Source organism: Anolis sagrei, chromosome 2 (assembly GCF_037176765.1).
Source record: "Anolis sagrei isolate rAnoSag1 chromosome 2, rAnoSag1.mat, whole genome shotgun sequence".
Lineage (NCBI taxonomy): Eukaryota > Metazoa > Chordata > Lepidosauria > Squamata > Dactyloidae > Anolis > Anolis sagrei.
Window position 1 is genome coordinate 100,535,547 of NC_090022.1, and position 72,089 is coordinate 100,607,635.

At 42.5% G+C, this 72,089-nt stretch overlaps 1 protein-coding gene across 1 annotated transcript; it reads left to right on the plus strand.

Moving 5' to 3' along the window:
- Positions 1–28,632: 28,632 nt before the first annotated feature.
- Positions 28,633–52,149, plus strand: STC2 (stanniocalcin 2). The gene is made up of 4 exons (XM_060765116.2): positions 28,633–28,974; positions 33,562–33,704; positions 37,400–37,611; positions 49,096–52,149. The coding sequence occupies exons 1-4, from the start codon at positions 28,818–28,820 to the stop codon at positions 49,490–49,492; spliced, it is 909 nt and encodes a 302-aa protein (XP_060621099.2). The 5' UTR covers positions 28,633–28,817; the 3' UTR covers positions 49,493–52,149.
- The last annotated feature ends 19,940 nt before the right edge of the window (positions 52,150–72,089 follow it).

Sequence of the window (72,089 nt, forward strand, 5' to 3'; positions counted from 1 at the left end):
TGATAGGTGATGTTATTTTATGTAATATGTTTAATAATGTTTAATATTTTATTAGAGGAGGGTCAATTTTAATGTTTTATACTGTTTTTATCGATGGCATTGAATTGCTGCCAATGCTGTGAAGCGCCCTGAGGCCCTTTTGGGGTTGAGAAGAGCGGTATACAAATATCGCAAATAAATAAATAATCCCCCCCCCCCGCCCCCAGGCTGTACAGCCATGTTCCAGAAGCATTCTCTCCTGACATTGGCAGGCATCCTCAGCGGTTGTGAGATTGGGGATTTTTGAACTGAGACGCCCCAAATCACAGCACGCCCCTATGTATGAAGAGGTATAGTTACATGGGGAGGCAGCATTATCCCCTCAAAAGAGCCCTCCATGAAATGTTTCCCCAGCCCCTTCCAAAAATGTGGTTCAGTAATTCATGTATGTATTTATTTATTTATTATGACATTTCTACTCCACCTTTTTCAACCCTGGAGGGAACTCAATATGGCTTTAAAAGTTTATGCGAACTTTAAGGAATTCAGTTCAGTCATCCAATTCGGTAGGAGTGGCACAATGGGTTAAACCCTTGCTCTGGCAGGACTGAAGACTGATAGGTCACAGGGAGAGCGCGGATGAGCTCCTTCTATCAGCTCCAGCTCCCCATTGCGGGGACATGAGAGAAGCCTCCCACAAGGATGATAAAACATCAAAACATCCGGGCATCCACTGGGCAACGTCCTTGCAGACAACCAATTCCCTCACACCAGAAGCGACTTGCAGTTTCTCAAGTCACTCCTGACATGAAAAAAGAAATCCAATTCAGTTTAGGCATCCATAGGAAAGGAACAGGGGACATGGCTAAGGAAAGGAAACAGAGCAAAGGAAAGAGTTGTAGATGTGAACAATTTCCACCATCTAACTGTCTGCAATGCTAGAAATGTGGGAACTGAAGGAGGATTTCAGTTTGGAGATCAGGATTATTATTTGGTGGGTAATGTTCTCAAGGATCCCGAGTTACAGCTGAAAGCTCAAACTGAGGGGTTCACATGGATTAATTCATCACACGTGAGAAGTGATTCTCCCACCCTGGACATCATTCCACAGATATACAAACATCACTTGGCTAGTTTCCAAAAGCCCTCACAACCTCTGGGGATGCCTGCCATAGATGTGGGTGAAAGGTCATGGCCATGCAGCCCAAAAAACTCACATCAACCCAGTGATACGATTGTCATCTTTAAATATCTGAAGGGCTATCATGGGCAGGGAAGATGGAGCAAGCTAGTTTTTTGGAAAGGATTTTTGTGAGGAGTTATTCCAGAAGACACCAAGGTAGCTGGAGCTTGTGGACTCTTCTATAAGAAGAAAAAGACTTAATTTTCTGATGGCACTGCAAGCTGACAAGGGAACTGTGTGGATCGTATTTCATTTATCAAAAAAGAAAAGCTCCACCGGCTTGGAAAGCATACCATCTGCTCAGGGCTTCAGGATGTTGCATAGTGTAAGGGGAATTCACTCTCCACGTGTTCATGGATGCATTTCAGATATCCTGAGATTCAGCTTTAGTACCAAATAGTGCTGCCTGGGCTGCATCCTGGTAAAATGGAGACTTGAGCAGGTTGCCAGCTTCATTTCTAATTAAAGGTTGTATGTTGTGGGGTTAAATGCTGATGGGACCAAGGTTAAAAAGAGATGGCCTACTAGTTTACACCCGCAATTTGCCCTAAGCCCATCTAAGGGCCCTTCTGCATTGAAGGGGCAGCTTGAGAGCATGGGTAGGTTGCACTTTGCCCTAGCAATTACCCTTTGTGGATTAGCTTTATAGGTCTAGTCTGGCTCATATCAGAGCAGGGAAATAAACTAATTACACATGATGTCTTTGTCTGCAATGACTTCACACACACACACACACCCTTTTATATATATATATATATATATCTTTTTTCTTGGTTTGGTAACCAAGGTGTAGGAAAGCAATCATTAGAATGCAGTATACTGGGTGGGAACTAATCTATTTCATTGGTATTTTTATTAGTTTATTACTTTTTAATGGCTTCTTGGTGCAGATTTTCCCAGTTTTACACTATTCTCTTATCAGTCTAAATGGCTCGTTTGGTTTTTTTGTAGCTAAGCATGAAATCAACAAGCAGCACAAGGGTTGAGATCCAGGAGACAGTGTAGTTATGCCAGGAACTTCTGCCAGGTGGAAGGACACTCCGTCTCCCCTCCCAACCGTTTCCTAGCTGCAGCCAACTACACACACACAGCCAACTACACACACACACACAAAGAGCCATTTTCTGGCTGATGGAGAGCAGGGCTGGAGTGACAGAAGTGTCCAGCTATGTTTCTACAAATGGATGCAGAGCAAAGAGACATTCTCGTTGTTCTTTGGGATGGTGATGGGGATTTTGTCATTGCAGGAAACAGGTAAAGAATTATGATCCCCACAACAGCTAAATGAATGTGTTACATAGGTGTATGTTAGAGTTACATATATGTAAGACACCAATGGGATACCAGACACCAATATCATAATTCATGACAACAGACTCCTTTTCAAAATACCATTAATGTATGTAGTACTGAGAGAAGTGTGAATACATTACTTTTTGAAAATAATTTTCTAAGTGCTAGCGAGAGACGGCTGGCTAGCACATCTGATGAGGAATTTTAGCAGATTTGAGTCTCTCTAATAATAAAATTCTCTTGAACTCTTACAAAAGCTGCACCAAAGCAACAAAACAATCATTCTGGAAAAAATGAAGAAGACCTGCGAAAGGTCAGGAACAAAGCTCTGGAAAACCAAACAGCCTGTTTCGTGCACTTTCTTTTCTTCAATTTCACATGCACCCCAGATCACCTCTGTTCTGAGCCATCTGTCAAGAGTTCAGTTTACTCCTCAGGATTATGAGAAACATGATGCCTGTGAAAAGATACACTGAAAGTACAGCTAAGATCTGTCATGCCAATAATCCTACCTCTCCAGTTTATTTTATTTATTTATTTATTTCCAGATAGGACCAGCTGAGGTTTTACATTTCTCTTAATGTTAACACTGCGTAAATGGCCATAGTTACTAACAGATTTTTCAAAAGACATACTTAGACTCTTGAGATCTACCACCCAGAACCAGGTTTCCATACGTAGTACTACTAAGCAGATGTGTGCTAAAAATTAAAGGACAAATCACTCTCTGAGCATGTGTTTAGATTAGGAATTTATTATTACCTCTGAAACAAATTTCTAAAGCCTTGTCACACAAAAATTCCTCCCAAGCCCAAATGATCTCCTGCCATTCCTTCTTTTTCAGTAACCCAAGTTAGTGGGAAGGGAGTTTTTGTAGTTGTGCTGTTACTAGAAAGTTGGGACAATCATAAAAGGTAAAGGGTTTTCCCCATTAAGTCCAGTCGTGTTCGACTCTTCTAATCTCGATTTCTAAGCAGAGGAGCCAGCATTATCCATAGACATTTCATAGAATCATAGAATCAAAGAGTTGGAAGAGACCTCATGGGCCATCCAGTCCAACCCCCTGCCAAGAAGCAGAATATTGCATTCAAATCACCCCTGACAAATGGCCATCCAGCCTCTGCTTAAAAGCTTCCAAAGAAGGAGCCTCCACCACACTCCGGGGCAGAGAGTTCCACTGCTGAACGGCTCTCACAGTCAGGAAATTCTTCCTAATGTTCAGATGGAATCTCCTCTCTTGTAGTTTGAAGCCATTGTTCCGCGTCCTAGTCTCCAAGGAAGCAGAAAACAAGCTTGCTCCCTCCTCCCAAGGTCATGTGGCCAGTATGACTGCATGGAGCACTGTTACCTTCCCACCGGAGTGGTACCTATTGATCTACTCACATTTGCATGTTTTTGAACTGCTAGGTTGGCAGAAGCTGGGGCTAACAGCAGAAGCTCATTCTGCTCCCTCGATTCGAACCTGCGAACTTTCAGTCAGCAAGTTCAGCAGCTCAGTGGTTTAACCCACTGCGTCACCGGGGGCTCCATAGAATCATAGAATCATTGAGTTGGAAGAGACTTAGTGGGTCATCCAGACCAACCCCCTACCAAGAAGCAGGAAAATCACATTCAAAGCACCCCCAAGAAATGGACAGACAGCCTCTGCTTAAAAGCCTCCAAAGAAGGAGCCGCCACCACAGTCCAGGGCAGAGAGTTTCACTGCTGAACAGTTCTCACAATTAGGAAGTTCTTTCAAATATTCAGGTGGAATCTCCTTCCCTGTAGTTTGAATCCATTGTTCCACATCCTTATTTAATTTGCCCATTCCCTTCTGCTCCTGCCCTAGCCCTGCCTGGTGATAAGCATACCTCCCCTCATACTGTCACATGTTGCTAAAAATGCCTTGTTCTGGTGTAAACAAGCATTACACAGGAATGCCCCCAATGTCCACATGCTGTTGGATAACTGCTTTAGACAAGGACAGATATCAGTAAGAGCTTTAGCACATGCAAGTCTTTTTCTGAATCCCTAACTTAATAAATGTTTGATCTTGGCTCCGCCCACTTAGCTCAGTAGTTCCCACCCCTTTTTTGACCAGGGACCACTTTCTAACATTAGTATCAAAAGGGTTACAAATCAGTTTTTGGTCAACCTTTGATTCAGTTTGATTATTTGGGGTGCTGATTCAGAAAATTGCATTGGATAGACCACATCAGCTCTCGTTTCTGACACAGAACATATGCCATCCAGTAGTTGCCATCTGCTTGCCCACAGAAAACCATAATTAATAATCTAGAGCTGAAGTGGTCTGTCCAATGCAATTTTCTTAATCAGCAGGCCTAAAAACAAAGAACCAAGACACCCATCCCCACTCCCACCCCCGCTTCCAGGTACCACATGAAATGGCTCCACTCAGGGGGAAGGAGGGAGGGAGGAGGAGGAGAAGCAGCAGTCAGGAGGCTTGTTGTCACATCTTTCGTGGGTAGTCAGTTTTCCTCCTCCCGAAATCCCCTTTACTTTGGCACTATAAGAGGCTTTTGCAAGACCAATCGCTCTCTATGCAATGGTGTAGTAATGGTGAGTCCGTGACCATATTTTAGTTCTTGGGGACCACTGGTGATCCACGGATCACAGGCTGGGAACCACTGCCTTAGTGGCTTTCCTCTATTTCCATTCCAAAAGGATAAAATGGTAACCTTTATAGGAACCACAGTCGAAATTCTGCTGGAAATTACAAGCCTGATTCTACAATGCAGACAGCATCCCTTTTGTAATCTGGAGAAGCTAATCTGGTTGGTTTTTTTAAAAAAAAATCACTGATGTGGAGATAATGCTTCCTGGGTTCATACTCAATGCCATGACATTTTCTATTTCTAGGCATGGCCTTATAAGTATCCTGTTAAAAAGAATCAAAGCAGAAAGAATGCGTAATGTGTATATTTCCAGAGGATAAAAGCTTTTCATTATTATTCTATTACAAATGTCTTTATATGAAAGCATTCCTGATTATTCTATTTCAGTCTCCCTCTTTCTTTTACTAATTTACCCTTTGCTAAATTTCACAAGGCTCTGGGTCTCCAGTTGGAAAGATTCAAGTTCTATGTTAAAAGTCCAGCTAACAAAATGTGCTGCTCTTTGCAAACAGCATCCTACCTTGCTCTGCCCCTCCCCTGAATCTTACCATATATATCCTCTTATATAATTAAGCTTTAATCTATATGTTATGCCTGACATTACTCTAAAAGTTTCCATCCATTTTAAATGTACAAAATAATTAAGGCTGTTTTATAATTTCTAATGCAAATGCTGAATTTTTGGTTACAAACCAGAGGCTTAAAGCAATCATTTCTTACACATTCATTGCTGTTGTCAGCTGTAACTCAAACCTTCAGCTTTATTAATTCAGTGGTACCCCTCAACACAATTATAGCTTGTCGGTTCCGAAGCATGTATGGTTTTGAATGCCAAACCAGTTCAAATGGCTCTTCAGTTCTGCCATTGCATTCCTCAGCTATCCAAAGGATTACCTATATCTTTAAAGAATGTGTTTTGGTTGGCATGGCATCCTATCAAAAGCCAGCAGGAACATTTGTTCCCAGCTCCTGCCATAGTAGTTGGGACATTTAATTGGTGCTAGGAGTCAGTGTTGTGCATTTTCTATCAGGTTTATGTGAATGGGTTTTCTATTAGCAAGGATTGCCCAAGGCTGTACGTGACCAGGCAGTGCAACTTTAGAAAAACCCAATTGGTAGCCATTACATCTAATGGATGTGTGTCCATGGTAACAGAGATGCTCCACAAGGCCATGCAGATTTGGGAAGAAAATGTTTTGAGTATTCCTTTGTCCTCCCTTTAAGGCATCCCACTGGGTAGAAGAAGCTCTCTCCAAAATGAAGTGGGTGGAAGTAGTAAGATGCCTTACATAGACTTCTCCAGGTATCAATGGAATTCCGGAAAGCAGAGCCGTAGCCAGAAAAAAATTTCGGGAGGGGTTGAAATTTTCGGGGGGGGGGGGTGAAAATTTCACGGGGGGGGGGGGTTGAAACTTGCCTCCTAGCTCACGCTGAAGCAAAGAGCACAGCAGGGGGCAGAGCAGCCTTCAATAGCCTGCAGCTCCGCCCCTGTCAACCACCTCCACCAAGTCTGGCCTCCTTAATGAGAGCATTCAACACCCCCCCCCCCAACTTGGTTGCTTCGCTACATCAGCTATTGCTGCAAGTAATGACAGTGTGAATAAACTGTCAATATTTGCTTGAGATAGTACTTGCAGTTCTGGAGGGACTCTAATTTTTTGCATCTCATAGACTTAGCATGGGGATTTGGTTAACCAGTTAAAATTCATGAGTAAACCAGGTTTTTTAAAAAAAAATCTGAAACATTTCGGGGGGGGGTTAAACCCCTAAAACCACCCCCTCGCTACAGGCCTGCCGGAAAGGTTTTTATAAACTCTCAGAAAATCTGTCAAGACCTTGCCTTAACACTCCCTGTTCTCCTGCAGTATTTTGGCTTAACTCCCACTGGTGCCAACAAGAGAGGGGTTTTCCCCCACGCAAAACACATAAAATAGGGTGAAATGAGGGAGGGGAGAAGTGAAGAGAGTAGGTGTTATTGCATTCTAGCAGGTCAAATAATTCTGGCAGGTGGTCCTTCTAAAGGAACCCAACATGTCTCTCACATCCACAATGGGGGGGGGGGGGGGGATGAATGTTTATTTGGCTGCTTTTTGCATATTTCACTATCTTTTCTCTTGAAATGTGTTTTAAATTCTAGTTTGTCGCACATGCTGCCTTTTTTAGGTATTGATGCAGAAGAAGTTGGGGGTGGGGACCTTATATTATTTTTACAGCTTTTCAAACTTGTTTACAATCATTACAAGTTAACTGTAATAGAAGAACTATTGATTTGGAATCATTTGGGAGAGGAGTGCCAATCAATCGAAATATATTTTGTCTGGAATGATTTGAATCAAAATAGGCAGTCAGATTAGCATGTGCACATGTAAGCCAAATCCTTTTATGACACTTCCAAAACTTCAGAGCTTTCATTTTGATTCACAGATAAGGGATTTGTTTTTCATTGCAATTGCAGATGCCTGACATATCTGATTTGGACTTGGGTGCTTGAAATGAAACAACATCTCTGGTTCAGCCATTAGTTCAGTATAAGAAAAGTGGATCAAATAACCAGGGAATGGGTCCAACAGGAGGGGAGTGTGGTTAGGTTTCAAAATGATAACTTGAGGATGGGGCATAATTTGGAAGCTCCTTTTTTTGGAGTAAAAGTATTTGATTTTCCCAATTCCCTGCAGAATCACTTAGGTCTGGGGCTATACAGAAAAGAACAAAATACGACCAACAAAAAGTTTGAGGAGGGCAATGCTTCCCTCAGCAAAAGGTTGCAGAATTAATGCTCCCTATCTTTGCCCCAATCAGCCAGCTGTACCTTCCTTTTCGTGCCAGTCTATTTTCCTTGCTCTTCCATTCTATCTGTTTCCCTGTTCTCCATCTCCACAGAATCAGCCAGAATTTGATCACTTCTGAGTATACTGACATGCCAAGCACTTGCTTTTGACAGGCTGTGTCACACACTTTGGGCACTTCAGCTCACCACTATCCACCAAGTTATTTGTACTTTTGCAAACTATGGTGTGTTCTTGAACTTGCTGTTACCTCTCTCTTATGCACATTTTGAAACCGTTTTTTGCTATAAGAGCACTTATGCTTGATCTTCAGGAATTAAAGGAATGATCATAGTGAAGCAATCTAACAAAGGGAATTAAGTGATTTTGGCTAGACTGCAGAAATGCTGTATGGGGATTGTTATGCAATCGGAAAAGAAAAAGACCACATGGACCTATGAGTCCTTTACCATCTATGACAGCAGTTACATTTGAGTTGACTCGCTGCTAAGAATTTGTTGAAACAATGACTATTGCTCTAACCAAAATAAAGAGGACTGTACCATAATGGTTTACATTTATTTAGTGTCAGTGGAGCAATTTTTTATACTGTCATTACACCACTAGGAGCCCCCAGTGGCGCAGTAAGTTAAACCCCTGAGCCGGCAGGACTGAAGACCAACAGGTCGCAGGTTCGAATCCGGGGAGAGGCAGATGAGCTCCCTCTATCAGCTCCAGCTCTTCATGCAGGGACATGAGGGAAGCCTCATACAAGGATGATAAAACATCAAATCATCCGGGTGCCCCCTGGGCAACGTCCTTGCAGATGGCCAATTCTTGCACACCAGAAGCACACCAGTTTCTCAGGTCGCTTGCACACCAGTTTCTCAGGTCGCTCCTAACACAACAAAAAAATTACACCACTGCTTACTTCTGCAACCTTGTTGCAGCAGCAAATACGATGAGTTAAGATTATACTGAAGTCCCATTTGAACAAGAGAAATTGTAATTGCCTGGTAGACTTTAATCTAAAGGTAAGGATTGGTCATTATACATTGTAGTATCATCACTTGGAGCTACAAACAGCTATTTGAGATCACCGAGGTGCTACAATCTGGTATCAGGAATATCAGTTGGACAATATTACCTATCATCCTTAGATAACATAATCATGGAGGTGATAGGTTTGCCAGACCAACACATCTACAGGTTGTCTGGTTCAGAAGACTGCTCTCTTGTATTAGCTGGTTCTGACATGTAAAAATTATGAGCTGGATCCTATAGTTAGTCTCATCCAGAGTCCATTCAATAAATGCATGGGATTTATATACATGATGGGACTCATCATTCAACAGGTGTATCCTTCTTGGGTGCAGCCAACAAGAGTCAGGTTTAAATAGTATAACTGCAGCTCTGGTGGAATCAGGCAACTCACCTATTAGGGCAGGGAATATTTCTCTGATCCAAGGGTGATGTTGGCTCCAAGTAAGCATGTTGCCCTTCATATCTGTGCAAAACAAACCTCACAACCTTATGGGACAAGACCATCACTACTGATATGCAGACACCTCCATGCTTTCCAAAGCCACTCCTCCTTTGTAAATGTAATTGTTCCCAAAAGGCTTTAGCTTTTTTGTCAAATGAAAATTGATTCAGGGGAAGAGAGTAAAATATGTTTCCTGTCTTATGTCACAGGAAAGGCTTTTGGAAAATGGAAATCTCCATAACCTTTCTGGAGATTTTATGATCTTTGGAAAAGCATGACCTTGTTAGAAGTCATAACCTTTTGAAAAACGATTCCATAACCACTTGGTAAAAGCATGACCTGTTAGAGTAATAACCTTTTTGGAAAAATGGAGTTCACCAGCATTCATGCAAGGCAACTAGGTTTATCAGCTGTTATGTACCTAGGTATGTCTTTGAACTGTTAGGGACAAAGATATGCCAATGCACAAAACACACACAAACACATTTCACACACACACACACACACACATGTATATATAGCAAAGTTTCAGAAGTGTTCTTTTAGTTGCCCAAAAACATTACTTCCCCATAAAATATATTTGCTTTTAAATCATGCTCTCAAGAGACAAAATAAGCAGACTTCTTTAAAAGTAACATAGTTGGTTTACTCACAAACTTCATGTATTCTGCATACAGGTACTTTGTTTATCAATCCAGTTACAAATAGAATCATAGAATCATAATCATCGAATCAAAGAGTTGGAAGAGACCTCTTGGGCCATCCAGTCCAACCCCCTGCCAAGAAGCAGGAATATTGCATTCAAATCACCCCTGACAAATGGCCATCCAGCCTCTGCTTAAAAGCTTCCAAAGAAGGAGCCTCCACCACACTCCGGGGCAGAGAGTTCCACTGCTGAACGGCTCTCACAGTCAGGAAGTTCTTCCTAATGTTCAGATGGAATCTCCTCTCTTGTAGTTTGAAGCCATTGTTCCGCGTCCTAGTCTCCAAGGAAGCAGAAAACAAGCTTGCTCCTCCTCCCTGTGGCTTCCTCTCACATATTTATACATGGCTATCATATCTCCTCTCAGCCTTCTCTTCTTCAGGCTAAACATGCCCAGCTCCCCAAGCCGCTCCTCATAGGCCTTGTTCTCCAGACCCTTGATCATTTTAGTTGCCCTCCTCTGGACACATTCCAGCTTGTCAATATCTCTCTTGAATTGTGGTGCCCAGAATTGGACACAATATTCCAGATGTGGTCTAACCAAAACAGAATAGAGGGGTAGCATTACTTCCTTAGATCTAGACACTATGCTCCTATTGATGCAGGCCAAAATCCCATTGGCTTTTTTTGCCGCCACATCACATTGTTGGCTCATGTTTAACTTGTTGTCCACGAGGACTCCAAGATCTTTTTCACACGTACTGCTCTCGAGCCAGGCGTCACCCATTCTGTATCTTTGCATTTCATTTTTTCTGCCAAAGTGGAGTATCTTGCATTTGTCACTGTTGAACTTCATTTTGTTAGTTTTGGCCCATCTCTCTAATCTGTCAAGATCGTTTTGAATTCTGCTCCTGTCCTCTGGACTATTGGCTATCCCTCCCAATTTGGTGTTGTCTGCAAACTTGATGATCATGCCTTCTAGCCCTTCATCTAAGTCATTAATAAAGATGTTGAACAGGAGCGAGCCCAGGACGGAACCCTGCGGCACTCCACTTGTCACTTCTTTCCAGGATGAAGAGGAAGCATTGGTGAGCACTCTCTGTTTGAAGTAGTTTCTCTGTGTAGGTAACACAGGGCACCATTCTTATAATCAACAGTCCAAAGTCCAAAGCATCTCTGTTTTGAGAGTCCAATAGAGTCTCTGTCTACTTTGAAAGAGTTAAGGTAAAATTGCATACGAACACACACATATAGAATACAGTAAGTCATCTTAATTATATATATAGCAAACAACTAGTGGAGGCATGAGAAGGTTGCTATTTCCAACAAAGGCAACCACACAGAGTACAGTATAACTGGCTTCAGCCTGGAAAGTCAGATCCCATTTACACTGCCATATAATAATATTGTTTCAAACAGCATTATATGACAGAGTAGATGGGACCCAAATGTACATGGGTCTCAACAGAGCCAGGGCACTCACTGCTGTTAAAATGATACATCAATCTTCGTCCATGTTTCCCACATCACTTTGGCTCATTGGTGTAAAGCCAAAGCACATCAAAGACTTCATACAGTTAATAATCATTTCTACCTGCCCTCAGTCATTTAAAGGTGAATATAGTGAGACACTGGTATCTTCGGAAATATGGTTCTGGGACCCCCTATGGATATCAAAATCCATGGATGCTCAAGTTTAATTATATACAATTACATAGTAAAATAGTATCCCTTACATAAAATGACACAATAGAGGTTTCATTTTTGGAATATTTTTAATATATATTTTCAAGTTGTGGATGGCAGAGGCCATGAATGTACAAACTATGTGCTGACTGGATGTGCTTCACAGTTTTTAACTTTCCTTGCTGAAAAGTATTTACCAAATACAAATCCCAGGATTCCATACCACGGACCCATGTCCGTTAAAGTGGTGTCAAGCTGCATTATTTCTACAGTGGATGCATACTGGCACAAAAATCTACTGAATCCCAGTACTGCTTCTACAGAGAAATGAGTAATGAGATTCTTAGAAACATCTTCATCTGGGTAGCCACAGTTTCATGTCTTTTTTATAACAGACTATCCCCAGTGAGCAAAAAGAACTGCCGTTTTCCTTCAGCTAAGGCAGCAGTTAGTGAAATCGTGCCTGTTTGTCATTATCTGTCTCATATTAGCTGTAATCGCATCACATTTTTTTGTTTAGATCTACACGTAATGCAAACCATGCATAACTTTGACTCAAAAGATTAAAGCAGATACATAATTTTGGCAAATTGCTTGGAATTATGGTTTAAGAGCATCTGGTTCAGATATTCTGTAGTAAATTGCTGGAAGTAGTGCTGTGTCCCTAATTTTTTCCCCCTCCCACTTCTAACTGAACCAAAAATTTATTTTAAAAGCACGTGTCTTCTATCCAGTTTCCATGTAATAGCTGTACAAGCTTACAAGGCCTTTGAGAGAAGTAGATTCAAGTGAGAAGTTTTGTGTTGGTCCATCTTCAATGCATCCAAGCCATACATGGCCCAATGTTTAGAATCATAGAGTTGGAAGAGACCTCATGGGCCATCTAGTCCAACCCCCTGCCAAGAAGCAAGAATATTGCATTCAAAACACCTCCGACAGATGGCCATCCAGCCTCTGTTTAAAAGCCTTCAAAGAAGGAGCCCAAACTGGGAGTTTAGGAAAGTTGCTTTCATGGTTTGGTATTTGCTAAATAACACTTGCCCTCCAAAGCTTCCTTTTGAAGCCAGAACTTTCTGCATAGAAAGCATGTGATGTGCTATTGAGCTGTTGTCCTCCACTGTAGAGTGGCACAACCAAAAGAGGCATGTAAACAACTACAAAATAAATCATTGTACAACAAACAATTAAACTAATCCCCTCCCTCTTCATGGTTACATGGGCACCTTGTTTTGACCTTGGCCGAGATGCTCTTGTGACCAGGCTGATCTCCCCTCTTTGTTCCTGGTTGTGTGGATGCCTCTGCTGATGTCAGAATGGGACACCACTGAGACCAGGAAGAAGGAGTGGGAATCCATGACTGGCAAAGATGACAGTGGTGGCAACATGAAGGTGAGACGCAGGAACAATGACCCCAGATTTGACAGAAACATGTCAAATCTGGGGGTACCCCAAAGCGTATTAATACCAGATTAAACTGCCTGGTGTAAATGTTTCTTAAGTCAGATCAAACAAAACAATGAAGAACGGTGCTAAACAGCTAAGGCAAATATGGCAAAAGTGGAAACAAAAGAGACAATGGGACCTGGCACACTACTAGAGTGGGAAAGAAATAAATCTATACCGGTAATTAAAACCAAGTTACATATCACATCTAAGTAAATATGCAAGTGCTACATCTGCATCCAGAAAGCAAATGTCTCATCACAAGGGAGATGCGCAAGTTGCCACTTTGGACAGTAAGTACAGCGGAAGCACAAGGAAAGGAAACATTTCCTCCCATCTGCTTTGGAGTAACCTCCAGCACTTCCCTCAGAAGTTCCCAGTTGGCCATGCCTAGATGTCACCGTCTTCCTTTTTCTAAGAGCTGCTAAGTGATTGGCATAAGACATAGCAGGAAACAGCTGGTGGAATTTGTCATAATTTTTATTTTTTAAATATGTATTTTTAAAAAGATTATCCCACTTGTAGTAGGCATTTACAAAGGTGGGGAGATAAAAAATCTTAAACATATAATTGTCTGTATTCTCAAAGGTTCTCACAAGGGCCGTTCTGTTTTGTCAGTACTTTTTGTAACCACAAGGTGATGATATCTGCGTGGGACTAAAGGGCATGGGAAAAGCTCCCCTGCTACATGCGAAACACATTAATTGTGGAATTGATGTCATCCTTATGGAGACACAGGGATGAGGAACTGAGTCATTGAAAGACACAGAAACAGCACTTCCTCAAGGTGACATCATGGTAAGTTTTCATGCTCTCAAACCAGCCTTAATGTAGAGATGCTTCCAAGCTCAGAAATGATACTTTAGGAACCTCATCATACAAGCATACAAGAATTCTGCCTCCTGCAGAATTCTGGGGCTTGTAGTATATGAAGGGAGCTTTAAACTGCTCAAACAGACAGGTCCTGGGCCTCACTAAACTACAAACCCCAGAATTTTGCAGGAGGCAGAAACTGGACTTAAAGTGGATCCATGCTCTAGTGCAGTGATTCCCAACCTGTGGGTCCCCAGATGTTTTGGCCTTCAACTCCCCGAAATCCTAACAGCTGGTAAACTGGCTGGGATTTCTGGGAGTCATAGGCCAAAAACAGCTAGGGATCCACAAGTTGAGAACCACCATTCTGGTTTGATAAGGCTATGGTTTGCCCTGCTTAGATCCCTCCAATGTACACTAAACTCAAACTGTGAGATTGTTCAGCAGCCCCTCCAAAGTCAGCTGGTGCTCAGCCTAAGACACCACCACCACCATCATCATTTTCTCTGCAGAATAATAATGACACCTAAGATACATCTACACTGTAGAGTTAATGCAAGTATAACACCACTTAAACAACTATGGCTCAATGCTATGGAATTGTGGGAGTTCTAGTTTTACAAAGTCTTCAGCCATCTTTGCCAAAGTCAGCTGATGCCTGACCAAACTGCAAATCCCAAGACTCCATAGCACTAAGCCACAACAATTAAAGTGGTGTCAAACTTAATTCTATATTGTAGACACACCCTATATATGATTACATCTCAGAGTGGATGTAACTAGCTCCACTAGTTATATAAACCACAGAAGCAAATCGCTTCCTCCATCCACAGTTGTTAAGTAAATGCATCCACTCTGTTCTATGCCAACCATGAATCTCAGAAAATGAGGGTTTCCTGCAAAAACTAGCATCACATTTAATCAGTTAGTAGCACATTGAATATAGCGAATAACCATTTGGTCCAGGTTGCCTATTGTCTGTCCCAACAGCAACCAGCTAGCAAATTCAGTCACCTTTGCAACAAAAAAAAGTTCATACAGGTATATTATGCTGATTAGCGTCTGAGGAGTAAAGAGGATAATATCATACATAAAGGTGATTTTTTTTTTTTGCTTCTTTTGAGGGGCCCTCTGGAACCACCAACCTTAAATACCTCGGGTACAAAATGTAAATTCCTGTACCTCTGTCTTTTATGACAATAATAGTTATACTAAACAGTCATATACTGCATAGAAAGCAACAGATTAAAAATAAGTTGTAGTAGCTTTTTATTTAAAAATCACAATTTGGCTTCCTGGTGTCCTAAATATTTTTTAAAAAAATGCTATGCTGGATTTCTGACCCCTATAAATCTTTCAAACAGTTCATATTTTGTCAACTGAATAGGCCTTTCCATAAACCCAGAAAATAACTCCTCACCAGGACCAATTTTTCAAATTCTTGACCTTTACATAAAAGGAGTGAGGGAAAAAGAAGTTTGAGCCATTTGAAATATCATTTCCTTCTGCTTTTTCTTCCATAGTGTTCATTTGATTTTCTTCCCTTTATGAATGTCTAAAAATAAGGTGTTCTTCCATTTACTGTAATAAACCATTTTCAAATACTAAAGAACAAGAAAAAAATCTTAACCACCAAAACCAATTTAGCCAATGGTGGTGGACATAGGTAATACCCCGCAATTGTAAGACCTTATAGTAGCACATACGGCTGGGAGGCGAAGTTTGAATCCCTTAAGGCCTAAAGTTCAGTCCTCATAGGTGTCTTCACCAACCACAGTAGGAATGGTCTGTATGTGCATAGACGTATAGACATGAATGTGCATACAGCTTCTAGTTTCACAAAGGGTTACCAGGTTCAGACTACAACAGCCCCAAGTTATAGACTGGTGCTATGTGGGGTTTTTCAGCATGTCTGTAGCCATTGTCGTATATCTCACATATGCTGGAAATTAACTTGGGGTTAAAGGTAAAGGTTTTCCCCTCACATTAAGTCCAGTCGTGTCCGACTCTGGGGATTGGTGCCCATCTCAATTTCTAAGCCGAAGAGCCGGCATTGTCCATAGACACCTCCAAGGTCATGTGGCCAGCATGACTGCATGGAGCTCCATTACCTTCCCACCAGTGCAATACCTATTGATCTACTCACATTTGCATGTTTTCAAACTGCTAGGTTGGCAGAAGCTGAGGCTGATAGCAGGAGCTCATGCTGCTCCTCGGATTCAAACCTGTGAGCTTTCAGTTGACAAGTTCAGCAGCTCAGTGCTTTAACCCACTGTGCCACCGGGGGCTCCTGGAAATTAACTTAGGACCAATATTTAATAAAGATTGCTATTTCAAAAACCAAACCACCAGTTTAAGAAGGCTTGAATGCATGACACAAGAGATCCAATTCAAAACGTGAGTGGCTTTCTGCCCTACCATTGACCATGGCAGCATTCTGAACTGCAGAATAGAGATGGAACTCCAAGTTGACCTTTTACTACAGGACTCCAGTCTTTTCTGAATTTACGTCCCAGAAAGCGACGCTGTGAGACTGCTGCTCCACCCAGTGGCTTCAAGATTATATAATATGCTTTAGACGACCCCACAAATCCATTTTGCTTCTCAAACTGTTTAAACACCTGCGTGCACTTGTTGGAGAAGTTGGCCAAGGAAGCATACTACAGTGTCAACAGCATATGGATGACATTCAGTTCCAGTTCTTATTTTCTCATGTTCGTCCTGTTCTAGAGATCCAGGGAAATTCTACCAGTGGTTTTGGATACAAAAAAATGCAAGGAAACAGAGATTTAATCCAGAGAAGACAGAAATGGAATTACTACAGAACTTACTACTGCCGTCCCTGAGATAACTGGTCTATAGATCTGAATTACTCCTAGGAGGAGAAAACAGTGGTGGCTACAACTGTCATTGACAAGATTTCTATTGTACATAAGCAGTGCTCTTTCCTGGAGGAAAGGGATTCCAACCATACTCGGCTGTGTTTTAATCACATTCAGGTTAGGCTGTTTTAATATAGTCTGCATAGAATTTCCTCTTGATGGCAGTTTAAGAACTTCAGCCCAGCTGGTGGCAGTAGATGGGCTCATTTTGGAACAGCCCACTCTCAGCCTAACTAGTTTTCCATTTGTTTCAAGATGGTGATACTGAACAGCAGAAATACTTAACAATTTGAGATCAAGGTATCTCAGTAACTACCTCACTCCTAGACATTATCAGGCTGATAACTTAACTCTACCTTTGATCGTCTTTTCTAGGGACAGATTCACAGTACATAATTATAGTGCTATGATTCCACTTTAATCTTCATTCTGTAGAATTTGGGGATTGCAATTTAGGGAAAGGCACTTAGAATTTGCAGCCCAAAAGCTCTTGCACTTCAATGAACTACAAAACCTAGAATTCCCTTGGACATTGCCATGACAGTTCAAATGTATACAGTACTACAAATAGCCCCCAAGTGTCTCGTCACCAAGAGACCTAGTAGCTGAACACCAGAACTCACTGAGGCCAAGGTTGTTGTTTTGTTGGAGTGGGGTCACATTCTGGAGCCATTGGGCAGCAAACATTTTTCAAAAGGTGATTTGTTTGCAAGTTTCCTGTTGGCATTTTAGAATCATAGAATTATAGAATTATAGAAGAGACCTCATGGGCTGTCCAGTCCAACCCCCTGCCAAGAAGCAGGAAAATAGCATTCAAAGCACCCCTTACAGATGGCCATCCAGCCTCTGCTTAAAAGCCTCCAAAGAAGGAGCCATCACCACAGTTCAAATGTACTACAGTACTACAAATAGCCCCCAAGTGTCTCTTCACCAAGAGACCTAGTGGCTGAACACCAGAACACCAGAGAGTTCCACTGCCAAACAGCTCTCACAGTCAGGAAGTTCTTCTTAATGTTCAGGTGGAATCTCTTTTCCAGTAGATTGAAGCCATTGTTCTGTGTCCTAGTCTCCAGGGCAGCACAAAGCAAGCCTGCTCCCTCCTCCCAATGACTTCCCTTGACATATTTATACATGGCCCTCATCATGTTTCCTCTCAGCCTTCTCTTCTGCAGGCTGAAAATGTCTTTAAGCCACACCTCATAGGACTTGTTCTCCAGACCCTTGATCATTTTAGTTGGCCTTCTCTGGACACATTCCAGCCTGTCAACATCTCCCTTAAATTGTGGTGCCCAGAATTGGACACAATATTCCAGGTGTGGTCTGACCAAGGCGAAATAGAGGGGTAGCATGACTTCCCTGGATCTAGACACTATAATCCTATTTATGTAGGCCAAAATACCATTGGCTTTTTAAGCTGCCACATGACATTGTTGGCTCATGTTTAACTTGTTGTCCACAAGGACCCCAAGATCGTTTCCACATTAACTGCTGTCGAGCAAGGCATTTCATTTTTAATTCCTTTGCATTTCGTTTTTAATTCCTAAGTGGAGTATCTTCCATTTCTCCCTGTTGAACTTCATTTTGTTAGTTTTGGCCCATCTCTCATCATTTCGTTAGTTTTGGCCTATCTAATCTAATCTCTCTAATCTAATTCTTGCCACCATGGGAACAGACTGCTGGACCCAATAGGTCTTACCCAGAAGCCTTACTCAAAAGAGTGCCTAAACTGACTTCTGTTCATTTTCACATGACAGTTCTATATGGAAAAGCCTTTCTAAAATATCATGTTGGTTTTTTTTTTGTTTTGTTTTTAAAAAATCTAATTTGTTTTAATTATTATTTTATTGTTGCTGTTATTGGCCTAAACTCTATTCTTTAGTTCCCACCAAACAACTGCTGAATGATGATTCTGGACATATATTAATCTCTTTGATTCAGTAGGTTAACTAGAATCACTGTGGTGTAGTGGACCCCTTCTACACTGCCATATAAAATCCAAATTATCTACTCTGAACTGGATTATATGGCAGTGTGGACTCACATAATCCACTTCAAGGCAGATAATGTGGATTACCTGCTTTGATAATCTGAATTATATGGCAGTGTAAGTCCACCCTTTACTATCCAAAGTGACAGACAGACAGACAGATATTTGGCTGGAGTTACACTTAAAATGTACATGTTCCAACTTACAAACAAATTCAATTTAAGAACAAATCTACAGAACCTATCCTGCCCATAATTTAGGGACTGCCTGTATATAGTCTGAATTATGGGGGAGAACAGAGGATACATCTTTTAGTCATGCACAAACACAGATTTGCCCATCTCTAAATGATACCGACCTCCAAAATTGAATCCTCCTAGGTTATCTTGAACACAATCGTTCCTTAAAAACACTGTGCCTGCTTCTTTTTTCAAGGACACGTAGCACTCGGAAATTTAATTTCCCCTAAAATCCAGAGTAGAAGACAAAAAGGGAAAGGATGATGAAAAGAATGTGTTTGCTTTGATGTCTGGACTATTTGGTCTGTACTTCTGGAACATCTACACTGATGACCAAGCACCCTGGGGAACACTAGCTAGCTAGAACATCATGCACTACTATAGAGTATTTTAGGACCAGAAATGTCAAGTCTCCAGGTCCAAGTGCATCACCAAAAGCAAAGTAGAAGTGCCATGTGAATTTTAAGAATATGGGAATCTGGGATTTGCTAATGGTGCAAATGTGTCTCCAGTGCTATCTGGCATGCTTCTTGTCCAGACAAACCGGCATTTCCACCAACCCTGCAATGCTGAGCTGGTCTTTCCTGTGCCTCCCAAGTAATCATCAGATATTAATCTGGCCACTCTGTAAAAGTGAAGATATAGGGTGTATCTACGCTGTAGAATTAATGCAGTCTGACACTGCTTCTTAGCAGGGGATTGAATTGGATGACCTACAAGGTCTCTTCCAACTCTGTGATCCTATGATTCTGTGACACTGTTTGAACTGCCTGGCTCAATGTTATGGAACCATGGGGAACCTGCCAAAAAGTGCTGGTGCCTTAACAAACTACAATTCATATAATTCCATAACATTTAGTCATGACAGTATCAATCTGCATTAATTCTGCAGTGTAGATGCACTCTGAGGCTTCAAAAGCTAGAAGGGAAGCCCAGTTCAAGCCGTAGAAATAGCAAACAATGCCATCACTTCTGGAAATTACTTCTTCTAAATGTAAGGGAAAATTCCATGCTTCAGTGTTGCTTTAAAAAATAGAACCAAATATATTTCTTTGAATGTGGAAAGTTATTAAGTCAGGAAGGCTACAGTGAAATTCTTTTCCCTGTCATATTAAGCTTTGTTCATACATGAAGTGGGGGATTTATTTGTTTATTTTTTGCTTGCTTTTCAAGAAGCAAACATTAGAACAAAGGAAAGTTTACCTGAATTTTAGGGTGGCATAATCTGGAGAGACCTACATGAAGATGCAGATAGTCTTGCAAATCTCCTCAAATATATTGAATTAGACACCTTTTTCAACAACAGAAAGAGAATGGATGATGAACATAAAGTCACTTTCCTAGACACCTTCATTCACTGCACAGCAACAAAAAGGGCAGGAACACAGAGACTGAGGTTGGACTTCTAAATTATTTGGGTATGAAAAGCAATGAAGTACTGTGGTGCTCCCTAGCTAGCTACATAGTAGCTAAGTCAGGCCTGTTGTGTATTTTCCCCTGTAAATTATTTGTCTCTTATTTTCTATGAGGCGAGAGCAATCCAGCTTTTTTGCCACCCTAAGCAGAATGCCACAGAAGCCATGACCTTATATATTGGAGTGTGCTCCAGGATCCCTTTGCCATACATATTTCAAAGGACTCAGTGACACATTCTTGTTGCTTGTTAAAAGTCATCTATGCTTACAAACAACACAAGAGACTTCTCAGATAGTAGCTGTCCCATGAATAGTGTAGAACGAGGCAGCTGGCTATGTGATCAGCCATATTCTTCTGAGAGCATGGAGTCCAGAGACCACTTTCGTGTTCAACAGTCTCATTTGGAGGAACAGCTCCAGTCAGTGACAACTATAATTAAAAAGTATCTACTACATCGAGCTAGCTATCTTCTGTTTTTATATTTACTATTTAATCCTAGATTTAGAGTCTTTCTTTTAGAAATGTAACAGAAATCTGCTTATATAAGAGCATGGAGAAAATAACAGCAATTAAACAAACCATTTCAAAAGTAGTTCAAAGCAGAAATATAATCTGGGCTGCTATATTGATTACATGGCTCTTTTAACTGATTCTGTTTTTAATAGAGGTTTTATCCCATTTATATACCTGGTTTATGTAATGTATTATTGTTTTCATGCTAATGTATTTTATTTTATATATTATGTATTTTATTATATGGCATCTTTGTGTTCTATCTTGTAAGCCATCCCGAGTCCCTATGGGAGATGGTGGTAGGGTATTAATAAATTATTATTATTATCATTATTATTATTATTATTATCTGTCTGGATTAAAATTCCTATTCACAGCAACCAGTCCAGCTATCAAAGGCTTCCCTGCATAAAAAGAGAGAGTGAAACAGCTCAAACTCCTTTGGTAGGAAATGACAAACATGAGAGTAGCTTTTTGTGTGTGTGTCAGGAGCGACTTGAGAAACTGCAAGTTGCTCCTGGTGTGAGAGAATTGGCCTTCTGCAAGGATGCTGCCCAGGGGACACCCGGATATTTTTGATGTTTTTCCCCATCCTTGTGGAAGGCTTCTCTCATGTCCCCGCAAGTAGCCAGGGCTGATAGAGGGAGCTCATCCACACTCTCCCCAGGTTGGATTCGAACCGGTAACCTTCAGGTCAGCAACCCAACCTTCAAGCCATCAGTCCTGCTGGCATAAGAGTTTAACCCACTGCACCACCGGGGACAGCTATCAAAAACGTCTTCCTACATATTCCCACCAAAGTGCTCCTTGAAGACCTTGAAGCCTTGGTATACTTGTATGGGAACCTAGGACCCAAGCTATAGGTCTTTCTGAGTCATCACCACAATTTTGAATTATACCCAGAAATAGAGTGGAAATCAATTATGTGTGTGTACCCTGCAATCGACCTCAGTCAATATACTGTAGCTCTTTGGACCAGTTGAAGTTTCTGGACACGTTTGAATTTTAGATCTACATAGAGCCCATTGCCCCACCAACTGCACCACCTTTCTATGATGATGGGATTACGGGTCCTGGTGTGGCAGGGTTTTGGTGCGCTGGTAAGGTTCCCATGTCAAGCCAGTTTCTGCTGAGGAGCCAGACTAAATGTGCCAAACATCCAGAGGCGGCGCTAGGTAATTTTCAACGGTAAGCAAACAGTATCCCCCCCTCCAACCAATCACTGATATATATTTTCTGTTTGTCGTGGGAGTTCTGTGTGTCATATTTGGTTCAATTCCATCATTGGTGGAGTTCAGAATGTTCTTTGATTGTAGGTGAACCATACATCCCAGTAACTACAACTCGCAAATGTCAAGGTCTATTTTCTCCCAAGAGCACCTCAAGAGTGCCCCTGGGCAAAATCAACTATACTGCAAATGCTTACTTTGTGTAATGGGTTGAGCCGCCCCTGCAAACATCTACTCAGTAGGAGCAATAGTGGAGGATGGTAATGATGGAGAAACTCTCAGAGACAGCAACAGTGGCACCACACAGAGAGAGGAATGGATAATCAATCTCCTTTGGAAGATCTTTTAACATGAAACTTTGTGAGATAATTCAAAATAAAACAAGAGGTTGTACCTAAAGACAAAACTCCCACATCAGAAGGCATTCAATGAGTTACTAGGAGACAGCCGAGAACTACTACAAGTTTTAGAAACAATACATGGAAGAACTATATAAAAGAGATGAAAAGGTGACAGATCCATTTGAGGAAGAACCATATGAAAATAAACCTCTAATTTTAGAAAGTGGAGTGGAAGCTGCATCAATGCGCTTGGGAGAAATAAATCCTCAGAAACAGATGGCATACAAATAACATTGCTTCAAGCTACAGGGGCAGAATCATTTCTAGTTTAAACTAAAATCTATCAACAATGTCAACAAATATGGAAAACAACAGCCCACAGATTGGAAATACAATACAAATTACAAACCCCAGAAAATCCCATCGGGGATTTTGGTAACCACAGGATCATTGTGTGAATCTCTCATGAAAGCAAAATGTAGCTAAAAATTACATATGAAGTGGCAAATGCTAGATGGCCAAGTTGGATTCAGGAAAGGAAAAGGCATGCGAGATCATATTACAAGCTCATGTTGGATAAAGGAAATGTCAGTCTGTGCTTTATAGATTATAACAATTTCTTTGGTTGTACAGATCATGAAAAACTATGATGTATTGTAATTTGATTGTTCAGATGCATAACCTGTACAAAGAACAAGAAGCTACCTTCAAGAGACAGAACACAGTGGCAAGGGGATCAGGGAAGGCTGCATTTTATTCCCTTGTCTGTTTAACTTATCATGTCGTACATAAAGTATGATTAGATGTGGAGGAAAGAGCTGTGAAAATTGGAGGAAGGAACATGAACAGTTTAAGATATCCAGATGGCACCATACTACAACCAGAAAATAACAAAGATTACTGACGAAACTCAAGGAAGAAAGTGAAGGAAAAAGATCAAGTTTTATTTAAGTTATCGTTGTTGTGTTTAAGATATCTTTTATGTTGGGTTATTTTGGGTTATTATATTTGTACTTGTTGTCATTGAGGCATTGAATGTTTGCCTTTTTGCTTGTTGGAATCATTGGGAAAAATAGAAATATATTATTATTATTATTATTATAAGTGAAAAGACAGGTCTACAGATGAACATTAAGAAAACAAAAATAATGATGATTTACATTGCTTGAAAGTAGATGATGAATAGACTGAAAGATTTTCAAGATTTTCTATATCTTGGTTCAATCATTCATAGAATCATAGAGTTCGAAGAGGCCTTGTGGGCCATCCAGTCCTACCCCTACCAAGAAGCAGGAAAATCACATTCAAAGCACCCCCAGTCCAGCCTTGGCTCAATCATTAATTCAGTTGTTCAGCCAAGGAAAGTGATGCAACCAAGGATCTTGTCTTCACTGACAATATGTTTTCTCTAGACATCTTCTACATCCTCCAGCACAACTCTATGGTATTTTGAGCCAGGAGGCCTTCATTCCAATGAGTTTGCTATTATCTGTAATCTTGTGTGAAGACTGGTGTCTCCTCCGATCTCCTTTCAGCATGAGGGGGACCCTCAGGCTGCTTTGGTATTGACTCTTTTGTTGGGGAAACACTCCCCCTACAGTTCAACTTTTAGGTTCCATCCCAGCAGGAGGGGGTGATCTCTGAACACCTTTTTTCTGTCAGATGCTGACTCACTTGTCAGCCAAGGTGTTCAGCAGGTGAAGTGGCAGCCAGGGAGCCTGGACATACACCCCTTCTTCGCAGGAGGTGCTGATAGGTTTCTTTTCTTTTTAACCATCTGGAGAGGATTGCTGTGAGTTTTCCGGGCCGTATGTTCCAGAAGCATTCTTTCCTGATGTTTCACCCACATCTTTCACAGGATACTGAGAGGTTGAGGGGTCTGTTGGAAACTAGGTATAGATATCTGTGGAATGTCCAGGGTGGGAGAAAGAACTCTTGTCTGCTTGAGGCAGGTGTGAATGTTGCAATTGACCGCCTTTATTAGCATTGCAGCTTCAAAGCCTGGCTGGTTGCTGCCTGGCGGAATCTTTGTGGGGAGGCATTAGCTGGCCCTGATCTGGAGAGGGCTGCACTTGTGAGGAGAGGCCTAGAAATTTCTCACTTTGAAAGCTTAGGAGGATCAGATGTAGTTGGATGGGGTACTGTACAGTATAAGGTACTGTAGGGTACACTTCAGAGGAAGGAACTGGCGAAACAACCTCTGGGGATATCCTAAGTACATCCTGTGAAATTCATGGGGTCACCATAAATTGGCAGTGAAAGTGAAAGGCATATACACACACTAGAAATATCAAAATGAATGAGATGAATTCACTCTGGGTAAGCAGAGCTATGACAGAAACCATGCCAATTTCCGTACTGGTACACACAAGGGGTATCTCCGCCTTGAGTTGTCTTCGGGATGAGAAAGGCGGTATATAAATATATTAAATAAATAAATTTCCAGTACAGAATGAATGAATGCAGTTTGTCCCCACTTTAACTGCCGAGGCTCTTGTCTACACCAACTACCCACTTTAACTGCCAAGTTCGTGCTATGGAAGTTGGAATTAGTGAGGAACGCATCCTCTAGTGAGTGCATCCTCACACTAACTTGAAGGTAAAGAGTGTGCATGTGCTTTAGACCTTGTGGCTGCTTCCTGCAGATTTCTGTGATTTGCAGTTTAGGGAAGGGCCTTGAACATTCTGAGCCAGAGAGGTCCTGGGCCTCACTAGACTAGAAGCCCCAGAATTTTGCAGGAAGGAAGTAGTCACAGGATTGAAATGGGAAGCCAACTCTATACATCAGGCATGGGCAAACTTGGACCCTCTGGGGGGAAAAGGAAAGGGCCTGAGGCTGTTAGGAATTGTGGGAGTTGAAGTTCAAACTCCCCAGAGGGCCCAAGTTTGCTGGTGCCTGATATACTTGGGTTTGGATGGAAATGTTTGAATAAATCAAACGTAGAAATAATTCTTAGAATGTGCTCTTTAACTACCACTATTCACTTTTCCACATAATCACCCAACAATTGGATACATTTCTACCAACAATGAACAAGTTTTCTGAAGCCTTCATGGAAGAAGTCGACACTCTGTTCCTCAACCATTGTCTCACAGTTCTTTTGACATCTTCATCAGAAGCATAATGATGTTCCCGCAGATCTTATTTCATTATTGGGAACAGATGGAAGTCAGACAGTGCTAAATTTGGACTGTAACGAGGATGTCCTGCGGTTGTGAGATCCGGTCTTTGAAGTTTCAAGTCTGTGTGCTTTCATTTCAGGCATCAGCATCCTGGGTACCCATCATGCACAGATCTTCCGATAGCCAAGAAAAGCAATAATGTGACTCACACATTCTTGTGAAATGCCGCTTATGCTCAAAATTTCTCTCTGAGTGATACCACGACCTTTTGCTTGTGAAAATTGGTGGTTACTGTCACAGGACGTCCAACTCTTTGTCACGCAAGTCAGATGTTCCCTCCTCAACACCTTTAAACTTACTCGCCCAATAACACATGATACTCACATCAATACAATCATTCTCTGCTTTCAAGAATTCTGCTGTCAAGAATTCAATGACTGCACGTTGCTTAAGTTGCATTGACCGCTGTCTGCGCAGGGTTCCATACTTTGCACTTTAACAACACAACCTTTCAATGCTAAGGCTTCTTGCCAAAATGGAACTGTAGAGGAGAGTCTACTGAACAAGCCAGTACCTGCGGCATACCAGTACTGCCATCTGTTGGGGAGTTACAAAGGTGGAGGCATTACTTTTCATTCGACCTTGGTACATCAACTTGTGTAGCGTGATAATTTCCGACATCTTCCATGATTCCATCGCAGGGAGCCGTGGTACTGAAATTGGTGTCAAACGGTATCGATTCCACAGTGGAGATGCCCCCGCTCACGAACAAAGAAACTTTGAGGGCAGCCCAAGGAGTTAGAGCAGCTACAAGAGAAGCGAGGCTGCAAGTGGGGGGTGGGGTGGGGGGTCTCCTCCTCCTCCTCCTCCTCCATGGCTCTCCTCTGGAGCGTCACGTCGCCTTCCTCCCAGGGGCAGCCAGCCGCCTTGGCTTGGGGAGCTGGTGTGAGTGGCTCTTTTCAAGCGCATTTTGACAGCTGGGAGCAAGCGGAGCGCAGCCGCCGCAGCCACAGCAGCTGGAGACATTCCTCCTGTCTTTCTCCCTCCGCCAACCCCCCCTCCCTTCTCCTTCTCCTTCTCCTTCTCCTTCTCCTCCTCGGCCCAGGATGCCGCCTGCCCCCCCCCTCCCCTTCCCCCGGCTGCCTACATTACAGCGACCAGACAGGGAACTCCGAGGGAGGCATCGCGCTCCAGGAAGTTGGAGGGGGGTTTCTGACGGAAGGGCACTGGCTCATTGCATCAGTGGGGAAGGAAAGGGGTCCTCCTGCTGGATGAGGCGCCCATCCCTTCCCCCACTGACCCACCCCTCACCTGCAAGTGGGGGGGGGGGGTGGAAAGTGCTCGGAAGCGGAGAGGTGGGCATCCTCAAAGAGGGGGAAAGGGGGGGGCTGTGCAATGATGCAGCCTCCCTCCCGGATCGTGGAGTGGTTTAGTTGTAGTTCAATTGAACCCGCGAATGCAATGGAGAGATGATGCAACGACTGCGGAGGGTTGGCACCAGGCTCACACACAGGGAGGCACACACCCCGACAATCTGCAGGGCCACAAAGTGCAGCCACCGAGGGGGCGGGACAGCCGCTTCAGGGAGGGCACCAAGAAAGCCTGCGTCTCAATTTGGCCCTTTTCTTTCCCCCTCCAAAGAACTGCTGCAACCATTCCTTTCTTTTCTTTCTACGTCTATACATGCTAAGGGGAAGAAGCAGCGCGAGGTCCACCCGGCTGCCAAGTGCGTGCGGTTTGTGCGTGTGGGTGAAGTTGCACAGAAAAGGAGCCCAGGATCAGGAGAGAGGGCAACCTCCCCGGCGCGCGCCTTTGTGCGGGCGAGGCGTCGCTTCCGCTTGGAGGATCGGGTCCCTTCGGCTACTCTCCTCTCCGAAGCCCAGGGCCTCCCTCCAGCAAATGTATACAGGCCTCTCTGCGAGGCGCCGGGTGGCAAGGCCATGCTCTTTCCAGAGTCCAGGGCGCGTGCAAGGGAAATCTTAGAATCATAGAATTGGAAGAGACCAACCCCCTGCCAAGAAGCAGAAATATTGCATTCAAAGCACCCCCGACAGATGGCCATCCAGCCTCTGCTTAAAAGCCTCCAAAGAAGCAGCCTCCACCACACTGCCAGCCATGTGCCTTGCTCATAGGCGCATGGCTGGCAGGCAGGGCATCTTTGGGATGCTAATCAAGGTGATCAGTTGCATCATTCACTCTTGCCTCAACCAGGCAAGAGTTCTTTCTCCCACCCTGGACCTTCCGCAGATACATAAACCCCTCTTTCCTAGTTTCCAACACATCCCCACAACCCCTGAGGATGTCTGCCATAGATGCAGGCGAAAGGTCAAGAGAGAATGCTTCTGGAACATACAGCCCAGAAAACTCACAGCAACCCAGTTCCCAAAATAATGCAGTTCCATTATGGGGGAAGCTGGAGTGGGCCGTCATCACCCACTCATTCCTGGGTGCATCTACGCTGTAAAATTAATGCAGCTTGAGACTCCTTCAGTGCTGCGGAGTCCTGGGGTTGCAGTTTGGTAGGGCAGCAACACCTTTGGGAAGAGAAGAGCTCATGGCCTTATAAAACCGCAGCTTCCGGAGTTCCAGAGCACTAGGCTAGGGAGGTTAAAGGGTGCCCAAGTGTATCCGTTCCACAGTGCAGATACCTCACCCCGTTCCAAAGACACAAAATTGTGCGTATATGTATATGCATATGTATATGTGTGTGTGTGTGTGAGAGAGAGAGAGAGAGAGAGAGAGAGATGTGCATATGCCGATGCATAAAGAAGACCGGGTGCAATGCGCGGAGAGCTCTCTCGCTCGCTCGCTCTCTCGCTCTGCCCGGGCCTCCTTTGCAGCCTCCTGCTGCTGCTGCTGCTGCTGCTGCTCGTGGCTGCCTGGCTGCCCTGGCGGGGCGAGAGTGGCGCGTGCCGCGTAGTAGCCGCCTGGGGCTGTCCTTGGCCCCGCCCCCGCGCGCGGTGTCAGAGCCGAGCGGCGTCTCCGGTTGGTCGGCGCGGCGGGCCAACATCTGCGGGGCTCCTTCATTCAAGGCACGCCGGGCGCCGCCGCCGCCGCCGCCGCCGGGGATATTTGAGGCTCCGTCCGCTCCCTCGCCGGACACTTCCTCCTCCGCTCGCTCCTTGGCTGCACCACGCCACGCCGCTCGCCTCGCCAAAGTCTGCAAGCCGTGCCGGGAAGCATGCGAGCCCCGTGGGTCGGGAGGCTGGCGAGCCTGGCGCTGGTCTTGGCCAGCCTCGGCCTGGCGCTGGGCACGGAAGCCACCGACCCCCCGGAGGGAGCCCCCGACAGAGCCCCTCCGCAGCACCAGAAAGGGCGGCTCTCCTTGCAGAACACAGGTCGGTCTGGTCTCCTCTCTCTCTGTGTGTTGCCATCTCTCTCTCTCTCATATCTCTCCATCTCTCTCTCATCTATCGCTCTCTCATATCTCTCTCTCATCTCTCTCTCATCTATTTCTCTCTCGCTATCTGCCTCTCTCGCTCCCGTCTCTTTCTCATCTCAATCTCTCATATATCTCTCTCCATCTATCTCTGTCTCAAATCTCTCTCTCCATTGGTATCTCGTTCTCATCTCTCTTTCTCTCTCCCTCTATCTATCTATCTATCTCCATCGGTCTCTCTCTCTCATCTCTCGCTCTCATCGCTCTCATTTCTCTCTCATATCTATCTCGGTCTCTCTCATCTCTCGCTCTCATCTCTCTCTCATCTATCTCTCTCTCTCTCCATCGGTCTCTCTCTCAAATCTATCTCTCTCTGTGTCTCTCCTCTCTCTCTCTCTCATCTATCTCTCTCTCTCTCCATCGGTCTCTCTCTCTCTCTCTCTCAAATTTCTATCTCTGTGTCTCTCATCTCTCTGTCTGTCTCTCTCTCTCATCTCTCTCTCTCTCTCGGTCATTCTCTCATCTATCCATCAGTCTCGGTCTCTCGCTCTCTCTCCTTCTCTCATTTGACTCTCTCTCTCTCTCTCTCATTTGTCTCTCTCTCATCTCTCTATCCATCTATCTATATCTCGAGCTTGGTCTTCGCTATAAGGCCGTGTGGCTTTTAACTATATCGGTGCCAAAGGCGTTGCAGTTTTGCCAGACCTTTCACCTTCCCTCCCAAAAGAGTCCGGCGTTCCTCGCTTGCACCGCGTGCGTCTCGGCTGTAGGACGAGTGCAGTGTTTGACCCCGCGCCGTGGCTCGAGGCTGCTCGGGGATCGTGAGCGTGGCGCTTCTCTCCCGCCTTTCTTTCTTTCTCGCCTGAGTGCCGGGGCTTCAGCCCATTGCAGCGCGCGAGGGGCCACCCGTGCCGGCTCAAGGGGTGCCCAGGCGCATTCATCGGCTAGGCTAGAGCGGGGGGGGGGGGGGCGAATCTCGCGCGGAGGGCTTTCCTGCCGCTTTGGGGAAGCAGCTTCCTCCTCCTCCGCGCAGCACGTGCTTTTGGGGCGGGCGCGAACCCCGTCTTTCCACCGGGAAAGGGAGCGCCCGTTTAGAGTCAAGAGGCTGGCCCTGCCCTGCCGTACCCTGCAGCTCGGAAACTGCATCCTAGGCCAGTGTAGAGCCATCCAGCCACAAAGGCATCATCGGCCCTTCCTTCATCCTCTCTCCCTTGGATTCAGGATCAGGGAGCACTGCAGTGCTGGGCCAGACTGCATGCATACTACCAGATAGTTCGGGCATGGGCAAACTTGGGCCCTCCGGGTGTTGGACTCCAACGCCCACAATCCCTGCCCTCAGGCCCTTTCCTTTTCGCTTAAGCGGCTGAGGGGGGAAAGGAAGGGGCCTGAGGCCAGGAATTGTGGGAGTTGTAGTCCAAAACACCCGGAGGGCCCCAGTTTGCCCATGCGTACGACAGATAGATGCACCCAGTCAGGAAGAGTGATCTGGTCTTGTCTTCCCGCGCCCATAACCCACCGAAAGCTTTCCTTGGAGACGAGAAAAGCCATCTCAAAGGAGACCCCCAACTGTGAAACTTCTGTAGAAGGTGGGTTGAAAGGAATGGAAGGGGATCCACCCCCCCCCCCCTATTTGTCTTACTCCAGGCGAATGCAGCAGACGTTGCTTCAACCCCCCCCTCCCCCTAGCCTGGGGGCAGGGAATGCCCGAAAGCGCGCCTGGTGAGGGGAGGGCTGTCCCGTGTGAATGCCATTCCTGGGACACGTGATCGGAAGCGCCGGGCTCCCCCATCCTCACTTATTCCAGCTGGGCTCCTGGAACATACTCCCCCCTCCCCGCCCCTTTCCTCTCCCGCCACAAGCCCAAGCTGCACACTTACACAACCCGGGACAAAAGCTCTTTCTTTCTTCCCCTCCCGGTCGCTGTGCGCCACTTCCTCTGAGAAGGACACAATGCCAGGAGCCTCGGGGATGGACGGACAGACAGACAGCGGCAAGGCAAGGTCCTGCCCTGGCTTCGCTGAGCCTGATCCAATCGGGGCTCCTCAAAAGGAAAATCCCTGGCTCGGCCATTGGTCTTCCTCAGAAACTCCCATTGAAAGGGTTCTAGCAAAGGGAAACTCGGAGGTCTTCTATAGCTTTCAAAGCCTAGGCCAGTGGTTCTCAACCTGGGGGTCCCCGGGTGTTTTGGCCTGCAGCTCCCAAACATCCCAGCCGGTTTACCAGCTGTTAGGATTTCTGGGAGCTGAATCCCAAAACATCTGGGGACCCACAGGTTGAGAACCACTGGCCTAGACATATCCCCATCTCTCAGAGAAGTTGTTGCACGTGCACTAGGACCAGGGTTATGCAAGGCTGTGGAATTGTTTGGCTTTTGCTGAATTTCATGTCATGCTATTTGGCTTGAGTTCAAGATTCTGGGTCATAGAATCCTAGAGTTGGAAGAGACCTCCTGGGCCATCTAGTACAACCCCCTGCCAAGAAGCAGGGAAATGGCACCCAAAGCACCCCCAACAGATGGCCATCCAGCCTCTGCTTAAAAGCCTCCAAAGAAGGAGCCTCCGCCACACTCCACGGCAGGGAGTTCCACTGCTGAACAGCTCTCATAGTCAGGAAGTTCAGGTGGAATCAACTTTCTTGGTGTTTGAAGCCACTGTTCTGGGTCATCTCATCTCCTCCCTTTTTTTCATCTATCAGCGTAGAGCAGGTATGGGCAAACTTGGGCCCTCCAGGTGTTTTGGACTTCAACTCCCACCATTCCTAACAGCCTCAGCCCCCTTCCTTTTCTTCTCCTTTTCTACTTAAGCAGTTTGGGGGGGGGGGGGGGAGAGGAAAGGGCCTGAGGCTGTTAGGAATTGTGAGTCTAAGTCCAAAACACCCAGAGAGCCAAAGTTTGCCCATGCCTGGTGTAGATGCAGGAAATTATTTTATAGGATATAATTATTGTTGTTGTTTTTATAAACAATCCATCAGTATCTAAAGCAGAGCTTTCCAAACATTGTATGTTGGTGACACACCTTTTAGACATGCATCTCTTTGCTAAGCAGTCAATTTAGTTTTACTAGCAGTGGGTATGGGAACATTACATTGGCATGACACACCTACACGCTGTAGCCAATGCACTGACTTGTAGTGGCACATGGTTTGGAAAACTCTGATATTAAAATGTATCACCCAGATTTCAAAATTTTGCCCAAACTCAGAAAAAGATACACCAGTCTGTTTTGTGCAAAAAAACTAATATTGTGTTTTTGTGGCTGATATTGGTTCCACATTGACACATCCCAACTTCATTTGACCTAATGGTACTTATTTCCAAGCAAACAGGCTCCTGATGGGATTATAAAACCACAAGGAGTATTGGGAATATGTAGTAGTGCAATACAAGAAACCTGTCTTATACGGATGTATTGTGAATGTTCTCATTGGCTTTAGAGACTTGGAAGTCCACTTATATTGGATATGGACGCATTCCTGTAAACTGATCAAGCATTTCTTCTCACTGGAAGAACCAACGGTCACTTTTTGAGCCAGAGCTTTCCAAACATTTCATGTTGGTGACATACCTTTTAGGCATGCATCATTTCATAACACAGGAGTTCAGTTTTACTAGCAAACCAGAGGTTAAGCCAACTCTCACAGCCACATGCATAAACTGTAATAGCAAAATGTGTTGAGATATAACATATCTCGTAAAGGTAAAGGTTTCCCCTTGACATGAAGTCTAGTCGTGTCCAACTCTGGGGGGTGGTGCTCATCTCAATTTCTAGGCTGAAGATCCGGTGTTGTACATACTCGCCTCCAAGGTCATGAGGCCAGCATGACTGCATGGAGCACCATTACCTTCCCGCACATTTGCATGTTTTTGAACTGCTAGGTTGGCAGAAGCTGGGGCTAACAATGGGAACTCACCCCACCCCATGAATTCAAAGCGCCAACCTTCTGGTCAGCAAGTTCCGCAGCTTAGTGGTTTATAACCCACTGCACCACCACAGAAACCATTTATATTAAAAAAATATATGATTGGTTGTTTCATATGGACTTAGATGTTTTGCATTACATTTGTGTGACACACTTACACGCTACAGGTTACACACTAATATGCCGTGGCACAGTTTCAAAACCTCTGGTCTGAGCATATGCCCTTTCCCTTGAAATTTACACTGAGTTTTATTTCTTAAGAAATTTTGTTTCATAAAGAAAAAATGGGTTGAACACATTGTTTCACATATACCCTGCCTTTTTTCCTGGGCACTCCTCCCCATTTCATTTTTTACAGTAACAGCAGCTCTGTGAAGTAGGTAAGTAGGCTTGATTTGGCAACAGGCCCAAAGTCACCCCACTGCATCTGGAGCTCCCTAGGTTTCATCTTCTGACTGCTGTGCCACACTGTCTCTTTGAAAGAGTATTTTGCTGAGTTTTTCTTGCTGTACCATTTTTTTGGTCCGATTTTATTAAAACAAAGATCATGTGTAAGCAAAAGAACTGTTTTCCCTCCAGTGAGTGTTGCTGTTTTGTAATACTGATTGTGGTGGCTGTTCATTTCCAGCTGAAATCCAGCACTGCCTGGTCAACGCTGGTGATGTGGGGTGCAGTGTGTTTGAGTGCTTTGAAAACAACTCCTGTGAGATTCGAGGCTTGCATGAGATCTGCATGACGTTCCTCCACAATGCTGGAAAATTTGATGCCCAGGTAAGGATAAACAAGCTCACATATACAACACAAAGATGCATGTACCAGTAGGCCTAGAAGCTGCTAATGTTTCATGTTGAAGTATTTTAGGTTCTTGTTAGATTTATGTTGCTTGGATTTAATCCAGCTTCTGAGGATAATGCAATCTGTTCACTTAAAGCAGGCATCCTCAAACTGCGGGCCTCCAGCTGTTTGGGCGTTCAACTCCCTAAATTCCTGACAATTGAACAAGCTCATTATGGCTTCTGGGAGTTGGAGGCCCAAACAGCTGGAGGGCCACAGTTTGAGGATGTTAACCTCCCACCTCACTTTCTTCATCTACAGATGTCTTCTTTGTAGTTCCCCAATCTTTGTACTGTACATTCTCCACAAACTCCACCAACTGAAGAGAGAGACCATTCTAGGAGCAAGCAGCTCCCTGGATGAAGCCATAATTGGAAAGTGTGGTCTAGGACTCATTTAAAAGAGAGCTGATATCAAAGAGCTCATAACACAGATTTTATTGTGTAGAGCAGGCCTGCACAATGTGTGGCCCTGCAGCTCCCAGAATTTCTGACCATTGGACAAGCTGGCTAGGCTTCTTGAAGTTGAAGTCCAAGACACCTGGATGGCCATAGGTTGTACAGGCTTAGTATAAAGTAAGGATGTTCAAAGTGAGACTCTTCAAGTGTTTTTGACTGCAGCTCTTCCATTGGCCTCAAGTGTCATAACCATTGGCAAGGGAAGCTGTAGTTCAACAATGCTAGTGGATAGAGAACATTTGATCCTTCAAATATCACTCCAGAAGCATAGAGTTGGAAGAGACATCATGGGCCATCCGATACAACCTCCTGCCAAGAAGCAGGAAAACCACATTCAAAGCCCCCCCAACAGATGGCCATCCATCCTCTGTTTAAAAGCCTCCAAAGAAAGAGCTTTCACCACATTCCAAAGCAGAGAGTTCCACTGCTGAACAGCTCTGACAGTTAGGAAGTTCTTCCTAATGTTCAGGCGGAATCTCCTTTCCTGTTGTCAGAAGCCATTGTTCCGCTTCCTAGTCTCCAGGGAAGCAGAAAACAAGCTTGCTCCCTCCTCCCTATGACTTCCCTTCACATATTTATACATGGCCATCATGTCTCCTCTCAGCCTTCTCTTCTGCAGGCGAAACACGCCCAGCTCTTTAAACCACTCCTCATAGGGCTTGCTCTCCAGACCCTTGATCATTTTAGTTGACCTCCTCTGTACACATTCCAGCTTGGCAACATCTCCCTTCAACTGCAGTGCCCAGAATTGGACACAGTATTCCAGGTGAGGTCTAACCAAGGCAAAATAGAGGGTAGCATGACTTCCCTGGATCTAGACACTATGCTCCTATTGATGCAGGCCAAAATCCCATTGGCTTTTTAAGCTGCTGATCGACATTGTTGGCTCATGTTTAACTTGTTGTGCACAAGGACTCCAAGATCTTTTTCACATGTACTGCTGTTGAGCTAGGCGTCTCCCATTCTGTATCTTTGCAGAGTTGTCCTTCAGACAGGAGCCTTCTTCTGTCTCATGGAAATAGTCTCCATGCCAATTGATCTTAAAGTTTTCCACCTGAGACAAAATGTTTAACATCTACAAGAACCATGGAGTCCTCTCAGATATAGATGCAGTACTCTGTTAAGGGGAAATGAAGGCTTTAAAGTATTCTTAATGCCTAAATCCATGGATTCCATGTATGGTGTTCTCACTGTCAGAGGATTTGTTAATGATGGCATGCCTGGATTATTAAAGTTTAAGATTGCAAATGGAAACTAGTACAGCCAGCCTTCCACATTCACAGATTAGGGGCAGGGGATTCCCATGAAATGAAAAACTGTAAATAAAGAAATTGCTATTTTTTTTACATGAGAGAAAACCTGTCTAGGAATGTATAGGTCTTTCAGCAGGATTATGTAGTTATGTAACTTCCCCTAGACCAGTGGTGACAAGGGACCTCTTGAAAAAGGACCACTTTGACCAGGGACCACTCTCCAACATTAGTACCAAAAGGGTTACAAATTGGGTTTTGGTCAACTTTAGATTTGGTTTGGTTATTTGGGGTGCTGATTGAGAAAATTGCATTGGATAGATAGCATCAGCTCTAGTTTCTAATACAGAACATAAGCCATCCAGTAGTCGCCATCTACTCACCCACAGAAAACCATATTTAATAAACTAGAACTGATGTGGTAGTAGTAATCTTTCGTGGGCAATCAGCCCCTCCCCTCCCGTTACCTCAGCACTATAAGAGGGTTTCATGAGAGCAGTAGCTCTCATTGCCGCATGGTTTCGAGACAATGGTGTAGTAATGGTGAGACTGTGGACCATATTTTTGTTCTTGCAGACCACTGGTGTTCCACAGACCACTGACATCTCTCTGGACATCTCTAGGTCCTCCAACATAATTGCAGGCCACTGACCATAGAATCATATTGGAGAAGCTAAAGATTTCTAGAGAGAATGTTTTTGATCAAATCCACAAAAGTCAAAATTGCAAATGTGATGGCTGTATGTAAACTTTAGTGTGTTATGTAGCAAATAACCCTATTCCCATTCTAGCCTTTAAGAGGAATATAACCATCATAATGGGCACCCTGAGTGTCCCAATGTATGTTCCAAGGGTTACACTTCCCACGTTGCACCTGTGTTGTGGCCACAGAGTCCTGCATTGGTAGAATTTGCCTTTAGAAAGATTCAGAAATGATGTTTCTCGGGTCAAGTAGGTCAGAGGAGGGTGAAGCCCACAAAGGTCTGGAGAGGGAGGCAGAATGGCCCCTGTGCCTTCAGACATTGCCTTCCCTTGTCTTATTTGTTTCTGTTGCAAAGAAAAAGGCCAAACAAAAGAAGCCCAAATTCTCCCACCCACTGCTAAGATTCTGCTACCATACACTGGAGGAGGGAGAAGAAAGAACATAGGCACCGTAGGGTGCAGTGGTCATTAAATACTCGTTAGCTAGGATGACCTGAAAGGGAAGCATAGAAGGAATGCCAGAACATTGCCAGCTGCCTGTCATTCAGCAAGTGGAAGAAGAGCTGACCAGTTATCCAGAGAATTGTACCACATCATTGAAGCATGACTCACTTTCCAACCTTAATGGGAGAATGGGAAAAGAATAGGGACGAGGAATGGCTTAGATTCCACATGGCATGTCAGTGTGTAGAGGAATAGCTACGTTTAGGGGGAAAGTAATAAGCTTTTGAGATGTTGATGTCTTTAAAAAGTTCACCCATTCTCTAGATCAGCATCATCTACTTATGAGACTCTTTCATACTACACAATTGTAGCACTATTCCACTAACTTTAGAGAAGTTCAAGATTTGATCAGAGGAACCAGAAAATTCTGAAGGGAAATTGTAAATGTCCTTCTCAGAACTGCAGGCCCATGGGGTTGAAATACTGCAGTTAAAGTGGAATCATAACACTAAAATTCTGCAGTATGTATGAACCTCTGGTATGAGGGCAACCCATAGAGGTCCATCATCATCCTATGCTACTTGGATAGTAAAATACCAACCATCCTAACCACACCCAATTATATCCTGTAGAGCTCTTAATATATGCAAGCATTTCCATTATTATGCTTCTATCCCTCCTCTCTCTGGGTGTCCTTAAATTGAGACAGCTATTCTTCTTTGAATCATGCTCTACAGAGATGAACACATGTGTGTTTTTGTTTTTTGCTGTTTTACAGGGAAAATCTTTCATTAAGGATGCGCTAAGATGCAAGGCCCACGCCTTACGCCACAAGTTTAGTTGCATCAGTCGCAAGTGCCACTCCATCAAGGAGATGGTGTTCCAGCTACAGCGCGAATGCTATCAGAAGCACGACCTCTGCTCTGCAGCCAAGGAGAATGTTCAGGTCATGGTGGAAATGATACACTTTAAAGATCTACTCCAGCATGAGTAAGTGAGAGGATTGCAATGTGGGGCTGTCAGGGCAGGAGGGGGATCGATGACAGAGAGCCCACTCTTTCCACTGGTGAGCTACCTTGTAAGCACCAATGACATTTCAGTGCTGTTCATCTTCCTATTGTTTATCCAGGTGAAATGGCAGGTCCTTAGGACTTGAGTGATTAGGACAAGTATACCTCTGATAACAAAACAGGTGTGTTCCTCTGAATGATTTTAACAGGAATAGTGGTAACAGAGGTAGAAATAACAAGGAAAAGTAGAGATAATGTATATGCTGCAAAAAATAAAAATGGTATTGGGTTGCTATGAGTTTTCCAGGCTGGTATTGTTGAATGGTATTGTTGGCCCTTCATATCCACAGATTCTGTATCCAAGAAGTCAACCATCCACAGCTTGAAAATATTCCAATAAGTAAACCTTGATTTTGCCATTTAATACAAGGGACACAATTTTATTATGTATTATATATAATGGCACTTGAGGATTCATGGGTTTTGGTATCCATGCTGCATTCTGGAACCAAACTATGAGTGGATAATAGGACTTACTGTGCAACATAGTTCTGCAAACATTTTCAGAACTACACAGAATGCCTGTATGAATTTTAAAAAAACAGATCAAGTCAGCTTTGCATAAATAAACAAAAACATTTGATCCTTCAAAATGTTTCCAGAATCGAGTGGTGAATTTCACCAGTCTTCACTTTTCTTACGATAGCGATCTTATTGGCCAAACATACCATTCAGTGTTCTTTTTGACATGTTGCAGAGGCAGGCTAATCTTTCCCTTTTCTTTCTGGATTGCTGTTCTCACTGAGACCCCTTCACACAGCCCTATATCCCAGAATATCAAAGCAGAACATCCCACAATATCTGCTTTGAACTGAGTTTTCTGAGTCCACACTGCCATATAGTCCAGTTCAAAGTAGATAACATGGGGTTTTATTCAGTTGTGTGGAAAGGGCCTTAGTAAGGGGCCTTAGTAAGGGATTCTGCTGTTGCTGTTTGGTTTACCAGTTGCAAGTTGGCACACATGTCAGCTCCAACAAAATCCCACTTTTCCCATTTCAAGATTTATTGCAGTGTTTACTACAAACATACTACTGCAACCTGGCAGTCTGTTTTTCTTCAGTCCACCTTTCTCATCCTCCCAATATTGATGCTGCTTTTTTTAAAGGGTCCAACTAGACAAAGAAAGAAATGCAGGTGTAAAAAGGAGCTTCTTTTTCAGAGGCTTTGTTCACTGGGATTATATATCTCAATGAATGAAGAATGGGAAGTATACAGGTAGGATGGGCTAGTCATTTTCGGGATACTGGAGCCAAGAGGTCTGATGGACTAACATTCCAAACTTTTAATAACCTCCTACATTTTTTTCATGTCAGGAGCGACTTGAGAAACTGCAAGTCACTTCTGGTGTGAGAGAATTGGGTGTTTGCAAGGATGTTGCCCAGGGGACACCCAAATGTTTTACCATCCTGTGGGAGGCTTCTCATGTCCCCGCATGGGATGCTGGAGCTGACAGACAGGAGCTCACCTCGCTCTCCGGATTCAAACTGCTGACCTTTCAGTCAGTTTGAATCCCATTGCGCCACCAGGGGCTACATAAAATGATCATCGTGTTGCTAAAGGTTGCTAGCTTTCTTTGGCCCCATCTACACTGCCATGTAACATGGTTTGAACTGGATTGTATGAGGTTATACCTATCATATTACCCAATTCATTCTGCATTTTAATGTCAATGTAGATGGTGCCTTCATCTTATTTTTTAATGTTTTTGATCCTGCATTCCCAATTTTACTCTTACTTTCTCCTTAGATGTTTCTGAAGAGACAATGTTAGACATTACGGTAGGAGTAACTATGGGGGAGTGTGGTCTTAACATCTCTGTATGAAATGGTGAAATGATTACACATTTAACAAAAATACCCTTTTTATTTTTATCACAAATTCACACTACAGGTTATTCTTCTTTCCAGCGTGGATTTCATACAAGCTGGTAAATGGGAGAAAAGGATGTGTGATCACTGATTCTTTAACACACTAGTAGTGTGGTAGAAGTGGAGACATACTAATATTTGATTGTCACTTGGCATGTGCTGAAATATGGAGGCGATTTTACTCTTTCGGTATCTTAATCTGCCATAAAATTCCTAACTGATGTTGTCCATTTGCCATATGGCATTAGCTGGGGGATCTTAGGCAGAGATACCATTCTCTCATGACTAACTTTCCAGGGTCTGGATGAAGTTGCTGAATAGGATCAGATCTAAAAGTGGACAGGGTCACAACACACTCACATTAAACACCCTCTCATCTATATTCATTTAAGCACAGAGAGCAGTATTTTTACCCTCTACAGTGATTTCCAGTGTAGCAGGGGCAAGGAAACAAAAAGGAGGGAAGGTTGCATAGGGGATCGTGCCCTGGTTCCTATTATGCCTAACCAAGATTGGAACCATTAGAAGGCCAACATACTGCATGATTAACTCTCCCAAAAGAGACTCTGTGAGTGCGTGTATGACTAATTTTAATATTGGGAGGGTAGTACATGAGCAATGAGCTTTGATTTCTCTGGATGCCATTACCACATTTCTAGTCAGCAGCTCTTTAGCAAAGATTGCAAATGGTATGGCTCACAGTCCATGTATAATGCTCATTGTCCTATGCAAACCATCACTTGAAATATTAGTTAGAAACTGGGAGTGAATGCGCAGATATCATCAATTATATACAAAACAAGTAAATGAAATTGCAAGGCATAGTTATATATTTTCAAAAAGTTATTTTTGTATTTCTTCTGCTGCTCAAAAGCAGATAAGGGAGAGATGTTGATAGCACGTTGAAGGAGGCTTTGAATTTTGTTTCATACAGATTCCATTTGATGGAACATCACATCATCACACAGTTGGCTTATATATCAGGGCGGAAAATACAAGTCCTGACAAACACACAGATCCTCAGTATTTTTGCAGACTTGACACAGGTAGAATCATAGTGAGGCCAACTTTTTTGAATGGCTGGCAAAAATCATAGTGTTCAGGTCTGAGCTGCCAAAGTATATGTACAAATGTACTTCAGTTAAATCTTTCACTCCCTTTAAAGAGTTCCCTTTCTACACTCCCAAATGACACATGCACTCCTAAAACTGGTCAATGATGCTCATTTACATTGGATGTCTGTGAATTCAGGTTTAGCAGCTTCTCTTATTTATAAAGATCAGAATATTGTTTTTAAAAGGGATAGCGTTGACACCTGTTTAAGCCTAAAATGTAGAGGTATTGGTTAGCACCTCCCAAAAGTAACCATGAACTGCCTGGTTTCCCCCCAGACCTTCTTTAAATGTTTCTTGGGGCCCGTCCACACAGCCCTATATCCCAGAATATCAAGGTAGAAAATCCCACAATATCTGCTTTGAACTGGATTATCTGAGTCCACACTCAGGTAATGTGGGATTTTCTGCCTTGATATTCTGGGATATAGGGCTGTGTGGAAGGGCCCTTGAATTCACTGTATGGTTTAAGCTTCCATGTTGCTTGGAACTGAGAGGGTTGTGGAAGCAGTAGTAGGCTTTCGAATGGAGAGCATCGTGTTGAAGTGCAGTTAGCTCCTTAAGTGGCTGAATGAATGTTGGAGAGGCCAAGCAGTGCATGAAAACCATGGAGCTTTATTTGGTTCCCAGGGAAATGTGCTGGAGACTGTTCCACACATGAATTCCCTTTTTACAAGCCAGGGCCTTTCCACACAGCCATATAATCCAGAATATCAAGGCAGATAATCCATAATAATCTGCTTTGAACTGCATTGTGTGAGTCCATGCTGCCATATAAAACCAGTTCAGTGTGAATTTTATACAGCTGTGTGGAAGGAGGCCCAGTTATATTCTGGTGCTGCAAGGAATGAGATAGCTCCATTTACAGAAAGCTTTGGGACTGTGCCTTTGCCTGTGAAATTCCTCCTTTTATTCAAAGAAGAAATTCCTCCTTTTATTATCCTCCTTGCTTCAAACCAAGAAAATAGCTTTGTCACAGTTGTGTGACAATAGGATTGAAAGACTTGGATGCTAAGGAGTTAATTCCAAAGAGACAGACCTTTTCCCATGGCTGCTGATAGGTGTTCTCCAGCCCCATTTATAATACAGTATGTGATACTCCGTGAAAGAAACCATTGGAACACTTCTGCCCAAATATTTATGAAGTAGTACAAGGAGAAGAGAACACCACCCTTTCCACTCTAGAGACGGGGCAGTTAATTCTACCTACATTGTATCAGCAAAATAAAACCTAGGTTCCTACCTTGAAAGCTGGCTTATGTTGAGTCAGTTAATCTATTCAGGGTTTCAAGGAAGAATCTTTCTCACCCCCCTCCAAAGACAGTAGAAACTGAATGTGAGATGTGCTGCATACACTGCATGGTCAACCAGATAGTTTTTAGCCTTTGTCCAATCTTGATCCTTGCCCCGTGTAATATTTGCATTTGCAGGCCTGACGTAGTGGTTTAAGCATTGAACTATGGCTCTGGAGACCAGGGTTCAGTTCCCCGCTTGGCCACTGAGTGACCTTTGGTGAATCACACACCTAACCCCAGAAAACTCAGTGATTGTTTGACCTTGGAGTCGGCATAAGTCAGGGATACCTTGAAGATGGCCCATGAGGTCACAAAGAGTTGGAAGCGACTGAATGAATAAACAACAAACCTTGAGGACACACAGCAACAAAGCAAATGTTTGCATAATGTTTCCTAGAATGCCAATTAAGGGGCCTACACTGTCAGCAACATAAACTAAACACTGCACATGCTTGTATATATTTATTTCCAGCATGAGCAAACTATCAGCCATTTCTGGGTTATGTTGCATCATGAATTTTCAATAAGGAACATGACTCAGATTGCTTAAGAGGGCTGCAGTCAAATGGTCTGTTGGTCCAAGGGAGGAGTGGTATCTATGTCAGAATGAAATACCAGATGAGAAGTGTGACAATCAACTTCATATTCATTAAATGTGAGCTGTCTTTTGACCACTGGCTTCCAAACTATTTTGCAGAAATCCCTATAGTTCTTCAGATGCATATCAGTGTCTCTTTGGTGGGTAGATCAAGAATGTCCAGACACCTTGCTCACCCTTGTTGGCCTTGTGTCTGTAATGTGTGTTGGATCTATTTTTTCTCACTTCTTCTCATCCAATAGGATGGTGAGATACAAGAAGCTCTGCCAACAGCCCACTTACCTGGGAGTGTACACTCTAGAACAAGCATGGGCAAACTTCAGCCCTCCAGGTGTTTTGGACTTCAACTTCCACTATTCCTACTGGCTGTTAGGAATTGTGGGAGTTGAAGTCCAAAACACCTGGAGGGCTGAAGCTTGCCCATGCCTGCTCTAGAGCATGTCCCAGAATCCTTTGCAAAATCCTTTACATGGCTTTTGTAGCAGATGCACTCTGGTTTCTTGGTGAACAAGTCACTGTGGAAAGTACGGTACTTCCTCAAGGCAGGAAGTTGAAAACTTGGGTATCTGGAAAAGAAGACAAATGTAGATTTGGAGATTGGCATAGTGAAAGAAGACATATAGGTAGTTGCTGGTTAATTATGTGATCCATATTGAGGGGTGTCAGTGGTCATGAGGGTTGGGTTCACGTGTGTAGAGGTTAGAAGGATAAGAAATGTTAAGATGTAATAACTGTACAGCCAATTGTAATTTTTCACATGTTTAACAAGCACTGACTGTATACCATTTTGTAAATTTGCTTACTCTTTTGTATATCTTTCTTTTTTATTGATCATCTCTTTTATCTTTTATATACACTATAAAACAATTTTAAAAATTTAAAACAGAAAAAGAAAAAATTGAGGTGGAGAAAAAAACGCTCCAATTTAAAGCTTTGAAAATTGGGGGGCAGTACATATTTGCTTTGTGACGAAAGGCACAAAATTCACTTGCATTTCTTCCAGATCACTGCATTTAGCAGCAATGCTTTTTGGGCATCAAATGTGTGAATTCAGAATAAAACAATAGTGTTATTTTTATTTCCTTTTCTCACTAAGGTACACACTGCTACTTTCTGCACTTTATTCCAAACTGCCTTCTCTCCAGGAAGCTATGTTTAGCAGATAGCATAAATTGCAGTTTGCTTTCCCCTGTTAGAATTGCCAGGTTGAAAAGTAGAGAAGGCTCCTGAACTGTACATTTAATGGTTACATAGAAAAGGAAATTTCAGCAGATGTTGCTTGTTTCCTAGGTGCATGACAGGTAACACCTGTCAAAATTATCTCTTTGATGAACCAATAAAGAAGCTGTCTCCAGTTTTCGAACAGGCAAAACTTACTTTAAAAAAACTCTATAGTCAAGGGAGGGGCACTTAGACTAAATTAAGAATCCCAGAATTCCATAGAATGTTGCCATTGCAATGAAAGTGGAATATAGCATAATTATGTGTGAATTCTACTCTTAAAATATGGAAATGACCTTACTGGTAAAATATTTTTCATAATACTACAGTCCTACTCTGAGTCAGAGTCCAAGAGCATTGTAAGGATCACACATTGGACTGCCTTCCCAATTAGTCTTAGCCTATAATGAGATGATAACAGTTGGAGTTCCAAAAAAATGTGTAGGGCCCCAAGTTGTCTTCCTCTTAATCTAAACAACTGTAGGACTCCAGGCTTCTTTCCTTTTAAAAGCAATTCTCAGAATCTGATTTTCAGAGAAAGCTCAGAATCTATTTCTGAGAACTATCATCCAGCCATTCCAGTGGGGAAAAGTTAATCAGTTTAGGGGAAAAAATAGTGATCTTCTGGCCAAAGGCCAAAAAGAAAGTAAGATTGTTTGTAATGCTCAACTTAAGACATTATCTTACATTATATCATTTTTTATGACAGTTAAATACATTTCTGATAATGATTTTACAAGAATCCAGAGCAGCTCTCTTCTTTAGGCAAAGTCCCACAGTCCCTTAATATTTTCTGGAGGTGAGAGAAAAGGAATGGTGTTTTCTCTTTCTTTCTCTCTTTTTCAAGAAAAAAATAGCTGCTGCCTTGAGTTAGGGGATGTTTTCCCACCAGTATTATAGAATCGAGGCCAATCGTCTGATCTGCCCCTGCAGAATTCTGGGAAATGTAGTTTAGGGAAGCCAAAAACCTCTCTAGCTGAGAATTCCAAGGCTCTGCCCCGAACTACATTTCCCAGAATCCTGCAGGAGCAACTTGGACAGGATTTCGATTCGGGGGGGGGGCTGAGTTTGTTTCGGGGGGGGCTGAGTCCAAGTGAAAGAGGGTCTACCCTAGGAAACCTTTTGTATCGTTACCCCAATACCCCCATGCATATGGGATATATTGAGTATGGTGATCAGATCATGATTTGAATGAACATAACAGTTTAAATAATGCACCAGTAAGGCCCTTTCGCGAACCAACATGAGAATTTCAGGGGGGGGGGGGCTGAAGCCCCTCAAACCCCCCCCCCCCCCCCCGGCTACATGCCTGCCCTGGGCAACTTCTTTGTAGATGGCTGATTCTCTCATACCAGAAGCAGCCAAACTTGAACAATTAATTGTCAGATGATGGCCTCCATTCTATAACACTGGTGGGAAAACGTTCCTGATGTTGGGGAAATGATGGTGATAAATTAGCATTCTAAGGAAACATTTAGATCAACTCCTGGGCTTGATGGGTATATTGCTTTTCACGGATCATATTTCCAGTTTATTCTGTTTGTTATGATGCTAACAGAGAAAAGGGAAAAATCTAGAACCAAAGCCTTGCATATATATTATTGGAACTTTGATAGCAAAGGAATACCTAGGGCTTAGTATTAGTATTCACAATTGAAAATTGCTGTTGTGAGGCACCCAGAAAAAATAATGGGAAATAATGATACTATTTTTACCACATATGGCATATTGTCAAGCTGTGGTCAAAACTGTCCTGTTCTTCCCTCTCGGATCCTTTTCCTAGAAAATCTATGTTGTGGTGCTTTTAACAACTCTACAATGTAGTGCAGCAATTAGCTACAGACTTTATTATGAAGAGTGGAACTACACAGTGAATGCTTCCTTCTGTGTGGTTCATCTTACTCATATTCTGAGGTTGTTCCACCAGGTATTTCCCTGCTACTGCCAACATCAGCAAGGTATGTGTAATGTGGACAGGGAAGAACAATGCTATTGTATCCATATAATAATAACACGGAGATGCAGGGGGAAAGGGTGTTACCCTTTGTCATTCTGCTGGCTGGAGATGGAAACCAGCTTCAGCTGTTTTATGAAAGAAGCCATTTCATGGAAAGTCTTCATTTTCTCAGAAATGGAGTACATGCTGTAGCTAGCCATCTGGTGACAGTAAGGTAATGAACAATTCTCATAAGGAAGGATGGTTCCAACAAGTGATGCAGACCAAGAGAAGAAAAATATTAGGGGAATTGGTACTTAGAATATTCTTGCTATGTTCACCTTAACATATGAACTGATACTTAGGAGACAAATTGGAACCTTTCTTTTTGATGTTGCTTGCACTGAATTAAGAAACATTGCTGAAGGGAAATAAACCTTGTTCTCGTTGTATGCCTGGATAGGATGGGATGGGAGTTGCCCCCCCCCCTTTTAAGGATAGTATAGGTGGACGTAGTTGCTGTCCAAATGCAATAAGCAAACAAATACATATTTTTGTGCCTGTTAATTCATGTCTGGCTGATAATGCCAGAGGAGGCACAACTACACAAAAATATTTGTTTGCTTGCTGCACTTATATTCCCCTTTATCCCCAAAATCTGGTTTATTTAGTCCGCTATTGTATTTGGGTGTACAATAAAGCTATACCTATTTCATTCTATGTAAATTGACTCTGGAGTTAGCCAAATAACCACTGGAAAAAAACTGAAAATGCAAGGTCTCCCACATTGCTTCCCAGAGTCACCCTTGAATGAGGAGTTCCTGGTACTCTTTTTTCATAGTACTCATGCTCTGGAACTAATTTCTCTGTCAGACTTTGAAAATTTATGACTGAGAATGAAGTCTCTGAGTTGGAAGAGCCCCAAAGGACCACCTTATTCAATCTCTGCTACTATAGGATACCACAATTTAAGCATCCCTAACAATTGGCCAACTTGCAATGAAGGCATCCACTACCTTCTAAGGTAGCCCTTCAAGTGACTTTGTGTAGAAATAAGTAAAAAATAACCACATTTCAGAATAATATGTTATGCAATTTCTTTAGGCGTAAATGAAAGTCTCTGTGAAACATAAAATTCAATTTTTGTTCTGTAGTCATAGTGACAGCATTAGCCAACAGTTTTTAACAGGGCTAAATACTAAATACCAAATAAGAGAACTGAAGGAAAATTCTGAACAGCTTACCAGCTTTATATTGAGGAGGAACACCAACAAAGGAATGGCTTTTTTCTTTTCTTGAGTGGTCTGACTGCAGATGGTAATGAGCTTTTAGCTAGGATTTGTGAGATTTCTCCTAGAGAAGAGAATCTTTTACTGTTCTTTGCTTAGAGCACGGAGATGCCCTTGGCCTTGCCAAAATTGTACTTCAGCATATGTTAGGTATAATTTTACCAAGAGTTTCTATATTTTTGCTTTTTCTATATAGCTTTGAGAATTCTATTATAATTCTGCGAGAATTGTGCGAAATGACTTGCAATGCTGGATCAGACCAAAAATTTTCTAGTCCAATACTCTATTCACACAGTGGTCAACAAGTCATTCATCAGGAGCTTACCAATAGGATATGAGTAAAATCTGTCCCTCCATCTTGTTCTCCTGAACAGTTGATACTCAAGAGTATACTGCCTCCTATACTTGAAGTGATCCATAGCTCTCCTGACTAGTGGCTCATTCTCTGTGAGTGCATCCCTTCCCTCCTTTAAAACTCACCAAGTTGGCAACCTTGTGACTCTAAATTCCACAGTTTTAAATATAGAAGAGGAAGGCAGTACCCCCCTTTTTATCTGTCCTGAATTTTTCACAATTCAATATCAGTGGAGGGCTTTGGTTCTTGTACTTGTGGAGAGGTGCAAAATTTTACCCATGCCTCCCCTTACTTGATCTTATACATTATCAACTTTGCTTGTTACTTTTGCCATTGTCTTTTTGGTTATCAGATTGTTACCTTCTTCAGTTGTTATTTGTATTCAATCTTTTTTTTTTTTTTGTAAAAATGTATCTGCAAATAGACAACATTTATAATAGCCTGCTGCCAAGATTTAACCCCTACATACACAGACTTCAGTTGTTTCTTAAAGTATTAGATGTTTGTGTTGGGCTGCTAGAGTCAGGAACACATCTGTGAATCCTGGTTTTATTAATTTTTGTACTAATCATTATCTTATTGTCACTAATTTATTAGCAGATGTACAAGGGTGGGAAAACCCTGGCCCCTCCTGCTCTCTAGATGTTTTGACATGCCAGCCTTGGTGCTTTTTCTCGCCCTTTTACCCACCCAGGTGGTCCTTCTTTGTCTCCCCCTCTACTTTCTCTTTATTCTGCCCCTTTCTGCCTCCTTAATGTTTGTCCCTGATTTTTCTACCTTTTCACCAATGCTTATTCAGCTTTTCTGTCTAGTCACTCATTTCCCCCAAACGCTTACTAGGCACCCCTCCATTTTTCTCTCTTTCAGCTGTTTGAAGAAGTTACACACTCTACAATAGGAGGCATGACTTAAAGTAGCCTACAGGCTTTTGGGGAGAATTAATATATCAAAGCCTGACTATAGTTTCCTCTGTGTCAGTTATGGAAGTCTGCCATATAAGAATTAAAGATGGTCCTGCAGGCAACATATTTCAGTTTATTAATTTATTAAGATAAATTTGTTTATTTTACCAGCAAAATAACTTAAGGGGTTCACATTTTCTGGGTCCGTGGTAGTATTCCTCCCATGTTTCAGTTGTTTTAAAGTTTCCAGTCTTCCAAAGACAGAGAGATATGCATTCTCATCTGTTATTATAGTTTATAGTTCATGAATATTTCAAAATCTGTATAGCCCTGAATGTCTTAGAATTAAAAAGCAGACCATGAAAATTAAGGAATGCATTTATGGTGCTGGGCCATACAGTTCCAATATCTTGGGACATGACATGTTTTGGATTTCAGTGGGGGGGGGGGGGGGTTTCTAGATTTTTGAATACTTATATTTGAATATATGCACTTATGCGATGTGCGACCCAAGTCTAAACAAAATTATACATTAAATATACACCTTATATGTATAACCTAAAGTTAATTGTATGTGGTACTTTTAATAATTTTATGCACAGAACAAATTTTATGTAACTAGTAACTGGTACTATCAGAAAGCAAAGGTGTCATTACTGGAAGTATTTGGAATTTTGAAATTGTGGATAAGGGATGCTCAACCTGTGCTAATCCTGTTGATTGACAAAACCATACAGCCTGAAGTGAAATGGTTATCTATCTATTATTGGTGTGTAGGTTAACATTCACCTGTAATGTTTCTCTCTTTCTCTTGGTTTCCTCCTTTAGACCATATGTTGACTTGGTGAACATCTTGCTCACTTGCGGAGAGGAGGTCAAAGAAGCCATCACAAAGAGCATCCAGTCCCAATGTGAACAGAATTGGGGGGGTCTCTGCTCCATCCTGAGCTTCTGCACCTCATCCCAACATGGGGATTCACTCCTGGAGCCTGAGAAGAAGCCCAATGAAATCTCCAGTAGACCCTCCATCAACCAAAGGGACCTTGTGGTCCACCCTGAATCTGATACCAGGGAGAGCTTCCGAAATGCCAGAGGAGAAAGAGGTAGCAGGCATCCTACAAATGCCCACACTCGCACTAAAGCTGGGAACCACAATCCCAAAATGGTTCATGGCATCATCGAACAGGCAGAGGAACTGTCTGACTTCTCCGACATCCGAAGGTGAAAGGAGGATACTGTCCTTCCTTCCTCAGAAACTTCCTTCATTGAGTTCATCTTCTTATCTAGGGGCATTCCAGAATATTTACAATGTCAAGGGGTTGGTGTCAAGCAAAGGGCATTGCGAGATATGTGGCAGTGACAGTGTATGTATTATAAGTAACAGAGGAAAAGCAATGGCTTTCGGTTTTTGATTGTATCCAGCAAATTCTATGTGTAGGTGCAGCAAAATGTCTTCATTTAAAAACTTGCATCTCTTAAAAAGAGATAAAATAGGGATTAGATACAGATTTGGGTTAATTTTGTTCCTTTTATCAGGTGTAGATTGGTCCAAATTTCCATTCTCAGGCTTGATATCTAGACTAGGTTCAGCATTAGACTCCTTCAAAGGCAGTAAGGACCTGCGACTTTTGTTAGCATATAGGAAATATTGCAGTTCTAAACTCAAATAGTTCTCTGAGCCATTGTCCTACCTGGGTGACACCATCTGCCTTAAGTGTCCCTTATATTGGTTGAATGGCCCACTGTTGACTTCTTCTCCCTTGTTCCAGCATCCTTAGAATGTTGGTTATAGAACCAATTTCAGGACAAGATACTTGGGCTTTTTTTAATCAGCCAGCCTTCTTTCTAAAACATTTTCAGAAGTTTACCTAACTACCCGACTGAAGTAGGTTTCCTAAACAATACAATATAAATGTCACCTTAGATGGGTGGTGATAATTTGGAAGTTTTATTGGGAAAGAGATAAAGTCCCTTTACCTCAAGCCACGACCACAAAGTTTGCAGAATTGTTCTAAGGCTGCCAGAGGCAAAGTTCAAACACCACAGTAAGCCTTAGGATTTCTGGCTTGCTTTGCTTGGGCACACTGCCCAGATGCTCCCAATGCAAGTGTGGGCGACTTGACAAACCACAGGCATTCCATATTTTGATAACAATGACATCTAAATCCAGCTTTCCTGCTTGTCTTCTCAACCCGTAGCAAGCCAAGGAAATAGAGAACCATGGGAGATTTCTATGGCTTATTAGGGGAGAAACACGCAGATTTCAGGGTTTCAGCTACACAGTAAAAAAAATAGATAAATAGAAGATCAGTGGCTTGTTGGGCAAATCTATTTTGTACTGGGAGCAATGAAGCAACATATACCAACACTTTGCCTTGTTGTATGACATCAGGCTGTGCCCAGTGTACACAATGTGCCAAAGAAATAAGCCATGTTTGGCAAGTGATTTAATCAGGCTACTGGTTTGGAACAAGTTTAAAGCTTGCCCCATTGTCCAGCTCCTAACCACATGTTCTTGAAAATGAAATTAATCCAATAGTCAGTGGAAATTGTTTGCACTAAATGTGCCATGGATTGCAGTGTCCATGGTCCACTATGATAGGTCATATGCTTCCTTTACTTTTGAAAATAGGTCTGTTTATCATTGGCTAGGATCACTCAGGACGCTACACTTTCAGGCATCAACCAAGGCACTGGAATGACTTTTTCTGGAAGATACTACATTACTGCTCCTATAATGTTTTCAAGAAATAGCAAGGCAGGTATCATAGAAATACAAGCCCAGGGGCTTCTACTACACATCATATTTCTGTGTATAAAGACTTCCCCAGTCACTACAATGTCAGAACAGATATATGTTTGTTCACAGTGCATGTATTTATATACTGGGTGAACCCTGAAACTACAATAACTGGGAAAGTCATCTTCATATCGATAGGAGGAGGCACATCAGCATAATGCAGTTGTTTCATCCTTGGTGAAGGCAGTTAGAAGAAAAATTTAAAGGACAATATAATTATACATCCAGCCAGCGCATGTTATTTGCACTAATAGGAATGGCTTGAGTGATTGTGCTGAGTGGTGAACCCAATTGCATTATCAAAAATAAAAATACATGAGGAATACATGGTCCCCATGCTAAAATGTTTCTGAATCACCTGGTTAGAGGGGCAGACATGACCACTTTAGTCATAAAATCATACATAGTTAAAACCCTCCAAAGATCTGCCACTAGAACCTTATACAGTGCAGATGAGTCTTTGGTAAGTTCACTTTGGTACAGTGATATTCAGTAAGAAGTCTAATTTACCAATGGAAACCAAAATATACACATTGAATGTCTCTGTCAACAGATCACCTCAGTGTGCATATAGTTTATCTTCATACATTTTAAGGAGATAGATATATGTCCCCTTCTAGCTTACATAAAGAACATTCAGGATTTCTTTTTCATTTTTCTTTTGTGGGAGTGGGGATTACATAAGGCCTAATTTTTTCCTCTTTGTGAAAATTGGATGTATGTGTTCACCTACTGATTCCACATATACTTTTATTGTAAATATTTATCATTTCTATTTATTATAGTTTTCTCCATTAAAAATAAATAAATCTGAGCACTGCTGGCAAAGGTAATTTAAATATATGTCAAGACCTGTGTTGTATATATTCATGCCACTAGTACATTTTTGTTATTGTTTAAAGCAAGGGAAATATAATTTTTATACACTCAGTAATGTTGTTGACAGCCTAAATCATATATTTATTGTTAAATTTAATTTTTAACAGAGACAAGTGCATTTAACCCAATAATTCTGTTAAGACATCTTGTGTAGCCTTACTTCTTGGAAAAATTTAAAATAAAAATGTCAGCTGTCCACTGAAGGAGCCCAATAATATCTCTAAGCATCACACTTGCTGATTGTGAAACAATTTCTTTAGAGGTCTAGTCAGAATACAAACTCTTCCATTGTGTACTTCTTCCATATATGATTTTCAGAAATAAGTCACAGTGCATTTAGTATGGCTTGCATTACTTGCAGAAAAGGCTGCAGATTTCATCCTATTAATATCAACCCAGAGTTAAGTACACACTTAAATTTAAAGCTCTGAAATTAGTGGAACTTGCTTTACTAGCTAAATTGTACAGTATAGATAAACTATATCAATGCTGATTTGACTCTTGTCAACAGAGAATAGCAGGAACCCTAGGAATAGATTTCCATAAATAAACCCATTTGTTAAAAACCTACATGGCATGAAAAAGAGGCAATAATACCTCTCGGAAGCAGAAAAGTGCCCTTCAGTATGATCAGTTTAGAAAAGGCAGAAGGTCTCTTGCATGCTTGGTGGGAGTAATTTAAGAACCTGTCATTGCTCCAACACTGCTTAAGAAATTACCTTCCAGTGACTCTAGTGGGCAAACCACAGTTCTAACACACAGGTGAGCCAAGACTGGATCTACGCGGCCATTATAATGCAGTTTGAACTGCATTATATGGGTATACACTAACCACACAACACAGTTCAAACTGCATTATATGGCAGCATGGATCCAGCCACAATCCTGTCTAATCTGGGCTTTCGTGAAATGGTTTGTAAAGTACAGTCAGTATTAGAATGGAAGATTGCCACAGCTACATTTCACAAGAAAGCATTAACAATCCACCTCTTGAATTTCCCTCTCCTTAAGAAATGTATGGGGTTGCTAAAAGTTGGCAGGCGACTTGAAGACAAGATACTTATAAAGTGAAAGAACCCTTTGAAATGTGAAATGTTATGTATAGTCTTTATAACGGTGGTTCCCAATCTTTTTTTGGCCAGAGACCACTTGACCAGGGACCCCTCTCCAACATTAGTATCAAAAAGGTTATGAATTTGGTTTTGGTCAATTTAGATTTGGTTTGGTTATTTGGAGTACTGGCTCAGAAAAATTGCATTTGATAGACCACATCAGCTCTAGTTTCTGATACAGAACATATGCCATCTAGTAGTTGCCATCTGCTCATCCACAAGAAAACCATATTTAATAAGCCCTCGGCACAATAAGGGGGTTTCGTGAGACCAGTACCTCTTGTTGCAACAGTGTAGTAACAGTGAGGCCACAGACCATATTTTAGTTCTTGCGGACCGCTGATGGTCCATGGACCACAGGATAGGAACAACTGCTTTATAACATCAGAGAAATCACTTGATCTTGAAGAACCAAATGAAAGGGAGATTTTGGTAGGCAGACAACTAAATGACAGGCATAAGCTCATCTTTCCACATTGTTTTAGTGCCCACAAAAGTGTAATTAGCCCAAGCTCACATGTACTACAATTGTCCAATTAATGAAAACCGAGTTCAAGTTGCAAAGTCATTCACATCCAAATAATACAGCAATAGGGACAAGAGGGCAAAATATTTCCCCTCCCTGTAGACTCAAAGGCTATTTTGATCACACCCTGATGTCGCTTAGTCACATCCATTCCAGTTTTCATCTGTGAAATGTTGTAAGATATGAAATACTCAGCAAGCATGGTGAAAAGAAATGTGAACCTTGACCTCTGGTGTAAATTCAGTATGTGGAATAAAACACAATAAACACTTAACCAACCAACAACCACCACCACCACCACCACCACCACCACCACCCCCCGAGATTCTAAATTTGCTACTAAAAAAGTGGCAAGGGGCCACTAGGGGGGAAATCAACTCAACACCGTCAGTGCTTGTTTGTCCCAATGGTTACATACTAGGATCAGTAGCATCATTGCTCTGAATATGCCAGTCCTTGGGAAATCACAGTAGATGATGATGGTTGCCTTTTTAGCTTTCTCAGGCCCCATCTACACTGCTATAGATGAGTCTGCACTGCCATATACTGCAGTTCAATAAAGTTGAACTGCCTTGAGGCATCTGGTTGACCACAAAGAGGAACAAGCTGCTTGATTATCATCTTTGGTCTAATATTAACCTTGAACTTGGTCCTATCCTACTGGATCAGTGTGTCATTCTGTGCTCTTTTATGTTTTGGGGAGAAGTTCCTCCTTTTCTCTTTCTGATGTCTGTGATTGAGGCCACTATGGCCAGAGAGCGTACATTTTTGCCTTCCTCAAGTTCACATACAAAAACTCATTGTTTAGCAAAGTGACTTCTTGGGACTACAATTCTCAAAATCCCCCAGTCAGCTTGTTCACATGTCTCCAACCAAGGACCTCATATTTTGTTCTTGAAAATATCTAGTGGAATTTATATTGAATCAGTTTTTACCAACCTTAGATCAAATTTCCAAGAAGTAAGAAAATGCAGTATTTGTTTTTAGTATAGCCATTCAAACCACATGCTGGAAGAAAAAGTATGTCCTTGTAGGCTTTGCCCTAACCCAGCGGTTCTCAACCTGTGAGTCCCCAGATGTTTTGGCCTTCAACTCCCAGAAATCCTAGCAGCTGGTAAACTGGCTGGGACTTTTGGGAATCGTTGGCCAAAACACCTGGGGACCCACAGGTTGAGAACCACTGCCCTAATCCAATAGTCCAGACACCTTAAAAATGGTTCGTATGCAGTATTTCTCCAGCTTCCTCCATAAGAAGCTGGTTAGGAGAGTGGACTGCTTTTCTTAGAAACTTTGGCATGAATTTGCACACTGCATTTCAAGTCTTAATTTAGAAGGAAGATTACTGTATAGCAATGGAAGACATCAAACCTACAAGTTAAACCAAAAGCCAGAAACATGGATATCATCGTGCGCTAGCTGAGATCTGGACTAAAGTACCTCAAAGATAATCTCATGTGACATCATTTTAAGCACTGAATTACCAAAATTCCTTCAGAGAGAAAAAAGTAGTTGAATTGAAGTTCATGCCATCTTAAACTTCCTAGAATTTTATTCCTGCCATCCTAACTATAAAGATCTCTGTTGCAGCCTGGGTTATTATGTGCCTTTGAGCTGACTCTGATTTATGGAGATATATATATATAAAGTTTTCTTGGCGGGATTTATTCAGCAGAAGTTTGCCATTGCCTTTCTCTTAGAGAACATAAGTGTCCAAGGTCACCCAAGACGAAGAGTTTTCTGTGGACCAGCAGGGATTTGAACTGTGGAATCTGGGAATCCTAGTTCAATGTTCAAGTCACTGTATCATGCTGGCTCAGGAAGACAGGGTGATCATACTGAAATCTGATAGAACAGTAAATCCTGAGGTTGTGGAACAAAATAAATACCAAATAGACTGACAAAGACACACACATACACACAAACCCTGATTTTTCTTTTAAATCACCAACCAAGAGAGGTAAGTGGAGCATCTTGCTGCTATGCCTAGCACATTACTTTCTGTCTTGTCACTTGAGTTATTTAAAGGGAAGGGGAAATGGAAAGGAACTTTGGAGAGAGCAGCCAATGCCCTACAGCAGGAATTCCATATGGCTGCTTGAAAAGCACATTTTAATGCCTCTTCTGTGAGGTTTAAAAATAACTAATCCAATTTAAACCCTTGGATGAGATGAGACTTTGCAAGCTTAAGTTTGATTTGCAGGAATCTATGACCTCCAATATTCTTGCTTAAGGTGCTCTGCCATCTACAGCTTGTGCATAATCCTGCCATGGATTAGTTTTAGCCACTGGGTAAAAAGGAAAGGGAACACTTCCTGCCAGATATGTGATGGCAGAACTTAGTAAGAAACCGTCTCAAGCCAAGTAACAAAAGTTACTGAAATGAGATGCAACCCTGACCTACTTGCCACACATATCTACTTGGAATTTGGAGTTTGTATTTTTGGCAAGCATTGGCCTAATATTCCAGAGCCAAACTATTTGTTATAAGAGACAAGGAAAGGCTCACTACGATGCATCTTTTCCTTGTAAAGTGATGTGTGGTGTGATGTTTCCTTGTGCTGCAGATCGCCATCTTACAACCTCTCACATCCTTGATTGGCAGAATGGGATGACAGGGAGCTTCAAAGAGTGATGATGGGATACCATGTGTTGGTTGCATCAGAGGTTACAAAAAAGTGGGAGAAAAGAAGCTCGGCTTGACAGCAGCTCTTATAACACCCACTTTTACTCTTGGCTAAAAGCCAGTCAGAAGAATTAGATTCAGTTCAGGCGGTGTCTGCAGATAGAAGCAGAGGTGTCATTTCTCTAAGCATCCTACCTCAGAACTTCTTGCACTTCAATAAAGAGACCTTCCCATTCTTTGCAAGAAACCAGTCTATCGAAACAAAACCATAAGCTGTGTCGAAAGAAAAAATACAGTTTAGTCCAATCAGAATCAATTCCATATTATCATAGCCATTCCATATATAACAAGCAAGGAAGCTCAGGGTAGAGACAAGATGTGAACAGCATCTCCTGATTTACAGTCCAGTTTCTTCTTGGTTAATTACTTAGTTAATGTATTTTATTACATTGTAATATTACCCATTTCTTGAGAACCTTTTTACCAGTTTCAAATGTGTGATGAATAAATAGGCTGCTGCGGAAGAAAGAACCTGTGTCACTCTTGCCAGGCAAGGCTTTTATATTATTTTTTTATCCCAAAGCCCAGAACAATGACAATACAATTGATACCACTACAGCAGTGTTTATAATCCTACAAACATGCGTCCTCAGAATAAGGCAGTGAATCCTACTTGTTTTATCACAGTATAGGACTAACCTAAAGCCCCTTCTACACAGGCCCAAAACCTGTGATGGCTTGCAGGTTAACCTGAGGTGTCCAAACAATACCTCGAGTTAATCCGGATTAATACAGAGTAAACTGGGATTTCCTAGTTTACTCTGGATTATTAAAACACCTGGAAAGATCATAACTTTACTGCAAGGTTTGGATCTTTCCAGGTGCTAGGCCTGTGGGGATTGCCTCCCGGGACCACCTTATGTGATCCCCAGGATGAATCTCCTTTGGTATCCCAGTTCTTCAGGCTCTAAGAGTCTAAAGAAGAAGGATGGCACCCCCTCTCCCCTCCCAGCCCCATATTTCCCCCTAAAACTTCCTGGAGGGGCCTGAAGATGCAGTCAGACACGTCAACTTGATGACCTGGGATGGCATGTAGCCACCACCCCAGCAAAATCACAGGAATTGGGTCTGGTGTGGACTCCCAGTTCCTCAGAATTTTGTCCTGAAGGGCCCCAAGACTGGATTTACACTGCCCTTTATCCTAGGATCTGATCCTAGATTATCATCTTTTCCCTTATTATCTGGCAGTGCAGGCTCATATAATCCAGTTCAAAGCAAATAATCTGGGCTCAGATCCTGCGATCCAGCCTAAGATATCTTCAAAATATTTCTATTTTCCCCACTTGCAGTGTCAGAAATTCATTTGGCATCTAACATTTATGAACTATCATGAGAAAATATAACGTATGTGTAAGAATATGTTTTGTATTCTGAAATTCTATATGTTTGTGGTTGAAAAGTTGTAAATTAGTCTTTCTCCATAAATATTGAAACATTGAAAGAGCAATTTCGCTATTCCTATTTATTCCTTTCTGGTTCCAAACCTTAAAATGGCCAGGAAGGAGGTTACAATCTCAAACTATAGTTATGCCTTACCTAGGATGGTACGTGCCACTGCTCAGAACAATCCAATTCATTGTGTACCGCTAATGCAAATACAATAGGCTGGAAGCAGTAGGGATCCAATGCCCTTCACAAGTGGCATGAACTCAATGAATCAACAAAGTACCATATAAAAACTGCTTCTCTCAACAAACCAGGGAGCCTTTGTCTACCTCCCTGCTTTTTAAGTCTTCTGTAATTTTTGTTTTCAGTTCTCTGCTACTGAGCATTTTCTGGAATTCAAGCAAGGCCATAAAATGGATGAATGCACAAATGGCTCTTTGGTGAGCAGAATTAGAAAATGATAGGAAAGCACTAATATCTTTAAAATACTATCAAGGGGCATGTGACAAACACGTGCCTTCTCTATTTGCAGTAACTTTGCATAGCAAAGTTTGGGCCAAGGAAAGATAGAGGCAAGGTTAAAAATAAAAATGGGCGTGTTTTGGAGTGTACACACAAACACATTAAGTGTCAGGGAGAAAAATGAGCATGAGCTGGCTAATGTAGTGTTTACTAGATAAGCAATGGGGCCACTAGGAAATGAGGTTATTGTCAGAAGGATAGAACAATACCCTCCAACTGCTCTGGTTTGGCACGGATGCCCCTGCTGCTGTCCCGCTTTCTCAGTTGATTTTAAAATGTCACTGTTTCTTTCTCTCCTTTCATCATCCTCAACATACATGAAACTGATTTCACTTTGAAACTGTTTTCAAAGTGCAAAAGTCATTTGTGCTCAAAAACAGGAAGAGAAGAGGTAAAGTCTTGCCCTTTCCAGTAGACTACAGCAAAAACAAATTGTTGCAGCCTCTTCTGGTTATGGAACAGAACATCAGATAACCCAGTTCAAAGAAGATACTGGGGGTTTAGGACATCCAACTGCTTCTTGAAGTAGACCAAAAAAAAACACACACACACCATGGTTTCAGGCCGGGACATGGTACCGAGACAGCCTTGGTCGCCTTAGTGGATGATCTGCGCAGGGAGCTAGACAGGGGGAGTGTGTCCCTGTTAGTTCTGCTGGACCTCTCAGCGGCCTTCGATACCGTCGACCACGGTATCCTTCTGAGACGCCTCGCGGGAATGGGCCTTGGTGGCACTGCTCTGCAGTGGCTCAGGTCCTTCCTAGAGGATCGTACTCAGAAGGTGTTGCTGGGGGACAACTGCTCTACCTCACAACCATTGACTTGTGGGGTTCCGCAGGGCTCAATATTGTCCCCCATGTTATTTAACATCTACATGAAGCCGTTGGGAGAGATCATCCGGAGTTTCGGGGTGCGGTGTTATCTGTATGCAGATGACGTCCAACTCTGTCACTCCTTCCCACCTACTACTAAGGAGGCTGTTCAGGTCCTGAACCGTTGCTTGGCCGCTGTATCGGACTGGATGAGGGTGAACAAATTGAAAATGAATCCAGATAAGACAGAGGCACTCCTGGTCAGTCGTAAGGCCGAACAGGGTATAGGGTTACAGCCTGTGTTGGACGGGGTTACACTCCCCCTGAAGACGCAGGTTCGCAGCTTGGGTGTGATCCTGGACTCTTCGCTAAGCTTGGAACCCCAGGTTTCGGCGGTGTCCAGGGGAGCATTTGCACAACTCAAACTTGTGCGCCAGCTGCGCCCGTACCTTGGGAAGTCTGATTTGGCCACGGTGGTCCACGCTCTGGTTACATCCCGGATTGATTACTGCAACGCGCTCTACGTGGGGTTGCCCTTGAAGACTGCCCGGAAGCTTCAGATGGTCCAGCGCTCGGCAGCCAGGTTGCTAACAGGAGCGGCACTCAGGGAGCACACCAGTCCTCTGCTGAGCCAGCTCCACTGGCTGCCAATCCACTACCGGGCACAATTCAAGGTGCTGGCTTTAGCCTATAAAGCCCTAAACGGTTCTGGCCCCGCTTACCTCTCCGAACGCATCTCCACCTATGAACCGACTAGAACATTAAGATCGTCTGGGGAGGCCCTGCTCTCGATCCCGCCTGCGTCACAGGCGCGCTTGGCGGGGACGAGAGACAGGGCCTTCTCAGTGGTGGCCCCTCGGCTATGGAATGCCTTGCCGGCAGACATCAGACAGGCACCTTCGTTCCTGACGTTTCGGAGAATGGTCAAGACCTGGCTTTATGAACAAGCGTTTGGCTAAGCAATGCAACTAATTAAGGAAGACGGTAAATGGAACATAGGAACGGCACAACAACTATGAAAACGGATCTGATTTCAACTGAGGCGTGATATATGTTGTTTGTTGATTTGTCCTGTCTGAATGTTAATTGTTGTGGATCGACGTTGTCGATCCTGTGTTGTACTGTTGTGTTTTTAATTGCACTGTAAACCGCATTGAGTCGCCTGTCAAGGGCTGAAAAATGCGGTATAAAAATGAAGCAAATAAATAAATAATAAATAAATAAAAAGCAGGGGAAAGAAGAAGTCTGCTATTTAAGATGAGTTTTCCTTAAAGTGATCCACTTTGAATTAAAGCTTTCCCAGAAGTGTGCACCAGACACTCTCTTAACCACTCTTTCTCACAGACGCACAGCATCTCCCACACCTCTACTTTACAAATTTGTTTTCAGGAAAAAAATAGAATGAAAGGGGAAATAATGTGTAATACTTTTGCTCCAGGAGACATGTAGAATGTAATTTGTTTTTTAAAAAAGATATAGCTGAAGAAAGTATTACTATCATAAATAAATAAATGGATCCCAAAGGACTGTCGGGACATTTCTACAAATCCTGTACATATTATCCTAAGGGTAAAACACACTGAACTCATTGGGACTTACTTCTGAGTAGATTGGCACATGATTGCATTGTTAATGTAAATGGAACGTTTCTCTGTGATTTGTAGAAAAAATATATATCCCAAAGAAAATAGGTAAGAGAATTTCATCACACGGGCAAACTTACCCCTCATAGGACACTTCCACCACACTTCACAGATGGAGATGCTGGATCCGATCCAACAATGCACAGCAACTTCCAGAGGGGCTCCATCCCTAAACTGTGCTGAAAGTGTCCTACGACAGAGTAACAAGAAGACAGGAGGCTTCCCATGTTTTCCAGCAACAGGGACAGTGTGGGGGGAAGCCGGCAGTGATACTTTCCCCATGTGATGGGAAAGGCAGCGTTGCAGGCGCTGTGACACACAAGGCAACGGATTCCCCTGCTGCCCAACAGATCCGTCCCCTGCTGTTGAACGCTAGTGGCTCATCACAAAAGGTGCCCTAATGCGGGCGCATTAGGGCACCTTTTGTGATGAGCCACTAGCGTTCAACTTCTACAAGCTACAGTTTCTTTCTTCTGCTACTCTGCAGAGACACACAGAGGATTAGTAGAGCAAAAGAAAGATAAAGAAAAATCTGCAAAACTAAGCCTTAAATTGTAATATTTATATACCTTTCAGGCCCCTTCCATACAGCTGAATAAAAGCCCACATTTTCTGCTTTGAACTAGAATATATGGCAGTATGGACTCAGATAACCCAGTTCAAAGCAGATATTGTGGGATTTTTCCCTTGATATTATGGGTTACATAGCTGTGTGGAAGGGCCCTCAGAAACAAGTAAAAATCAGAATTGAAGGGAGGAGAAACAAAATCAAACCAGGAATGCTTCTCTACAATACTGGTCCTATTTTAGGGAAATTAGAAATACAGAAGTATCTGTGCGTCTGGATGAAATAGAGTTTGAGAGAACATATGATCCTCAGATGACCAACTCTGATATTATAGGGAAAACACTGTTGTTTAATGTTGTACATGCTCAATAGTCACCTACAGACCCACCGCCAGAACACCGACCTTGGAGGACCATCATCTTTGGACTACGACAGATCACCTAAGTAAATACACTCATTAGTTACACTTCAAAGAAAAGGGTAATTAATATTAATTGAAAAATGAAAGTGGCTGAATTGTAAATAGACTAAGATTGACAGAGTGAAACTGTAGATGGCTCTTCCCCCTGTAATTATTGTGTAGAAAAGGGAATTTTAGAAGATGTGACTTGTTTCTTGGTGACCAAATTCTCTGTGGAATCTGTGTGTTGGAAGGGAAATGCCTGTTGCTTTACTCCTGCTACTTGGTTATTTGGGTACATATACACTCAAGGCATTGACAGCATGAATGCAAGAACAAAAAAGCTGCAAAAAAGTGAGGAGTGTGGAGGGTGTTTTTGAAAGTCTTCCTCTAGTGGTGTTCTCATGTTGACTAATGGTGAGGAGGAATTACATTTTCAACAAAAAAAAATCTACTGCTCTACCACTAGAATTCTCGAGGGAATTTAAAAAATTAGAAACATATAAAGAAGACATTTTGGGACTGAAGAGACCAACTTCATTGTGACAACCACAATTAATAGTTGCTTTTTTTTAAAAAAAAACATTCTTTTTGGATGAGAATAATAAAAAGAGATACAAGAGAAATAGTCCAAAACATCAAAACTGGAAAAAATGTAATGCAACTCTTTTTTGACACATTTGCTCCATGTGGAAGAGACCCACTTAATTTCCCTACCTCAGACCCTAGCCTGCCATCTTTCATGTCAAGTAGAGGAAACAAATGGCCTCCAGTTGCTTAAAGGTAAAGGTTTTCCCCTGACATTAAGTCTAGTTGTGTCCGACTCGGGGGGTTGTTGCTCATCTCCATTTCTGAAAGGCCAGCATTGTCCGTAGACACCTCCAAGGTCAAGTGGCTGGCATGACTGCATGGAGCACCATTACATTCCCGCTAGAGTGGTACTTATTGATCTACTCACATTTGTATGTTTTCAGACTGCTAGGTTGGCAGAAGCTGGGGCTAACAGCAGGAGCTCACCCTGCTCCCTGGATTCAAACCTGTGACTTTTCAGTTAGCAATTTCAGCAGCTCAGTGGTTTAACCCACTGCACCACCGAGGGCTCCAATAGCTTAGAAACCACAAAATACAGCCTCCCAAATTCCCATTGATACTATCAGCTACTAAAGCCAGGGAGAGCAAACCATTCCCCATTAAAAAAGAGATACAACATTCTGTACTTTTCCGCATACAGATATAGATATACATATACATACATATACAGCCATATATTGTTCCTTACTGTAAAAGTTCCTGTGCTTGCATAAGCCAGGCTGTGTAAATCCAAACCTCATGACCAAGAACCGAAAACCATGACTGAGGAATTTGAAGATGAGACATTATGGAGAAGCCACAAGGCACTAGAAATCCTACCTCCGTCAAAGCCTGAATTACAACATTTTCATCAAATACCAAGGTTTCTTGCTAAAGAAATTGTGGTTTGGAACTGAACTGGAAATTCAATTAAAAACAGAGCCTTGCATGGATCCGTTGCTTTATTTTAGTACAAAAAAAGGGCTCTAGAAAGCACAGATCAGGGAAGCCACAGTATTCCTAACTAATTGGAAAAAAATGATTTTTAATCCATATTAATATGGAAAATGTAGGCATTTCATTATAATGTGTTGAGTATGCCTTTAAACTGTCCCCTTTCCATTTTCTGGGAGTTATTGCCCTGTGTCTCGTTCCAGAATCGGTGTACTTTCAGGCCTCTCCAAGGGTTTGTTTGGTGCCTAACACTGACACGTTAGTACTATAGCATAAGTTTTGTTAGTGGTATACAAAGCAGCTGATGGTGCACAGCAGAGAAGCATCTCAGGATTTTCATGGATGGGGTCCACCATCCACAATGGTACCCTCACTTACTCAAGTTAAAATTCCCATCGCTGGACAAATGGCAAGCCTTTGGGCTGAGGTCCACATACACCCCAAAGTGAGACTAGTGGAAGATGGCTTCCCAAAGGTTATATGGAACAGAAGCAAATAAAGAAATTCAAAGTCCTTAAGCATGACCCATTTCCCAGCAATAGCTGTGGAAATTGTACAAGCGGGTTAGCAATAATCAAAAATCCACCACCACTCTTAGTGAATTTTGATTATTACCTTTCAGGTTCTAATCTCAACCAATAGAAAAATTTGAACTTTTTGTGTGCTTTGAAATGTTCAGTTTGCCTTGTTGGCCTTGCTGAGGAAAATACTGCATTTACTTCATTATTAGCAAGACAATTTATTTCTTTATTATTTATTATTTAAACCATTTATACCCCATCCTTCTCAACCTCTGAGGAGAGACTCAGGGCAGCTTCCAAACAAGCAACAATTCAATGCCAAACACAATATAAAACATAGTAAAGTACAACCATATACAATAAAATAGTTATAAAATATACATTAAAACAGTTTGCTAGGTTAACAATCATCCAGATCAGTCCAAATATGGTCAAATAAAATCAACAATAAAACAGTGTATTCTGTGAACGCCTGATCCCATAGCCTGGATTTAAGTTTCTTCTGGAAGGTCAGGAGGAAGGGGGCAGATCTAAACTCATTAGGGAGTGAGTTCCACAGTTGAGGGGCCCCCACAGAGAAGGCCCTGTCTCTCGTCCCCACCAAATGTGACTGCGATGGCAGTGGGATCAAGAGCAGGGCCTCCCTGGATGATCTTAAAATCCTTGATGGTTCATAGCGGGAGATACGTTTGGACAGGTAAAAGCACAGTTGGCTTCATCAGCCTCACCAGGAGTTACTGCCTACCCTGTGATGACTCCTCACCATTCACTAAAGATCAACAAATGAGCATGTGCATAAATTTATCTTAGTGCATTATTTTCAAAATTATCCATAGCTTCCTTTTCTGCTTCACAGCAGAACTATTCAGGCAGATGATTCCATAACACATAGTTATTGATGAACAAATGTGGAAGTAGAGGTTCTAAAAACTCTTTGCTTCCTGGCTAATACTCATGTTTACACAACACTATAGATTCCACTTTAACCCAGCCTATGGAATCCTTGGGGCTGCAGTTTGAAAAGGGTCCTCCAGGGAGCCTCCCTGGTGCCTTAGCTAAACTACAAATCACATAATTCAATAAGATGTGAAATGATAGTGCTATAATTGTGTAATTTGAGAGTTAGAGTTAGGGTAAGGATCCAAAGTCTTGAAATAAGTGCTTGCCATCCAATCCCTCATCAACAGATATGCATGGCCCCACTTACAGTACATTATATGGCAGTGTAGATGGGAACTTACTGAAAAAAGCAGGGCTGTCCTTGTCAGATTAGGGTATCTGCAGGATATGTTGCAGCCAAAACATAACAGAGGATAGTTACGATCCATTGACCTCTGGGTTATGGGCCCAGCAATGGGACAGGATATGCACTATGAAAGTTAAGGAGAAGGCATCCCATGCTGAAGTAAGGCATTTGGAGGATATGTGGGATGAAAGCAGAGGAGAACTTTACCCATAAGCACAAAAGATGGGAACAGGCTTAGTCCAAAGTCTTCTCAGACTGCCAGAGTTTGTATTCTCTTAGAAATGGTGATGTTTTAAGCTCCAGAAAAATTGCCTTCTTTGTGACACTTTTTGGGACTCTATTCAATGGTGAGTCCTTAGGAAAATAACTAATCCTTGCTGTACAGTTAGGACTGATGTAAGCCAGCACTTCATTCTCTAGGGGAGGGATTGAGTTCCCCAGGTGTGTGGGGATGGGGTTTGAGAGGGGGAAAGAGGGTTTGGTGTTGATAAGGCTAGGCACTTGTGAAGTGGGCGGCCACAGGTCCAGACAGCAGGCATCCCTGATTTCTAAAGGAAATGAGGGTATTTTTAGCTGTTCTTTGCTGACAGATCCAGTTCCTGAGGACAGGAAAGAGGCTGAATATAACACCATCCCTCAGGCTGTGGTGATTCGAGAGATATAGACCAGTGTCTGCAGCTGAGCATTAGCTCGGAGAAACATTAGAAATGCCTGAGCAAAGAGCGGGCCAGGAGAGAAATGGACTTAAAAGTCAGCTAGCGGGTCTCCTCTTCTTTAGGCCCAGTTCCAAAACACAGGCCTCTCTTCTGTAAAATATGGCTCAGAGACTGACTTTCTACTCAGCAAGAGATCAGGTAAAAATAGCCACTGCAACGCCCCCTTCACTGACACAGGCAGACACACATGCAGGGAGAACTTCTATGTATAGTCTGAGCAAAGTTTCCTCACTCAATCTGAACAAAAGTTATTTGCTGCTTCCTTTCCCTCAGACTTGCCGCAGCCACATAGCACTAAGAAAGGGCAATGAATTCTCACCCGCCTCATTATATGAACAGCGCAATCATAACAAAATTCCAATTGCATGCCTAATGGCCATGCACTTCCTCAAGCCAGAATGGCAACAAAGGTTTTAAAAAACAACGAAATGTGTTGGTTTTGGTTACATTCATTACAAATGCATGACAATCGTTTGCATTGACATGCACAGCTCGCAATAATATTTACAAATATATGCTGTAAAAACAGTAGTGTAGATCTAAAGGCACTGAAAGTTTTTTATTAGTAGCAATAATGCCCTCATACTTCCCCATCTTATTTTGTGGGATGTATGGATGTTTTAAGAAACAATATAATGCTGTAAAGAAAAACCTTTTGAGAATATGAAATTAAGATCTATTAGCTATATATACACCAAAGGTCTTTTCCTGGTGAAAGTTCCCAGAACTGATGTGTTGATAACTGTCAACACAGCAGCCCCCTCTGGGTCACATGGTAAGAGTCCAAACTTCAGGATGTACTATTGTTATTGACCCATGTACAGCTCAAAGGACACTTAGAATACATAAGTAAAAAGGCAGGAATGTTAAACTCATTTTTACCCTGCCTTATAGTTGCCCTCAAAGGGCTATTTGTAATTGTAAGACTATATAAATTTAACTATGTTGCCCTGGCACTGAAGTCCTTGCAGGCTACATAAAATGATGTGGCAGGACAAATTCAGGTCTTGCATTTGACACGTGTAAAAAGGCATCCTAAGTGTGTACATCTCAGGGATATTTTTTCCTATTTAGTTAATTCATGGACTGAATTGAAACCCACTCACCTATGTAGTGTGAAAGGGCCTTTGCTGTACCATCATCACTACTAAAAGTGCAGGTTATAATACTGGAGGCTGGTTAGGTGAAGAGAAAGGCGGATAAGTAAAATAATAATAATAATAATAATAATAATAATAATAATAATACTTTATTTATATTCTGCCCTATCTCCCCGAAGAGACTCAGGTAGAGATGAGTAGAGACGTGGTAGAGGTATGTAAAGCCATGCATAATATGGGGAAATTCAAATGTTTCTTTCTTATAATATTATAATCTATGATTATCCATGAAAAATGGTGGGCAATTCAGGGCATATTAAAGGAAATACTGTTGGTCATCCACATTTGTGGGTTTAAGATTTGTAGAGTTCATTACTATGTTCTCTGAATCTCTAGGTCATCCAACTTGGCTCTGTGTTTTATTGATGCCAGAGACTGACCACATTGGAAGACCTGGCAATCTATACAGAGAACTCTTCTCTAAGGATATGTAGGCCCACAGTATTATTCTATAGTTGTGGTACTCAACCTGGGGGCCCTAAATGTTTTGGCTTTCAACTCCCAGAAATCCTAACAGCTTGTAAACTGGCTGGGATTTCTGGGAGTTATAGGCCAAAACACCTGGTGACCCACAGGGTGAGAATCACTGTCCTTTAGCCAACATTTGGCAAAAGTTGACTGTAGAGTTGCATTGGAGGACCAAGAGATTCCTAGAACAGTATTCTCTGGGGTTAAAAGCAGCCATAACAGTTTAAAATGGAATAAAAGTATTACAACTATGTTGTGTGAAAGGGTCTCTGAAAGGTGCAGTTGTACTCCCGCCTTGCTCATATTATGGGCTTACCATAGGCAATTGGATGACTTGGACACAAGCAGAATGTTGGATGTCCTTTAATCAGATCCATCATGGCTTTTATTATGTCAATGCACTAGATGGCAGACTTCCCTAACTTGGAAGGCACAATGTAGCCTGGCACGTTCATTTCTCAGTGCTGTTCCAGGCAGCTTTTCTGGAACAACACTACAGCACTGGGAAAACACTACTGCTCTTTGAAAAGACCCTATAAGCTTTGAAAGGTTAGAAGAGAAAGAAAAAAAATGCTGCTGCCTACTCAGGGAACACATACCTTCCAACTATCTGAAACAGGCAGGGAGAGTCCCCATTGACCCTCTGTCATTTCACATTTTAACCTGCTTTTAAATTATTCCCATTTCTTTCTCCTACACCAGTGACCAGGCCCGTAGCAAGGATTTTGATTTGGGGGGGGGGGGTGAGTCTGAGTGAAAGAGGGTCTAATCCTAGCAAACCTTTTGTATCGTTACCCAGGTTTATATGTTCCTCCTCATTAAAACTTTTGTCATCTTGATCACATTCTGATATTGCTTGACAGTATGTGAAATGTTAGGAAGTGAAGGAAGGGAAGAGGCCGGGGAGACAGAACTGCTAAGTAATTATGGAGAGGAAAACAGTGTTGATGGGAGAAGAAAAAGAGCAGGTGGGGTGACAAAGTGCACTATGGGAGAAAGGTCTCTCGAAGGTGTGAGATAAATGAACCAAGAAGCCACCAAAGTAAATAGATGGGCAAATGCATAGGGCAGGGGTCCTCAAACTTTTTAAACAGAGGGCCAGGTCATGGTCCCTCAAACTGTTGGAGGGCCGGATTATAATTTGAAAAAGCATGAATTCCTAAGGACACTGTACATATCTTATTTGTCGTGCTAAAAACAATACAATAATGAAAATGAACAATTTTAACAAATATAAACTTATTAGTATTTCAATGGGAAGTGTGGGCCTGCTTTTGGCTGATGTGATAGGGTTGTTGTTGTTGTTGTTGTTGTTGTTGTTGTGTGCTTTCAAGTCATTTCAGACTTAGGTTGACCCTGAGCGAGGGCTGGGTAAATGACCTTGGAGGGCCGCATCTGGGCCCCGGGCCTTAGTTTGAGGACCCCTGGCATAGGGGGTCTACCTGGGTGGATGAGGGTCAGAAAGAAACAAACACCAGAGCGAAATGGGGGCAAAGGAGTTTCTGACACAGGCAAAGCTGAATGTGTTAACATATAATACAGCAGTCATGGGAGTGGGGGAATGTATTGCTTCTGACTAGTAGATTTGAAACTGCTCTTCCCCAGTGCAGTGATCACTACATATCTTCAAGCACAATTTCCATCACCCCCAGCAAACATACCAAATGCCCATGTAGGTTGGGCAAAATGGTATTTGCAGTCCATCATATCTGGTAAACCCCAAGTTGGGGAAGACTAGCTTAGTCATCATCCAGGAGGTCCCTGTAGCAATCAGGCAACCACACTGCACCTGCAGGGACAATGGTCATACTAACTGGGGAAAGAATAGCAAACCATTACTGCTTGCTCCAAGTACAAAATGTGCTTGTGGTTAAGTAGCCATGTGGGTGGCTCAGCCCGAGTTTCAGATCTGGAATGTGCACAGTGATGCTCCCACTGTTCAGTTTTCAGCGGTGTGTAAAATTATAGTTTAAGAAAATAAGAAGAGCTTAGCTGGATCAGTCCTAAGACCCAGCTAGTTTTGAATCATTTTTCCAGAAATGGCCATGCAGTACTCCAAGGAAGCCCACAGACAGGACATGAAGCATCAGCCTTCTCCATTGCTTCTCCCCCAGCATCTAAAATCTAAACATATTGCTACAGAACTTAAAAGTTTCATTCAATGATCAAGCAATTACCCTGAGTGTCAGATCATTGTGAGTCCTTCTCATAAGCAGCTTTTGAGTCCAGATTGAAAACAAGCCAGGTTTTTGAAAGCAAAGCGGTTATGCAGCAGGGCACAAAATGCCAACTGCTCCAATTCCCCAAAACAGAAAAGTATTAGGCTTGCAACTACTTGCAACTTACTGAGAAGTTCAGAAAGACAAGTCATGTAGTAGGCAAAGCTGCCTCCTATAGCAGAGCATCATGTCTGAAGAATTCAGGATGGATAATATATCTTGCCTAAAGATGTTGTCTGAAAAGATTCCTCTTTCTGTATCAGGGCAAATAGGAGCTCTCTCTCTCTGTGTGTGTGTGTGTGTGTGTGTGTGTGTGTGTGTGTGTGTGTAAAAGAGAGATTTCTCAGGAGTGCATGCTACATTAACTTTAAAGGAAAATACAGAAGAAGATTCTGATCACAGACCTCCTACCAATGATATACCTCTTTTGGTCTCTTAGCTGAGGTACTGTACTGATTTTATTTTACATTTTCTGGAGGACAAGAAAACGGTCTTTATTACAGGGTAGGCACTGCCTGGCCAAGGCCATTCCTTGTCTACTAAATTGAGGTTTCCTTATTCTCCATTGCCATCTTGCTGTAATGTAGAGAACAGCAGCCAGGAACTGGAATATTAGAAGCCCTAAAATTATTGTAGAGTATGCATTTTATTTGAAACAACAACAACATAAAACTTTTTGTATAGACTGCTCTCTCTCCCCAAAGGGACTGAGGGCGGTTCACAAGAGAAAAAATAGCCAAACATTCAATGCCAAAACAAATAAACAGCACTCAAGGCAAAACATATAATAAATAGGCTCAATAAACTTACAAAAAACTAGAAATGAAATTAAAGTTACTATGTAAGAAGCATGCATACACAATTCTAGACTGATGGACTCGCCTCTAAAAATGAAGAGGAGAGCCTGTAAATTGATTATAAAGTCATTAGTTAGTTTTGTGTTGCAATGCAGTGGTATGAACCAATAAAATGTTATATTGGGGTTGCAAGAATGGAGACTGAATGAGCAATTTTGAGTCCTGAAGCAACCAGAGAAAGAAAAAGAAACTTGAAAGAAGACCTACTTTGCTGCATTTCACAACACAAGTTCTGAACTTTATGAGAGTTCAGAAGATACCCTAGATATAGTGTGACGGCGCGAGTGGCGCCACCTATGTGTAGAACTGTTAGTTGTAAGATTTAAACTGATGTAGCATGCTTAATCCTGCCCCTTTTTACACTGCTTATGTATAGTTGTATGGATTAGTTGCTTGTAGCTGTCAATCAGTACTGTTTGGCTCCACCTCTTCCTGCAAGAGGGGAGAACTTCCTTTTTCTCTTCATTCTGCCATCAGAGTTCCTGCAACATGGACGTGAGTAAGAGACTTGACTCTAAAGGACCCTGATTTAAGTTACATCTTAGCAACAGTTCTGAGGTTTTTTACCCCCTGGGACTCATGCTTTATGTCCAGATCGTCCTGGACAATTATTGTGGAGACCCAGGCGCCTTCAAGCCAGTTCTTTTGGCACCAAAGGAAGATCCTGAATCTTCAAAACATAGGCCATCTGAACTGGGGTTGTGGTTTGCTCCGGCATTCACAGCTATTGAGGAAAAAGGAAACTTGGTGAGGCTTCTCAGCTTCAAACCCCTTGGACCCAGGACTAATTGAGACTGTAATGTATGTTTTCCTTCACCCCTCTAAAGTTTTCCAGCTCATTGCTTTAAAGAAATGACTTTGTGATAAATAAAACTTATCTTGAGCAATTTACAGTGTTTTGGGTTTTTGAGAGTTCCAGTTTCCTAAAGGAGGACAAGAAGCAATGCCTTGGGGGAAAGGTGCCACGTCCATCCCACCTTCATTAAGACTAATAGCCCCCAAGCGCGACGGCACATATAGGTCTCTTGCCTTCATTCTCATTATGTGTGATTGCCCTTATGTTCACATTTGTATCTTTTACTTCCTTCTAGGAGAATTATATCTTGGTGGCAGAACATATGCTTTACTTGCATCTTCACTCTCTCACATCTTTGGTTTAAAGGGTTATTCAAGTCTGGTTCTCCTATTATCGTGACGGAGGCAGTAGCAGATTTTTTTTTTTCATGTCAGGAGCAACTCAATAAACTGTAGGTAGCTTCTGGTGAGAGAGAATTGGCCATCTGCAAGGACATTGTTCAGGAGATGCCTGGATGTTTGACTATCCTGTGGGAGGCTTCTCTCATGCCCCCACATAGGAAGCTGGAGCTGACATACATGAGCTAACTCCATCTTGCGGATTCGAACTGCTAACCTTCAGGTCAGCAGTCCTGCCAACACAAGAGTTTAACCCATTGCACCATCATGGCTCCTCCAAGACACTAACAAAAGGGCTAAAAAAGAGAAATGGTGTGCTAGGTGGCCTGCTCTGAGCTCCCTAAACTAGATTGCTTATCTCAGATATGATGGAAGATGCTGCCCCGTTGCCTATGTCGAAGAAAAATTCAACAACCAGTACAATGGACACTTGTACATAGTATTGGCATAATTGTTGAGTGTTTTTATTTTTTGCTTTAGGCAGCAAAATGTTTTGTGGTAGCCTTGAGAATATCATATTGCAGTGCCAATATCACTTTGCTTGAGACATTGAGAACTTGCTGTTATTGAGTGGTAGAGAGACCAAG

Coding starts and splice junctions, on each gene's coding strand:
- STC2 (XM_060765116.2), top strand. CDS start 28,818: ATGCGAGCCCCGTGGGTCGGGAGGCTGGCGAGCCTGGCGCTGGTCTTG. Junction 33,705..37,399: donor CTGGAAAATTTGATGCCCAG/GTAAGGATAAAC, acceptor GCTGTTTTACAG/GGAAAATCTTTCATTAAGGA. Junction 37,612..49,095: donor AAAGATCTACTCCAGCATGA/GTAAGTGAGAGG, acceptor TTCCTCCTTTAG/ACCATATGTTGACTTGGTGA.